The sequence below is a fragment of the Leptopilina boulardi genome, unplaced genomic scaffold (assembly GCF_019393585.1).
Source record: "Leptopilina boulardi isolate dan_hultmark-lab unplaced genomic scaffold, ZJU_Lbou_2.1 LbouV2_202, whole genome shotgun sequence".
Classification (NCBI taxonomy): domain Eukaryota; kingdom Metazoa; phylum Arthropoda; class Insecta; order Hymenoptera; family Figitidae; genus Leptopilina; species Leptopilina boulardi.
This window is the reverse complement of record NW_026137755.1, coordinates 594,322-666,410: the sequence shown is the minus strand read 5'-3', so window position 1 is coordinate 666,410 and position 72,089 is coordinate 594,322. Positions and strand designations below refer to the sequence as shown.

At 30.1% G+C, this 72,089-nt stretch overlaps 2 protein-coding genes across 7 annotated transcripts; both read left to right on the top strand.

The window, feature by feature from the left end:
• The first annotated feature begins 27,645 nt into the window (after window positions 1-27,645).
• Window positions 27,646-50,102, top strand: LOC127278245 (runt-related transcription factor 3-like). 6 transcript variants are annotated; one of them, XM_051299853.1, is made up of 7 exons: window positions 27,646-28,109; window positions 35,361-36,205; window positions 37,278-37,508; window positions 42,151-42,276; window positions 45,806-46,000; window positions 48,358-48,648; window positions 48,843-50,102. In XM_051299853.1, the coding sequence occupies exons 2-7, from the start codon at window positions 35,863-35,865 to the stop codon at window positions 49,184-49,186; spliced, it is 1,530 nt and encodes a 509-aa protein (XP_051155810.1). In that variant the 5' UTR covers window positions 27,646-28,109; window positions 35,361-35,862; the 3' UTR covers window positions 49,187-50,102. The 6 variants fall into 6 exon arrangements, with proteins under 6 accessions (XP_051155810.1, XP_051155814.1, XP_051155812.1 ...); XM_051299857.1 differs by lacking the exon at window positions 27,646-28,109 and adding an exon at window positions 31,715-32,148 and having other exon boundaries at window positions 42,151-42,264; window positions 45,821-46,000; XM_051299855.1 differs by lacking the exon at window positions 27,646-28,109 and adding an exon at window positions 31,715-32,148 and having other exon boundaries at window positions 42,151-42,264.
• Window positions 50,103-62,120: 12,018 nt separating this feature from the next.
• On the top strand, window positions 62,121-64,409 carry LOC127278246 (uncharacterized). Its single transcript, XM_051299858.1, has 2 exons — window positions 62,121-62,239; window positions 62,611-64,409. The coding sequence occupies exon 2, from the start codon at window positions 62,706-62,708 to the stop codon at window positions 64,209-64,211; it is 1,506 nt and encodes a 501-aa protein (XP_051155815.1). The 5' UTR covers window positions 62,121-62,239; window positions 62,611-62,705; the 3' UTR covers window positions 64,212-64,409.
• Window positions 64,410-72,089: the final 7,680 nt, after the last annotated feature.

Below are 72,089 nucleotides of genomic sequence, written 5' to 3'. Positions count from 1 at the left end.
TTTCAATAATTTTTTTTCGGGTTCTTAAATTTTTGGCGCCTGCCGAAATTTGATGCCTGTGGTGACTGTGCTCCGCCTCTTGATCTGGCGCTGAGAAGATAATTATGAGCAATAATATGCAACTGAATATATATATACGTAAAATTATATAATATTTCCTCTTCTGTAAAATTGAAAACAATGTACAGCTGAGTATTACAAAGTGTCATCCTAAGACAAAAGAGTTGTTTGGACGCCAAAACTATATATATAGAAATGCAGTAAATATTATATTGTTTATTTAACAAAATTTTTAATTTTCTGAGCTCCCAGTTTTTAGAGGAAACCTCGTAAATTACATTTTATCTCATAATTGCATATCTTTTGTCAATCTATATATATTAGACTATAAACTTTAATATACCTGTGCTTCATAACGGATGTCAAATACACAATACCAGACCATTTAGTAATGCATTATGAAAATTTAGGTTATATTTTTATGTTCACTGTGGCCTTCCCCATTTTTAATTGCGCGAAATTCCATCATTACCGTCGTCCTTTTTCCTCCCATAATTATTATTCTTTTGTTTAACTAATATAAATTATGTCTATATAGAGCGTATTGTAAAATTCAAAGGAAAACAAAAAAGTAGATTATTAATTTTTCTAAATGATAATAATTCTAGTAATAAGTAATTATTATTACGTAATTATAGGTCATGAATCAAAATTGTTATATTTGATACACATGAAATCTCTCATGTATACATATAGAAATAAAACTATTTAACTATATTTAAAAACAAAAAATAATAAAATTTAATATACATGTGATTGCATGCAAAAATTTACAAATTTTGCAATTCATGTCGCAACGAAATACCTCTTTGAAAATTTATATATATACAGTATTCATATATCTCTGTAAATAAGTTTTTATTTTCATGCATAACTTATATTTTCAGTACAACTTTTTTTTTTCGTTTTTTTTGTGTCAGTAATTTAAAATTGTAAGCGAGAAAAGAGGTACACTTTTTTTTTTGTTGTCAAATTAAAAAAAGAAATTTGTTTTTTAAAAAATTCATAGAAAAATTGTTAATAAACTAAATATTTATACATATATATTTTGCACAGAGATGAAATTGTATTTTCTTCTTTTTTTTGTTTCTTCATTTCTTCAATTTTGAGGAGGAAAAAAAATTTCCCGTTAATTTTTTTTGTTTCTTCAAATGGAATATTTAAAATATAATTTTATGCTAATAAATGACGTAATTTTTGTTCTTTCTTCAATTCTGAGGAATATGTATATATTTAAAGAAACGAAAATTTTATGTTAAATGGCAGAAATTTTAGAAAGAGGAAGAGATAAATCAGGTTGCTCTCGGCATAATGCGTCAAAAACCTGTAAAGGCGTAAAAGGGTTAACTGGTATATTTATAAATTGTATATAGCTCTATCTCATGCTGAGCCTTTTAAAATGTAAACCAACCCTTTCTCTGAATCATAATCTCTTTACAAGGTCGAATCTTTATACATAAACAGATTTCGTTTATTGGCAATTTTCACGACCTTGTACGTAAATAGGGAAATAATAAATGATGATTGACTTTCGAAACGGGAAGTTTTATATATATATATAAAGAAAAAATTATTTAATTTACAAAAATACCAAGTAATATTTATTAAAATTAATATTTTTCACCAATAAAATAAGTAAATATAATATATATGAGATGATATTTATGAAAACTTAATAGAGTTATTAAAATTGTTTTCTTAGGCGTTTGGTGTTTCATAATACAATAGATAATAGTCCATAAATACATTATACAACAAGAAGCAAGGGCTAAGAAAATTATTTTGTTTTTACTAGTCAAATTATATCATATATTGAATTTTACAAAAATCCCCCAGGAGAATATATACCCTAAAGAGATTATTGTAAATCTATCGTAAATTATTTATTGCTCCCATAAACGCTTTTTTTATATAATAAAATTTGCAATAAAATTGCGTCCTGACATATAATATATCCCTTTTCGGTATAACTATATAGTTTCAAGAGAAATATTAAGCCTAATTTATAATTAAAATGAGAATTTTTCAATAGAAGTGGGCGGAGAAATTTTGTTAACAGTGCGGCAATATTTGGACAGAATTCTTCAGAGGGGTTCATTGTTATGAGCATGAGAAGGAGATATTGTACAGGTATACATATTCCTTTTGGGTGAAGATTTTACACGAATTTTAACCAACTATTCTAATATAGAAAATTGAGAGAGAAAAATGAAAGATAGAGAGAGAGAGAGGGAAATTTCAATCAACTTTTCAAAAAGTTGATATATTCTCGAACCTTGTGCTCGCGAGAGGGTAAATTACAATCGATCTCTTTGCTAAATGGATCTTTATTGGATTACCCTTTACCTTCTTTCTGGGTCGAGTGATATAGAGAAAAGTGACTTACGAGAAATTTATTAAGCGACCCATCTATGACACTATGATGAAAAATGTCTCCCGATTTAAAATACCGATTAATTTTTTTATTATTGAATAATTAATAATTTAATTAATAAATTAGTTATGTAATCACTAAAATGCAATAAATTCTACAGAACCCGAAGCCGCTCAGAATAATATTAAAAATAATTAATAATAATAATAATTTAGTTATTATAATACATGAATTCAAAGTGCGAAAAGCCCCTCGGTGTAATATTTTATGTTTGTGGAATAGTTATTTTAACTATGGCGCTAGAAGTTACTGCGCATGTGTCAATTTTACATGAGAGTGACCGCGAGCAATATATCTTTTCGCCTTACTCCATTAAAGAAGCGCATGCGCAGTATAACCTGAAATCTAATTTTAATTGAAATAACATATGTAAAATATTATTGATTCCTTTTTTTTAAATGCTTCTAATAATAATAATTTAAAATTGTAAATTTTGATTTATATTATTGGAGAATAATTATCAAATCTGATTTATAGTTCACGGCATGATTTGTTTTTTCTGTAATATTCGGTAGCAAAATGGTCAGAATGCAATATATATATATATATTTATAAAAGGTATACGGATGGGAAAATTTTTATTACTATCCTCATTGACAGAAAACCAAGTGATGGAAAAAAAAGGGACTACAGGTAGACACAAGAGTGGACGCAACAAGAATAGTAGAATATATAACTAAAATTTTACTTTCACTCATTTTTCGAACTTGAAATACATTTTTAAATGGTTAACAAGAGGGAGTTTTGGAAAAGTCAGATTAACCCAATTTTTTTTTTGGTATAACTGTGAACCTGTGTATTTGCGCAATTTTTTTTGTTTTGTTTTTTTTTGCAGGGAACGCTTTGTGGTTAAGTACCGTTTTCTTGAAGATTTTCAGAAATATACGTAACGGTAATTTTTTTTTTCAAAGGGTAACCATTCTTAGTTTTGGGTATGCGCGCAACAATATACAAATCTGTTTGCACACGCAGGTGAAAGTGCTGGTTGTTACACAATTTGGAATATTCTTTTTTTTCACTTCTTTTTTCAAAAGGAAAATTTCAACAAAAAAAATTGGGTTAAACTTTTGGGTATTCAAACTTATTGAAAAAAAACGACGAAATAGGATTTGATTCGGAATATAATATTGAAAAAAAATCCAAATTTTGAAAAAGGATTTTTGATGTTTAAATTTTTATCTTAAAAAAAAAAAAAAAAATAGAAAAAGACATTGGGAGGTACACATGTACCCATATCGCATTCATTTGAATTTAATGTGAAATCGATTTTATAGCAGATAACGTAAAATTAATTGGCATTGGATACTGTAGGTAAAAACGTTCTTAATTAATGACGAATATAAATTAATAGCTTATTAAAAGTTTCATACCAATATATTGCTTTTAATTAATGTACATATATACTTTGTCCAAAAGTATTTTTTTTCGATTTTTTCGGTATTTTAAAAATATAATTATCATAATTCGGAAACTATTTTTTTTTAGAATTTGTTTTAAAATTAGATATACAAAAATAATCTAAAAATTAATTAACCATAAATATTTTTTATAAAAATATAAATATTTATATTTTAATTTAAGAATAATTATCAATTTTCAAAGTGAGAATTTTTCAACACAATTGAAAAGAGATCCAAAAAGTCAAAAGAAGAGAGTAGAGGACTAATTTCTTAAAACGTGTGTCTCTCATTTTCATTGTTAATGTTCATTTTCCTTTTCAGTGCTCAAGAAAAATAAACGTTTTTCTTCACTTCTCTCATCTTTTTTTTTTTTTTTTTTTAATATCGCCTAGTGCTTGAAGCTAAAACGACAAAGATAAAAGCTCACGCGGCTCCTGTGAACGATGCAGTAAAATCGTATAGTTGAAATGACAGATAAGGGGTTTGGGAGGGGGTAAAAGAGAGAGAGAGAGATAGAGAGGTGAAGAGAACTGGTGGAAGGTCATATATAGAAGAGATGCAAAGGAAGAGTGTAATATGCAAGCACCAAGTACAGAAGTTGACACGAGGAAAGTGCATTGTGTGCGGTGAGCGAGCCGGAAGCGTCGCCATACTGCGCATAGCCCCGCGTCACTTTTGTTTCCGTTCTCGTTGCCCTGATCATTTTCTCTCCACCCTTTTTACCCCATCCAATCCCCTTCCGCAAAAAAAAAGTCGACTCGATTCATCGTCTTTCTCTTATATTTTATATATATGTGCGTTTATACCAGGATATAAAGAAACACAAAAGTTCTTCTTTCAACGGATTCGTAAATTTTAAGAAAATTCTGTATACTGAATTTTTCAAGTTTACTGTAATTAATTAAAAAAAGAACGTTTTTTTTAAATTCAAAAAAATTTTTTTTTCAATATTCTTTGAGTAATAATTAGAAAAATAATATCGGCAATTGGAATAGAACCGCGGCGTTTGTCTGATGGTCAGTGACGTAGTGCGCAAGCGCAAAATCCATCTGCGCTTGCGCGTTACGTTACTAACCTCCAAATTTCTATTTCAAAATACAATTTTTTTTTGTTGCTTTATTCAATATTCACGTTTTAGTTTAAATATTAAAAAAATATTTTAGTACATACATATTTATGTGCGTTCAAATTATATATATAAGAACATCATCTGGTGGGGCGTTACGGTGCGAAAAGTGTTTAAAAGTATAATTTGAACATTCACATTCCTCAAATAACAAAAAAGGATCGAGATTGATTGTAATCAGAAATCTTCTGATCACCCCTCAAAATCAGAAAATTATACTTTAGAAATGTTCTCTGTCGTCGATGCCTCTCTTCTGTAACATAGGGTTCTTTTGTAAATTGATTCAATTAGGATTCGTCACGTCAACTCCATATGTTCTGCTTGCGTTTCCCTTCCTTGTTATTTGCAGGACGTGAGTTATATTGACAATATTGTGGAATTTTTCTATTAAAGAAATATTTATAAATATATATATATACATATATGAAAAACGAAATCAGTTTAATTAATTTTTAATATCTTCTTTACTTTTCTTGATTTATTAATTTTATTGAACCTAATTTTCAGTATCCTTTTTTTTTAAAATGTCAGATGTGAAATAAAATTCCAAATGTTTAATGAAAATTTTTAATTAAAATAATTTTTAAAGGGAAATTATATATAAAATTATTATTTTTGCTTTTAATTATTTACAATTAATTGTTTTTGATTTTATTATTTATAAATTTTGATTGTCAGATGAAAATCGGTACAATTAAGATCTGTCACGCAGGCTTTCCACATGTCATTGACGAGGAGTAGTGTATATTCTGCAACGACAACGACGACATAGGGTCCGCCAACAATACAACTAAGGGGCTTGAAAGTAATAATGGCCCAAGGCATCGATCACACAACGAATATACGTGTATATTCTACAACAATCTCCTCTTACACTCTCAGACATCAACCATTTGTTATTTCTATAAAATGTTCTTATTTTCTGACAAATCGTTTCTATATTTTTCGATTTAACACAATTTTTAATACATTATTTTTTTTCCCCCGACACAGAAAATTAAAAGGCATTAAAATAAACTGCAACGCTTATTTTAATGCCTTTTAATTTTCTGTGGAAGACTACGCGAAAAGAATACAATTTTTTTTTTAAATTGAACTTATTTTACTGATAAAAAATAAACCCAAATTTTTGTTTTAGTTTAAAATGAGCTAAATGACATAGAACGTGGCGCCATCTACGAGGCACATTTTTGATGCATTTCAAATTGAGTATACGCTACTCATTTTGAGCTCACAGGGTGTTTTTTCTGCGTGTTGTAAGTTCTGAAATTTGTCTCCAATCAATTTTTATCCGAATCTAAATTTTAATGCAATCGAACCAAAATATTCTTTTTGATTCATTATTATTAATTAATTCGTTTAATTTCAAAATTGTAAAAGAGTAAATATATATATAGAAAATGAGACAAAGCAATCTGATAATTGATCGAATCACACGATCCACAAGCTATCACAAAATAGGGATTGTTTGCGTTTATCAGGCGTGATGTACCACCCACTCATGGATCCAAGTTTAATAAGAGAATTTGGGGTTCCAGAATTCGATCGCTTCCGAGCCGAGTAACAAGCTAGGTTCCCAATAAACGCTCTTTCACTCCCCTCTCTCTTCTCCCCCCCCCCCTCTCTCTCTCTCTCTCTCTCTCTCTCTCTCTCTCTCTCTCTCTCTCTCTCTCTCTCTCTCCTTAATTCGAGTCAAGATTACAAATTGATTCCCGTAGCAGTCTGTGTATGAATCAGGCGTCACGTGTTTGGGACGCACCCCTGGAATACGTATTTACTACATGTATATGTAATCATTCGCATATACACGTATGTGTATTCTCTATATGTGTAAATTTGTGTCAGTAGGGATTTATCTGCGTAAACTTTTCATAAATGGAAAACTCATCTTTATATACCTTGCATGAAATTTGTTTTGTTATTATATTCAATTTCTCATAAAATAGAAATTTTTTTTATTAATAATAACCTTCAATTATTTTTCTGACAAAAAGGAATGTCTATATAACTCATGCAAAAAAAACCTTACTGATAAAATGAGTAGTGTACTTAATTTGAAACTCCTCGTGCCTCGTAGGTGGCGCCACGTTCTATGCCGTTTAGCTCATTTTGAACTACAACAAAAATGAGTTGAGGATTTTTTTGTGATATAATAATCGATAAAACCTTATTAAATCTAATTGAAACTGATGCAGTACAATTTCAGAAACATATAATTAAATCCAATTGAATGAATCCAACTTTGCTTTTAAACCGAGTTAATTGGTTTTACATACAGAAAAATCCTGGTCTCAAAATGAGCTGGGTTGGTGTTTCTATCGCTTTTTGTCCAGAAAGAAGTAGCTCGCAGAAAAATTTTATAAAACCGATAAAATCTTATTGAATCTAATATTCAACCCATTTTAGACTCTGAATTCGAGAATTAGATTTAAAGGGATCAGGAAAGACAATGTAATTTCGAATGGCTCATCGAGTCAGAATTAGTATAGGAGTTGAATTCCTTTGGTAGTATTACCTCATTAATGTTCCGCGCTGGTCCTTATAGGACATGCACGATATATGCTAAGACTAAAACCCTTATTCGAAAATCCAGATGGTGATCTAACCCTGCGTGTTAACTCTTAAGTAAGGTCACCCAGCAATTTCCGGTAGCCATCTTGGCTATCGGGGTGGTGAATGTATTTTCTCAAATTGAGAGAGAGAGAGCACACCAAAGGGACCAATTTCAAGGGTGAGGGCGAATTCATGTGTTTGAATTCAGTTTTTGATTAGGATAAATGGAAATGAAGCCTATGAAGTTATGTCATAACTTGGGAACAAAAAATTAAAAAACTGTTTTTGGTATACAGCGCAGTACCTGAATGTTTAATCTTATTTGTCTATTCCCAGCTTCTGTTATAAGAAAACTTTCGAAACATTCATTTCAAAAGCTCTTTTTTTCATATACTTTGTCGAGAAACTTATATCTACTAAAGGGTTTAAGGCTTATTGTGGCTTGAGGTATTCAACTTTTTTGTTTCCTTGGTTGAATCCTTTTTTTTTTTTTTGTTTGTCTACACGGAATATTTGTTTTTCCAAGAGGTAAATCGGATTTCAGAATAAGATTCTTGTTATGAGAAGATGGATCGCGAAATCCGTTCGGTACACAATTTTGGGACTTGTTACAAAACTAAAACCGTATATGTATTTAAGATGAAAAAGAAAACGAGAGGCTATATGAGAGAAAGTTTAAGGATCCTTGCGGATGGCACACGACCTCAGGCTATACATAGAATAAAATTTTAAATTAAGTTCACAAAAATTAATCCTAATTAATAAAATTTAATTCTAAAATTTTTGAACAAACTTCTTTTTTATAGGTTTGAGATCTTCTTTATAATGACAAAAGGAAAAGAAGATAAAAAGAAAATTTGTTACATGAGCCTCTTTCAAGCAATAAATCTCTTAAAGAAACTGACCAATCGCTACTGAAAAAAAAAATGCTGGTACAATTTACATGAAAAGTTTTATAAATACATATACACGGCTACTTCAAAGTTATAGGGTTCGGTGCGGTGTTGCGGAACCAAAAAATACTCGAAAATTTTGAAAAACATCTGTTCAGGTATCACTCCCCCTAGAGTTTCACTGTTTGCGTTAAATCAGGTGAACAACATATTTACAATGGTAGGTTCGCTCGATGATACTTATATGATGCAATCCTGCGTATATAAGGCCCCGCATTTTAAGTCCATTTTTTCTTGTCGATAATCGAACTTCTTCTTATTCATGTACAGTGATGCGCCCCGTTGACTATGATTGGTTCTCTCTTCATATTTTTTTTTCTTGCCCCTAGAGAGAAAAAAAAAATTCGAGCACGAGTGCATCGACGAGATCTACCGCTGCGCGAACCCTCTATACATATATGTTTGCGCGAGGCAAGAAGCAATCTTTCAAGAACGTCACTTTGTCCTATTTAATGTTCAAAGTGATAAATTTCTTGTCATCATTGAAAATTGTACATCTGTTGAGGACAACCATGCATTTATTGTGTATAATCTTCTTTATTACATTCAAAGAAGTGTCACAACATTGTTGAAAAAGAAAAATTTTCAATATTATAATACATATTATTGAAATCGAGATTTTGATCTAAATTTTTGAAAATTCAAAAGAAGACTTCAAATTTTGAAGAATACTAATTTTTATACGCTGAAGTTTTTAAATTCTAAGGCACTTAATTTTTAAGACTCTGTTCTAAATTCTAAAGGGAACGAAATTTCTTAGTTCTTAAGACAATAATTTTTACCACAGAAAAAACCTGGCCACTACTCTCTAAATCTGAATTAGTAAAAATGTTTACTAATTTGAATTAGTGACTTACTTTTTGCTTCTGAATTCGTTAAATTTTACTAATTATTAGTAACTTTTACTAACAATTAGTAAAATTTAACTAATTCAGAAGCAAAAAGTGAGTCACTAATTCAAATTAGTAAACATTTTTACTAATTCAGATTTAGAGAGTACTAAGGAAAAAAATCCTTAGCAATGGTTGCTAAGGAAAAAAACGATCATGGTAACTGTTACCATGGCCTAAAAAATACCTACCAAGGTGAAAGGGACCTTACGTTAAACAAAATTTTAGGTTATGTTTATAATTTTTGTAGTACACTAAACATAACCTAAAAATTAGTTTATCCTAAGGTACCTTTCACCGTTGCAGAACAAAAATGTAAATTTTACTAGACAAATTTTTCAATCAAATTAAAATCAGTTCCGTTTGCTTAAAAAGTATAGTATCATATTTGATTTATGCAAATGACACCTGTAAAATAGGAACAAACACTTATAATTTTATTGCGTCATGTTTGGTTACAAGTGTGTCCGCCTCGTTATACATGCGCAGGTATAAAAAGAGACACAGACAAGACAAACAGACAGACAGAGAGAGAAAAACATAGAGATCATCTAAACTGTAAGAAGCATCTGTCTGTTTTTTTTCTACTTACATTTTCAATTTGAAGAATTCATCCTCACGCGCGCGGAATCATCTCTCCCAGCACAGCCTATGCGATTAACACGTCAAAAGTACAAAGAATCCACCGAGGTATGTCATGGGAATGATTTTTTTGTTCCGTGGTCCTATATTGTATACGCGCACATATATATATAGTGGGACACCCCTCTGGTTATGTTTGCACACACAATCGTTTATCTATGGGGGCTACCATCTATATATGTATATTCATATATAGTAAAAAAAAAAGAAGGGGAGCAAAAAAGGGAACCAAATGTTATTCTCGTATGCTCACTCTTTTCTATATATATATATATAAGAGGAATCGTAATAAATACACCAGATCAAATTCCACAAATATTTACCTCTTTTTCTTTTGACAAGAGTCCATTTTCTTTTGTGATGATAGAAATTTCATTATGCGCCCTCTTGACATAAAACCCTTTCGATGATGATTTTATTTTTAATCGGTTTTCTTCTTCTTCTTTAGAATTTATATTAAGTTGTTGAGATTTAAAGAAACTTGTGATTTTCGAAAGGAATACAAAGAAAATGTTTTTTTTTATTTATTTATCATAAAAGAGGATTATCATTTCTATAGTGCGTGTGTCCTAATTCGTTAAAGCCATTGTGAATCGATATACATTTAGTAAGAGAGAAAGAGAGAGAGAGAGAGAGAGAGAGAGAGAAACATTGGTGTGAATTATAGAACAAGCAAGTCTGGAGACTTGGACCCAACATGGTTTCGAGGGACATGAAATATGCAGTGGTCTTAGAGGGTAGTTTCAAGCTGGGGTTAAAATGGAATTAACACTCCTTCTATACCCCCCCCCCCTTCCTTTCTAAATGTAACTAGCAACGATCATTCAAACGAATGTCTTCTAAATGTCGCTCTCTTTGAAATTCGTCGCCTCATTATTCGAATTCACTGGATGGAAAAATCAGCTAATATCAATTTTTCTCAACTGAATCAGTTTAGTAAAAATTCAGTGATATTTCACTGTATTGTTAATAGAATTCTATTGAAATATAGTCATTATCATTAGTTGATAAAACAGATTCAACTGTTTTAATCAGTAAGATTTCAACTAAAATTCAGTTATATTTTACTGTTTCTGAAAATCTGTTTTACCGACTAATGATAATGAAGATTTGTGTCTTTCAATCAGTAAAAAATTCCGCATTTAAATTTCCAGTGAAAATATTACAGAAGTGATATTCAATTGATCAATTCAGTTATTTCATCAGTGAATTCTCACTGATTTCAAATTTAGAGATTATATATGGCGATGATAGATACTTGCAGCGTTATTTTTTTAAAACTATGATATGAGAAATGATATAATTCAATATATATATATGGCAAAATAGATTTACAGGTATGAAATCAAAATTTACGCTTTGTATATATAATATACATATATGGTATTCGTACAATATCAGTGACGCGTAAACCCCAGTAATTCCGTTGCGTTTATATATATATGTATATATATGAATCCCAAAGCTTCATGGCGAGCACTCTCTCTCTCTCCCTCTCTCGTCCTAGGAAGTCATCGAGTAATCAGCCGAGTATTGTTTTACGAGTCGCTGAATCGGAATGACTATTGATGAGCAGAAACTCCTTGCATTCAGTATAACATTCATGGCCAATATATAGTATTATAAGGCTTTTGATTTAGTCAAAGGCTCTATCCATTATATTTGTAATTTCACATCATCCTTCTCTCTCTCACTCTCTCATCATCGCGAGCAAAACAATCACAATTCACGTGAAACAACATATTTTTCGAGTCACTTTACGATTAAATGTTATATTGTACCTCTCAAATTCATTAATATCATTCATACAAATGTATATGAAGGCGTCAATTTTAGAAGTAATAAATTTAAGAGTGTTAAATAAATAATTCTTTGATTTTTCTAAATAAATTATATTAATACTTAATATATATTAATATTTTTTTTTATTATATATTTTTTATTTATTATTATTTTATTATTTATATATTTCGCTATTATTTAATATTAGTTATATATTATATTATAATAATAATATAATAATAATAATATCAATGAAAAATCGAAAATTTTCGCAATATATAACAAGATGCTTGAAATGGACATGATTATATGCAATATTGTCTCGACAAAATTATGTACAATGAGTCTGGGACTTCCCCAAAAATACGCAATAAATGAATATAATAATTTTAAGTGTCTCTCGCTTCTATTGAAAATTTTCCATAACAATAGAAGGACATTATTATTTAACCTAAAGATATCCATTCATAAGAACAAGGTGAACTAATTTAAGGGTTTAGTAGATTATAGTTAAGTAGGGTTTATAAAGATTTACAATTCCTAGTCTCCTATTTGATGTAAAATAAACAAAACTCCGATAATTAAATTTTATTGATTCATATATACATCAAATGGAATTTACTTGCACAGTAGGCGAGCATAGTATAGGGTTTTATGGGCCCTCTAAGAAAGGGAAAAGAAATATTTCGAAAATGGTTTACATTTATCTAAAAGTGTTAATTCCTATATATGAATAGATTACAAATTACGAAACTATTCGTAATAATAAGATAAATATTCTTCAGGAGTTCCTGTATATTTATAAATAATTTTAAAAAAATATTTTTTTAAAAATAGTCAATTGGATTGAGATATAAAAAAAAAAATTTCGGACATATACAAGTTAGATTAGTCTTATTACATGTCTATATAGATGTATATATACACCCAGTAACAATGAGAACTGAATGCTTTCGTGTGTCGTTGATTAGCGGTCGAATCGAGCGTAATTGTTGCCGACCGAAACGAAATTATTATTGATCTATCTATCCCATTGATTCAAATTCTGTTCGAAACTTTGACAGAAAACACATATATACATATATGTCGCGCGAGTGTAACAATAAATTGTAAATTGAGCGCACCAAATGTGAATTTTCCTGAAAATATTTTACGCATATTAATAATTTTTATCCAATTTTTTTTTTGTACTTCAATTCCAAGTAGTGTATTTAAAAAATATATTTCAGAAAATATAATTATTAAATACTGCAAATAAGTACTCCAAATTTTTTAAACCGTTACTATGACCGTTTTTTTCTTTAGCCGCACCGTTGCTAAGGACTTTTTTTTCTATATTGAAAAATCTCAATCCTCTCCATTTATAGTTAAAAAGCCCATTTTCCGCCTGAGTACATTTGGCAAAGAAACCTCTTTTTCCCCATGTATACATTAGTTTGGAAAAAAATAAATAAATACTTCACTATGCCGGAACAATCGTTTGAAACAGAGGAGAAAAAAACGAAGTGGTAAAAAAAAAAAAAGTTTTGTGGTCCATGAGCAAGAAATGCTTACAATTAGTCGGGAGTTTATAATCACCCAGTAGGAAGCACTAGAGTGGTGTTGCGAAAAGAGAGAGAGAGCGAGAGAGAAGGTTGAGTGGTCAGAGTCATGTGATAGAACGAGGGAGTGTTTCTCCTCTCCCCCTCCTCGAAAAAGGAGAGAGAGAGAGAGAGTGGATGGACACATATACGTACTCGTGTTAGCAACCCCATTGATCTGGCGGTGGACGCAGCAAAAACGAGCTGGAATACGTGGGTTGAAAATTTGCGGAGTGCCGAGCTACTGCTGTAGCCGTTGTACCGCGACGAGGGCGCCGTTACGATGGGATGAGAAATTTCGGGAGTGATAGGGCTCTCACACGAAAAGAGTGTGTGAGAGAGAGAGAGAGAGAGAAAATTTGCTGGGGCTTCGTTTTTTGAGGTACACCTATATATATATATTGAATTCGTAGAGTGGCCAATGCAGAAAACGTGGCCTACCCATCCGTCCAGATTCACTCGGTTTGTTGGCTACACGATATATATACACGTACAACGAATGGATTTTGCGAGTTTTCCCCTTTAGCGAGATCCACTCGCAGCATCCCATATCGTGCTTCACCCTTCATTCAATCCATCTACTATATATCTATTTCACTGGGTTAACGTTACATTTTCTAGGGTCGCGTTCAGCTGACACCTATTCATATATATTTTTCTTCCAACAATATTGTTAAATCTAATTTTGAATTGTAAAAATGGCATAGAAAAAAAGGAGAATTTTTTTTTTTTCAAAAGAAACCTATTTCCATAATAGCAATCTGACTAATAGCAGTCTAATGAAAAATTTATATAAAAAAAAAATTTACAAAGACTGAGCAATTTATGAAAAGCTGATCCACGTAAATATAGTCACGAGAAATACAGCCGTACATTCTCGCGTGGACGCGAAAAATGTCCGCGTGAGAGAGAAAGAAAGGAGTATGAGAGTCGTATTATAAAAATCCACAAAATAACCGAGCAGGGCCATTAGCAATGCTCTTTTAACCCTTGCCATTCAACATAGCCCTCTCGTGATGCGTGTAAATTTTCCAGCGGCGGTCGTTCTCTGGCTACATTTTTCGTCGAGTGGCACTGTATGCCACTACCCTTTCTCTCTCTCTCTCTCTCTCTTTCCGGAAAGTTCACCCCATGAACGGGCTATCTCCCCACTCTTGATTTGCGCGGCTACCCATTCCTCCCCTTCTGGTGGTAATCCGACTGGCTAGCCACTCGCGCCAACAAATACCCTCACCAGCGGAACCACCACTGAGCACCCCTTTTCCTCCCACAATCCCACCATACTCACGCACACAAAGTGCCCAACCCCTTTACTATTGGCAACCCGCTTGACCCTCTCGACTTGCTCATCCCTCTCGCGGTACACTCTGGTGAACCACCCCCGACACCCCGAACACCGCGAAGTGCACTGCTATATACATATATATGTGTGTGTGTGAGCGGACCATATCGACGGTAAAATTTTTTTTCCACCAACTTCCGGTGCAGCCATCACAATTTACGATTCGTTATATCAAAGCGGAATGTCTAAAGATCGGCCGCTGATATACCAATGATGTACCCGTGATCAGAATAAAATGACAGAGTATGTAAAAAAAAATATAAGCCTCGTTTTGTATGTGTAAAAATATATGGATTAAACTCTAGTTTCAGTCCTACGTTGAAAACAGATTGAATTTTTTTTTTAAATCTAGATTAAAGTTAAAACCTTTTAATTTTTATATGGATTATAATTTGAACCTACTTTGTATCTACAATAAACCTATTTGAACCTACTTTGCACCTGCATTAATTCTACTTTGAACCTACCTTGCCTTTAAACCTATTTTAATCCTTAATTGACCAAACTTTAATCTTAAATTGCCACTACTTTAAACATTGTTTGCCTCTACATTAAACCTCCGAAGAACCTAATTTGACTCTACATAAAATCTTCTTGGAATCTACGTTGAACCCACTTTAAACCTCTATTAATCCATACTATATGCCTACTTTTATCTTATATTGTTTATACACTACACTTTCTTTAATTCACATTGATCCTACGTAGAACCTGCGTTGAACCTACATTGGTCCTATATTAACTCTAAATTACTTCTTAGCATTTAACCTTAACATTCAACGTTTACCCTCTTTGACACTATATTTTATATTATTCCACCTTTCATTAAACATACTCAGAACTCACTTTGACTCTACATCAAACCGTCTTTGACTTTATTTAAAACCTAAATTGATTCTTCATAAAATTTGCATAGAATCTACCTTGAACCAAATTAAAACCTATATTTCTATATTACGCCTACTTTTGCCTTATACTGTTTTTATATTGTACTTTCTTTGATCCACATTGATTCTACGTAGAACCTGCCTTGAACCTATTTTGGACCTATATTAATTCTACATTAATCCTTTTTTAACTCTACATTTAACCTACATTACACTTATTTTCTCCATCTGTAGATACTATTTTCTCTTTCTTTAACCTCGGATTCAACGTACTTAGAACCTATGTTAACTCTACTTAAAACTTACTTTAACTCTTCATAAAACTTACATTGATTCTACATAAAATCTACTTAGAATTTACCTTGAACCTACTTTAAACCTACATTAACCCTAATATTACGTTTACTTTTGCCTTATTCTGTTCTTACATTATACTTTCTTTGACTCACATTGGTTTTACGTAGACCCTACTTTGGCTCTATATTAATTCTACATTAATCCTTATTAAATTCTACATTAAACCTACATAAACCCTGTTTCTCCTTCTTTAGATCCTATTTTCACTTTCTTAACCTCGAATTAAACGTATTCAGAACCTACTTTAACTCTATGTAAAACCTACTTTAACTCTACATAAAACCTACATTGATTCTACATAAATACCTACTTAGAATCTACCTTGAACCAAATTGAAACCTATATGAACCCTATATTACGCCTAATTTTGCCTTATATTGTTCTTCCATTATTCTTCCTTTGACCCACATTGATCCTATGTAGAATCTGCCTTGAACCTACTTTGGCCCTATATTAATTCTACATTAATCCTTATTTAACTCTACATTCAACCTACATTAAATCCACTTTCTCCTTTTTCAGATCGTATATTTCACTTTCTTTAATCCTGTATTAAACCTACTCAAAACCTACTTTGATTCTACATAAAACCTATGAGAAACTGCCTTGAACCTGCTTTAATCCTACTTTAAATCTACATTACGCCTATTTTTAACTTGTATTGTTAAACTTCCTTCCTTCCACGTTGAACGTAGAACTTTCCTTGAACCTACTTCTGTAAAAACCCTTTTAAAATCTATACCTTGATCCAACTGCAACCCAAATATAATCTAAACCTTTTATGTCTTTAAAAAAAACAATCCTCACAATATCATGAAAGTAAAAAAAAGTCGAAAACACTATACTTTTTTTTGCAAAAAGAAAAAAAAATTGCACAAAAGTAATAGTTGAAATGAGCAATAATTTTTAGCCGGTGAACAAAAAAAAAAAAAAAAAAAGTGTGTCTCCTCTACTTTGACTATGGACATTTTGAATAGCAGTAAACGAGCTGACCGATTTTCCGTGATGAAAAAGCATTTCAAGAACGATCGTATGATGTTTCGCATGCATTCCGCAAAAGAGGTAAAAGAGAGAACGAGAAAGAGTCGAATGAACCGGACGCTCGGTTACCACCGACGCCGACGCTACGAGGGGGATGATGGACAGGATGGGCATTTTCCAGCAGCGTGTGTTCGGTCTCGTGTACAGAGCAACTCTCTCTCTCTCTCTCTCTCCCTCCCCCTTTTTCTCTCTCTATCGCGTTGCCTCCTATCGTCCGTATGTCGAAACGAGTTCCATGCAGGACCTGTCACGTCTCTCGACCTCTACCCCACCCCTCCCATTTTCACTAACACCCATATACCTTTTGCCCATATATATACATAGGTTGGCTTGACCGAGTGCATATATATATATATGTATACGTACCGAGTGGCTCGACGGCTTGGTTTTTAGTTAATACCCCCAACCCTTTACCCCAACGAACTGTGTACCTCATATGACCAACCACGTCGATCGACTTTCCCTCAGTGATCGTAATCGTTGTCGGCTGCTATTACCTACACGCTTCGATCTACAGGATTTCATTAATTTTCGAAACGACGTGCTTTATAAGAGGAACTCGAAATCCTCAGATGATATATAAAAAAAAAAGTTGATTAAGGACTAATCGACTACTCTTTGATTGAGCTTTTCAGTAATCAACTATTTATACTGAACAAAAGATATTGTATAAAAAAAAAAAGAAAAATTGCCTCTTTTGTTCATTGACAATGTATTTTTTTTACAATGAGAAATTGAAACTTAAAAAAAGAAGGGGAAAAAAATTATAAAATCTTAAACTCTCACTAATATTTTTAAATCAAAATACATTTTGAAACGAACTGAATCACTTTCATATTTGAAGATTTAATACTATATAATTTATGTAATTTTGAAAGTGATGCGAGAGGAATTTTGTTTGATGATTAAATATATATATATGGCATAAACGATGGTTTGTTAAGCTTTCCGGTCGTTTCCTGAGTGAAGGAATATCGCGCCGGAACGGAATAACCGCACCCGGTCAGCGTGTCGCTTGGTAAACGATGAGATCCTGCTTCCTATATATACCTATGTTTCACCCACGCGAGTTAAGTTACCGTCCCCCCCCCTTGTTATTTCTGACCAAGCATCCGCTCACCTGTCCCTTACATCGTGATAATTTACTCTTTTCGGTTTCCGGACGAATTGGAATCGGCTAATTTACATTTACGAGCCAGATCGGCTAATTGCCGGTTAACCGGTTCACCGATTTTGTGCGAGCATTTACGAGCATTTACGTTTGTCTCAATATATATATATATATACATACAGAAAAAACCTGATCTCATAATGAGTAACTACTAAATTTGAAGTGCCTCGTAGGTGGCGCCACGTTCTATGTCATTTTGAACTGCAAAATTTTTCTTATTTATAATTTAAAAAAATTGAAATTTTATTATTTTCATTAAGAGTTTTATGATATCGTAAAAGGTCCTTTGAAATAAACCGAGAGAAAGAGAGAGAGGATAAATGTTATAGAGATCGGAAATAGACTAACACAGACCTTTTCGAAGAAGGGTGTCTAGTAGTCTGATAGTCTCCGAATGGGTCAGCACCGGAAGCACAAAAGCTCCCTATCAGTAAGTCGGGATCTGTACTGTCAGCTCCAAATGCTTGTCTCATTGTAGTTTGCGGCTATAGAAGATGAAGAAAAAACAAATCTTCCAACAGTTCCGAAACTTTAGTATATAAATTACGTACTATATATGTATATACTACATAATACATAATATAATACTACAATATTATTCTATAAAATTAGTTTATTAATTAAAAAAATAAATATTCTAAAATTAATTACTTAAGAAATTTTTCATTTTAAAATTGTTATCTTAAAGGAAAAGTAATAAAAATTAAATTTGGTAATTTAAAAAAAAATAAATTTAATTTAATTGCTTATCGTTTAGAGTCTTTTTTTTTATTTTAAAACACTAATTTACAAAAACCAGTAAAGGAAAAAAAAAAGATATATATTTTTTAAGACACTTAACGAGGTTTTAAATTTTTGAATGATTTTTGAAACTCGTCACCTTTTTTTATGACATCATTTTGAAAAAGATAAGGCATCATTGTCATCATTGACAGGAAAATGATTTTAAGATAAAAAAATCAAAATCTTGAATTTTACTATGTGTCCCATTATTTTTCTTTAGAAAAATATCAGAGCGTGCGATCACTTGTCTTTCAGATTCTCTACTAATTATGGCGGGTGTCTATAGATATATATATATATATATATATATACATGAGAAAAGAGAATCTATCGTTTATGTTTTTTGTGCTCCTGAATAATTTAACATTATATTTTCAAAAGATAATGAGACATCTTCTGTCCGCAATTAAAAAAATTTTTCAAAACAAAATCTATTTAATTTTTATTATTTAACCTTCCAATATAAAATGAAGATAGAATTTTTGACAATGAAAAAGTGCAATGCCAACTATTTAATTAATAATCAAAATTGACGCTAAAATATGTTTTAAAAAGAAAAAAAAATGTTATTAAAAAAGAAATAAAAATTTAAAAAATAATTTATTTTTTAATAACATTTTTTTTCTTTTTTATACATTTGGGGCGATGCGTTTATCATCCACCTGTGCTTCATCGTCTCTCTTATCCGTCGACCTTATGTTGGTTCCTTGAATTAAAAGAAAAAAAATTCCAAGTAGTTCCAATAGCCAGCTGCGGTGCACGAATTGTTTCTTAATTAGCCACAACCGTAATCACTATACTATTGTTTTCGATTACAAATGAAAAAAAGAATAATATATATATATATATATATATATATATATATATGAAGCTTAGGAAGAAATTTTAAATAATTAATGTTTTTTTTGTAAACATTAGTAAAGTTTTGAAATAGTTTTTTTTCTACAATTTAATTAGATAATTTTTGGATTTTTATTAAGGGGGGAACACCAGTTGTAACTTTCGAAAAATCGATTTTTTTTTTGGTGCATTTTCTTAAAGTATACATATTTAGAAATGTGTCTGTAAATTTCAAAGTTGATCCGGTGAAAAATAAATGAGATATACAGAACACTGCAGCGGCGCGTCCCGTGGCTTCATACAAGGTGGCCAGCCATACCTGACCCTAACGACAGATGGCCTTTTCCTATGATTTAGAAACGGCAACCACTGCGGAAGAGTTATTATATGGTCCAGGAATCGATGACTCTTTGTAACTTAGAAACAAAATTTCTTCTGAACAAAAAAAAGTAAGTTGAAACTTTTAATGCGTTTTTCTCAAAATGACATTTTCCAAGTCGGTGACCACGATTACTCGAATACCATTAAACCGATTTATTTAAAATTTAGTGTGCTTCATTTACACATATAAGTCTAGTTCGTGATCGAAGGATTTTTTTTTTTAATCAAAACTTTTTTTTATATAGCTGAAAATCGACCGTATTTTTTTAACGAAAATCATACTTTTGACTTTGACAGGTCGCCATTTTGTCAAATTTTTTTTTTTTTTTAAATCCTTCGATCACGAACTAGATAATCTTATAATAAATGTAAATCAATTTCATTTTTGTATTTCAGACGAAGTATACTTGCAGAATGCTGGTCACCGCAATTCGCCTTTTTTCTTAAGACGCCACTTCAATGGCTCATATCTCCAAAAGTTTTTGTTAAAAAAATTTTTTTTTTCTTTTAAATTACAGCTTTTTACATGTACTTTTAACTAATAAATAGTATTCTTTAAAAAGATTCATTGTTCTTTTGGAAAATATTCTTGAAAAAAGCATTATTTTTTGAGTTACAACTGGTGTTCCCCCCTTAAGAATAATTTTTGGAAATAAACAATTTTGTTTATTTTTGAAGAACAGTTACATAAATTTTTAGTCATCATTTCACTTTGACTTTCACTATTCCACTTCCGTTTTCGTAATTCCACTTCCATTTTCACTTTTTTCCTTCTACATCCATTTTTATCATTCCTCTTTCACTTTCACTCTTTTATCTTCACGATTCCACTTTCACCAATAATTCCTTTCCAGTTTTAGTGGAATTCCTCTTCCTAAACCGGTGGAAGTTAACCGATTCGACTTTTACGAAAGTGGAAATGGACTGATGAAAATGAAAGTGAAATTGGTATTGGAAGGGTGAAAGCGGAAATGAAATGACATAATCAAACCTTTGGATCAAAATTAACCTAAAAATCATCAAAGAAAAATTGAAGTGAACAATTTTTTTTTATTAATAAGACCTCTGTAATTAGTGAAAAGTGACGAAAGTGGCATAAAACCACTCTGCAAATCATGTTCCGGCCACAGGGATTCGACTCGGTTTTTAAAACTGTGATCTCTCTTTCTCTTCTATTCCCTGATACAAATACAAGCATACAAAAAAAAAAAAAAAAAATACATATATGTGTTTTGCAGAGTCGAAGCTGTACGCCAATCGTGTACCTACTCGTGAAAAATCGCCTGACGTCAAACTGGTAACGGCGCTTTATCGAACTCTCATTACCACGCGGGGGTTTGAGGGCGAATGTGTTTTTCGGCCTCGTGTGGTCGGCCGCCACTCCCTCGTTGCACACGGAGCTTTGCCCTCTCACCTCTTTCCTCCTCCACCTCTTTCACCCATTTCTACCCTGTTTTACCCCTTTCTCTCTCTCTCTCTCTCTCTCCTTCTCGCTCTCGCTATCAAACTCTCTTTCCCTCTCTTTCACACGATGTCGACCATCCTTCTGCCCTTTTGGTCCCCTCCATTGTACTAACCCTTTCACCCTACCCACCCACTGCGGACTTTAAGTGGGAGGATGAGGGCAAAAGGGAATGAGAGGGGGGGGCATTGCAGGACGCAATAATAAACAAGCGCCGGTCGCTATGGCGACGCGTCCATCGCGCGCGAACAAAACACTGACTCTCGTACTCGGTAGTCACCGAGCTTGTAGTTCTCAATACCAATATATATTTACACATCATGTATGTATAAAGAGAGATAAATATATACATATACTACTAGTATACATATACATATAGTATTTAGTACGTGTGAGTATATATATATATATAGTCATACAGAGAGGCGATTGGACAATGCTGACAAACTGGTTCAGAATCGAATTAAAACGAACCGGTGCGCGAGAGAGTGAGAGAGAGAGAGAGTCGATCGGATCCACTGAGCGACCACAAAAAACTTTTTCTCTCACTTTTTTAATTCGCAACATTGACGACAAGATGGCGAAACATGTTGGCTTTTCTTTGATATGATAGTGTTTTTTTTTATTTTTTGAAAAAAACATTTTTTTTTGGTTTTTGTAAATAAATTCTTATTTTTAAAATTTTTTGTATTTTTTTTTAGTATAAGGGATTTTTTTCTTTGAATCCAAGTCAGGCAATTCAAATAAATTGGGAAATCCAAATCTTCAAATTTTCTAGTAAAAATTTTCAATAATTTTTTGCTAAATATATAAGTAACTTAAAATCATTCTTTACTCTCTAAAGAAATTAATGGCAAAAGTAGGTAATTTAATGGTAAAAATTTAGTTGCTGATTCAAAAAGTAAAAATTTGTACTACAACTTTAGTTAAAAATGGCTTATTATTAGTTAAATTCACTATTAGGTATATGGGCAAAATAAATAAAATTTTTGGTAACTTATTAAATTGATCTTTTAACTATATTTTCAGTTTTTTTAAATTAAAAATTAGTTGCTTTTTACTAATAATTAGTTATTTTTTTCAAATAAATAGTTTATTTTGCTAATAATTAGACTTTTAATTAATTATTAGATATTTTTTTATAATAATTAGTTTTTTGTCCTAATAATTTGTTATTTTTGTTAATAATTAGTTTTTTGCTAATAATTAGTTATTTTTTACTAATAATTAGTTATTCTTTTACTAATAAATATTTTTTTTGCTAATAATTAGATTTTTAACTAATAATTAGTTATGTTTTTATAATAATTAGTTTTTTGTCCTAATAATTAGTTAATATTTACAAATAATTGATTTGTTTGCTGAAAAATAGTTATTTTTTTGCCAATAATTAGTTTATTGTCCTAATAATTTGTTATTTTTGTTAATAATTAGTTTTTTGCTAATATTTAGTTATTTTTGACTAATAATTAGTTATTTGTTCTAATAATTAGTTAATATTTACAAATAATTGATTTGTTTGCTGAAAAATAGTTACTTTTTTGCCAATAATTAGTTTATTGTCCTAATAATTTGTTATTTTTGTTAATAATTAGTTTTTTGCTAATAATTAGTTATTTTTTACTAATAATTAGTTATTTTTTTACTAATAAATATTTTTTTTCTAATAATTAGATTTTTAACTAATAATTAGTTATGTTTTTATAATAATTAGTTTTTGGTCCCAATAATTAGTTAGTTTTTACTAATAATTGGTTTTTTTGCTGAAAATTAGTTATTTTTTGTTAATAGTTAGTTTTTTGTCCTAATAATTAGTTAGTCAAAAATCACTCATTCTATTATTATTATTACTATTATTCTTATTATTATTATTATTATTATTATTTATTAAGTACAATGAAAAATATTTTCCATTCTAATTATATTCTCCTTTAATTTCAAAAACTATTTAACCATATAAAAAGTGATATTGTGTGTTAGTTTGAAAATTCCTTACTGCTTTACATTTGATTGGAATTTAATTAAAAGTGAAAGCAGAGAAGAAAATTGGAATTTCAGAAAGAAAGAATATTTGAAAAAGCTTGTAGTGCCGCCATCTCTGAGTTTATCCTTGAACGTGGATGGTTAACTTTGTTCACTTCACCATTCGAGAGCGCGCTATATGTACTTGAAAAAACATGTATCTCACTATTTTTAAATATATTTTTGAAAAATATTTAATTTAATTAGTAAAAAAAAAATTTCTCTTTTATCTAAATATAACAATATTATAATTAATAATATAAAATTTCTCCTTTCTTTTTTTTTTTTATATTTTCGAATTACTTAAATTGCGCCTAATACTTAGGCAACCTTAGAACTTTACTGAAAATATGTATGCATTGGAAAATTAAAAAATATTTGAATTTAAAAAAAATATTTTTGAATTAATCAAAATTTTTTTTTTTTTATAATTTAGTGGATTATAATTATTTAGTTTATTATTTATTTCTATTTGTAATTAATTAATTAATTAAATGTTTTTTCGTTTATTTATATTAATTAATTGTTTATTGTTATAAAAAATTAATATAAAACAAAAAAAGGGACAGAAACTATTATTCTTAAATTACAATTATTATCATTATATGAGAAAAAGAAATTAACTTTCATTTTCATTTTGACTGTTGTCTATATACTTCGTTTACACTCATTTTCTATATATATATATATGTAGCTTTCGACGTCTACTTTTAGCCATTCGAACGTCTGGCTTCGTTGCACTGGGCGCCAAGCAATAGTTTTATTTCTCTCACACACTCCAGAGTCTGGAACCAACCCCCAAACCGCAAGCTCCCTTCATCCACCCTTCTCCCCACTTTACTGAAACTTTCTCTATCTCTGTCGCTCTTCTACGTTCCAACAACTATACTATCCGTTCAGGAAATGTTTATTCTAGTCTTTTATGCTGTGTATTCCAAAAGGATTTTTTTGATTTTCGTAAACTTCAACTTCAAAATTGCCAAAGGCTCTTTCGTGGCAGGAATTTGTTTATAATAAACTGTTGCTTGCATGCTTTGAAATCTGAGCTTTTAATAACTTTTCCAAAAAGTATATAAAAATATAATTTCTGTCAAAAAAATTGTCTGACTGAAATGAATTTTTTCCTGCAATAATAATAAATTTTATAATAATTTTAAGGGTCTGACTTTAACTGTCTTTCACTACTGAAACTTTAAAATACACAAATTTTTTTGGTCTGACTTTAACTGACTTTTACTACTATATAGTTATAAGTACAAAGAATTTTTTAATTACTTTAACAATGTCAAAAAAAGAAAATTTATTAAAATACTGTCTGACTTTAACGGTCTCTTACTACTGATACTTTAAATTATAAAAACCTGTTTCGTCTGACTAAAATTGACTTTACCTACTAATAAATAAATTACACAAATTTGACATTCACCACTGACTGTACAAATAAAATTTAGTAAAATTTTGTCTAACCTTAACTGTCTTTTACTACTGAAACTTTAAAATTCAAAAATTCTATTCTGTCTGACTCTAACTGTCTTTTACTACTGAAAATTAAAATTACAAAAATTCTGTTCCGCCTGATTAAAATCTACTTTTACCACTAATAAACAATTACTGTAAATGTCTTTAGTTACTAATACTAAAATTATATAAATTTTTGAAAGCGAACTAAATTAATTTTTGGTTTAGAAGAAAGAAGGTAGACAAATTTTTTTAAAATTAAATTTAAAATTGAGATTATGAAAAATAAATTATAAAAAAAGTAGTAGGTAAAAACAAATTTTTAGTTTAGAAAATGAAATAATTAAAATCTAACCTTATGTTTTCATGATCGTCAAAATCTTACACAGCTGCTCTCATGGCATAGAGAAGGATGCACCAAAGTCACTGGAGGGGCCGACCGTACCGCAGCACCGCCTTTCGTCTTACTTTTGCCGTCTTACCATCGATTCTGCGGTTTTCTCTCTATATGTATACGATCAACAACCGTCTATATCAATAAATCATATTTTAATGTTATTATGTAATTGTACCAAAAATTATTAATTTTTTTATTATTATTATTATTATTATTCTTATTATTAATTATGTAATAAATGTTTGCTACTGATGACAAACATTTTAAAATGTTTCTTCCTAAAATGAAGAGAATAAGAAAATTTAAGGAAAACAATTCTTGTCTGACTATAACTGTATTATTCTACTTATAATTAATATTTTAGAAATTTACACATTTCGTCTGTGCAAAACTGCCTTTCCCTACTGACAAAATAGTAAGATTTTTGTAAATTTTTAAGCAAAACGTTTTTTTATTGTTGGTAAAATGAGATTCTTTTGGTCTGACTAAAGAACGACTCTTACTACTGATATGAAAGTTCAAAACAATTTTGTCTGACTAAAAGTGACTTTTACTACTTGTAAACAAAACAAAAGTGGTTTTGTCTGACTAAAATTGACTAGTACTACTTACAATAAAATTAGAAAAATTTTTAAAGTCTAAATTTTACAACTAACAGTAAAAATAATAGTTAGTAAAATTTTGTCTGACTTTAAGTGTCCGTTACTACTAAAACTTTAAATTATAAAAAGTCCATTTGGTCTGACTAAAATTGACATTAGCTACTAAATTACACCAATTTGAAAACTTTGACTTTCGCACCATTGACAGTAAAAAAAGAATTCAGTAAAATTCTGTCTGACTATAACTGTTCCCTTCTACTGTAAATTCAGAGAAAAAAAATTCTTTCTGTCTGTCTAAAATTGACATTACCTACTTATAAACAATTACAAAAATTTAGAAAGTCTAAATTTTTCCACTCAGAGTAAAAATAAAAGTTAGTAAAATTTTGTCTGATTTTAATTGTCCGTTACTACTGAAACTTTAAATTATAAAAAGTCCATTTGGTCTGACTAAAATTGACATTAGCTACTAAATTACAAAAATTTGGAAAGTTTTTCTTTCGCACCACTGACAGTAAAAATAGAATTTAGTAAAATTCTGTCTGACTTTAACCGACCTTTTCTACTGTAAAGTTAAATTTTAGAAATTCTTTTTTGTCAGACTAAAATTGAGTTTACTACTAGTAAAGAATTACCAAATTTGAAAACTCGTACTGTCACTGCTAACAGTAAAAATAAATACGTCAGTAAAATTTCGTCTGACTTAAATGTCTTTTACTACTGAAACATTAAAATACAAAAATTCCACTTGGTCTGACAAAAATTGACTTTTACTACTAAACAAATACAATCAATAAAAAAAACAAGAAAACAACAACAATAAAAACAATAAAATAATAATAAAGTGCAATAAAATTATAATTATCTTCATTGTGAAAATAGCATATATATATATAAATAAAGTTTCACAAAGCATTATTATATACAGCCGTCACGTTTGTTTGATTCAAGTGTTTCTTTTCATTCTTTTTATTTTTTTTTTTCGTTTGCCGCCGGTTCATATACAAGCTGGCCCTTTAACAAATTAACGTAAAAATTTCGTTGCGGAAAATGAGAGTACATATGGAAAGAGTGAACGTTTCCCCGTTTGGTATATATATATATATGTGTGTATGGTCGTAATAATAATTTTTACAAGCCCGCGAGTAATCAAGGCTGCATGTTACACATGTTCGTGCTGCCCCCCACCCCTTTTATGTCGGGAGGGACGTCCGCCGTTTTGGAGGGGGTGGTTTTTGAGCGGGAGGGGCGAATCAGGGAGGGAGTGAGTGAGAGAGAGAGAGTTGCAATTTTAGGGGGTAGTGGTTGGCGTGCGCGAGTAAGACAGCAATTGTGTGAAAGAGTAAACGAGAGAGAGAGAGAGAGAGAGAGAGAGAGAGAGAGAGAGAGAGAGAGAGAGCAACGATAAAGAAGAGGAGGAAGAGGTGTATAGTATTCCTATATATATGCTTTTGCTGCTACTGTTGTTGCCTGCTGCTTCGACTGCCAGTCCCGCTGTTGGTTCTCCCGTATTGTTGTTCAATCGAGCGTGTCCACAACCAAACGAATCTTTTTTTATTTTGCTTTATTTTCGTTTATCATCATCTCTCTTTCTCTCTTTCTCTCCTCTGCAGAGCCGAATTCGTAAACAAAATCCGCCCCCTCCCCCTCATCCCCTTTTTTTTCTCCAATGTCACTATCAATTATATATTCTCATGAGAGTTTTAACGAAGGTCATCATTTGTTGCATTCTTTTCAAGGACAATTTTGTGAATAGCATTTTGTTCATCTTTTCTTTTTTTTTTCATCAATAACAAAAAAAGAAAGTTTCAATTTTATCAAAAGAAAAAACAGTGCTTGGATATTAAGATTTAGAAATTATTTTTGACAAAAATTGTTTTTTGTGAGATTAGTTTTAGAGTGGAAAAAAAAGTGATTAGTGGAATTTATTGATTTTTTGATAAAAGGTGAGTTTATAATTATTTCGATAGACGATACAGTTTAATTATTAAGTTTTAAAAATTATTTAGTTTAACTAAATATATTTATTTGTAGTCAAGTAACCAATTAATTGAATAAAATAATTTTTTTTCCCCGTTTATGGATTAAGAAAATCAAATATTAAGAATGAAAGAAAAAATCGTTTTTTGCGGTTGTGCTTTAATGTGAGGGATAGATTACAATTGAGTATTTTTTTTTTGGATATAAGAAAGTGATACTTAATTGATATTAGGACAAGTAGTTGGGCTTGAGCGTTAATCGGAGCGTGACGAGTGGTAATTGAATGAAGGTACGGCATTTGCATTGACAAGCTCCAGTAGAGATAATTCGAATCTCGTCGAATGCAACCGTGCACACGAGCTTTAGGTCGTTTGTCAATACGACGATGGCCGTCCAAACGCGAGAGAATTCACATAGTATATATATATATATATATAGAAATGCTGTTTGTCACAGTAGATCTCTACTCGTTCAAATCGGCCGTTACCAAGTATCGAACACTCGTTTTAGATGTGTCCCAGAGTTGTTACTACTTGTCGCCAAAATTGGCTAACTTTGCTCTCTGTGTAAAATTGAGTTAAACTTTACCAAAAAAAAAACCAATACAATCTTTTTATGATTTTTTTATGATTCTTCAGAATTTAGTCATTTTTAAGGAAGAAAATATTTTTATTCTGTTCATAAAATTTATGAGTTTTATGAGTTATACAAAAACGATGAGTTTTTATGATTTATGAAATAAATTTTTGTATTATGAGTAATGATCAGAACTAATTTGTTCCTAATAAATTAATGAGTTTTTTTTGTTTCGATTTTATGAGTTTATGAGTTATCAGAGAAATGATAGAAAAAAATTCCAAAAGAAGTTGTTACTAAGTAAAATTGTGATTTTTTTTTATTTATAGATGTATTTTTATTTATTTATTTATACTGGATGTAAAAATAATGAGTTAGAGGTCAAGTAGTCATAAAATGAGAGTGATTTTTTTTTATTACTCAGGATTATTTGATGAAATTGAACTTGAATATAACGGGCTTTAGTTTCTGGGAAAATTTATATATATATATATGTTCGAGGCATCGATGGCAGAAGCATCAGCTTCACTTTTGAAAATCAAACACAGTAGCGTATTCTCTCGCACAGCAGACATTGTTTGTACGGATGTGCAAACATCAGAATCAACCTCCATCTGGCTGCGAATCTATAACCTATAGCGATATCCGACCGGATGTAGATTTGCCGATAGGCAAACGCTTCGAGGATCATTCAGAATACTGGAAAATCAATTTATCGCACTCTACAAAGAATCAAAGAGATTATAACGATTTATACAGTCATATATGATATATATAATGAACTTTTTTTTTACTGACTTTTCCTTAAAGGAACAATTTTTACTATTTTCTTTGAGTAAAAAATATAATTAAACGTTTTTTTTTACACTACTGATGCTAAAATTTACATAAAAATTACAAGAATTTAAATAGTCTGACAATAAATGTTTGCTACTACTGATGATAAAATAAGAAGATTTTCAAATGGTTCTGCCTAAAAAGAAGAATAAGAATATTTTTGGAAAAAATTTTGTCTGACTATAATTTTATTTTTCTACTTATACTTTAAAATCTAGAAATTTAATCATTTCGTCTGTGCAAAACTGCCTTTCCCTACTGACAAAATAGTAAGATTTTTGTAAATTTTTAAGCCAAACGTTTTTTTTATTGTTGATAAAATGAGATTCTATTGGTCTGACTAAAGAACGACTTTTACTACTGATATGAAAGCTCAAAACAATTTTGTCTGACTAAAACTGTCCTTTACTACTTGTAAAAAAATTGAAAATTATGAAAAGTTTTTTCTCACTAAAACTGTTTTCTAAATACTGATATCATTTACAATTAGACTGTCTGACCAAAACTTGCACTAACTACTGAAACGAAATTTATACCAGAATTTCAGTAAGTTTCACTTTTTACTATCACTATTTCTTAATTTTTTTTTAATATTTGGGACTACGTACTAAAAACTTAAATTTAACAGTGTTGATAAAATAAAAATAATTCAGTCTGACTACAACTGAGTTTCACTACTGGTATCAATAAACAGAAAATTCTTGTCTGAGTAAAATTTCAAATTTAAAATCAAATTGAGGACTATTACTAGTTTAGTTCTTTCATTGTTGCTAAACCTAATAAGTATGTCTGACTGTTACCTACTTTCTCTACTTGTAAACAAAACATAAGTGTCTTTGTCTGACTAAAACTGACTTTACCTACTTAAAAACAAATACAAAAATTTGGAAAATCTAAATTTTACCACTGACAGTAAAAATAAAAGTTAGTAAATTTTTGTCTGACTTTAAGTGTCCGTTACTACTGAAACATTAAATTATAAAAATTCCATTTGGTCTGACTAAAATTGACTTTAGCTACTAAATTACAAAAATTAAGAAAGTTGAATTTCCTACCAGTGACAGTAAAAATAAAATTTAATAAAATTCTGTCTGACTTTAAGTGTCCTTTTCTACTGTAAAATTAAACTTCAGGAATTATTTCTCGTCTGACTAAAATTGAGTTTTACTACTAATTTTTACTAAAAAAAATTTACTTTACTACAAAAATTTCGAAACTCGTATTTTTACAACTAACAGTAAACATAAAAGTTAGTGTAAAATTTTGTCTGACTTAAACTGTCTTTTACTACTGGAATTTTAAAATACAAAAATTCCCTTTTGTCTGACTTTAACCGACTTTTACTACTATCGTAATAACTGCAACGAATTTGTTATAAAGTTAAAATATAAAAATTCTTTTTGGTCTGACTAAAATTGAGTTTTACTACTAATAAACATTTTTAACTATAAGGCATTCGGGCCTGAGTCACGAAACCCTAAAAAGTGTGCCTCGCAGGTGGCGCCACTTTTTATATTGTTTAGCATTGACTCATTTTGAACCGTGACAAAAATGATTTTAGATTTTTTCACACAAATTTCGATAAAATTTAAAGAATAGTAGAATAAAAATTATTGAATTCAAAAAATTGTTAATAAATCAAATTCATTATAAAAATCGAATTATTAGACTAAAATCAAATTGAACCACAGTGGAATTGGAAAAAGAGGGAGATGGATGCAAAATATAAGAAGAACGTTAAAACAAGAATAAAACAGGAATTAGAATGAGAAAGATAGGAGAATACAGAAGTGAATGAGTGTGTGTGTGAGAGAGAGAGAGGGTGGGAAAAAAAGACAGAGAGGAAAAATCTGACACGATATAAAGCGATAAAGAGGCGAGAGAGTGCGGCAAGTTGAGAGAGAAGATCCTATCAGAGAGTGAAGAGAATTTCCCCCTGAAAGAGAGAGGAACGAAAAGCGGTGAGGGAGAGAGGGAGGTTTGGTTGGGTGTGACGGAGAGGGAAATAGAGCAAAGAGGTAGTAGAGAGATGTGAAGAGAGAGAGGGGCTTTTTGCGGTGGAGGGGTGTGAGAGGGGGGCGGGAGGGAGGTAGGTTGGAATAGCGGGAAGTAAAGGGGGAAAGGGATGCTGCGTGTGTAGACATGGACCAGTGCGTCAACGGCTGTTGCCTCACACGTACCGTCCAAATTATAGTTAGTGGCCCATCTTGTGCTTCGATAACATATTATATCATTCTTCAGTATTCAAAATTTTTCCTTTATTTTTCCAAAAAAAAAAATTTTTCTCCAAATTATAAAAAAAATCTACTTCTCGAAGAAAAGGCATTTTTTTTTTTTTTTTTTGCTAAAGACGCTAATTTATATTACAATTTAATTGTGTTTCATTTTTCTTGAGAAATAAAAAAGTAGTGTTTTATGTGGTGTTTGAAATTTTTTTGTGATATCTTCGAGAATATTTTTAGAGTAATTTTGAAAGGTGAAAGTGAAGTTAGACTCATGAAAAGAGGGGGAAAAAATGTTTGCAAATAATTGAAATAGTATTGAAAATTTAAAGGATTTTTCGACAAAAAGATGATCTACTGGAGTGATTAGGTGACAAAATTATTAGTTAATTTAGTAGTTTATTTATCAGTTAGTAATTAATAGAAATTTATTAGTATTTGCTAACTTTTTTTTGCAATTCGTATATGAAAATCCAAATTGTTTTAAATTTAAATTTTTCGATTATTTGAAAAGAATAATTCTTTTTTTAAGATCTGAAATAAGAAAGAAGAACGAAAGAGATTTGAATGCGAAGTTAAGCGCGAACTTAGTCACTATATACAAAATTTCCTCAGAAGAAAATATCTTTTTCAAGATATTTTTTTTGTTTCATATAAAAAAACTATTTAATATAATTTATACTTTTTTTTTGTCAAATTTTGTATAATTTTGCCTTGTTATTTTTTTCCACATACTTTCTTATTTTTGTAGAAAAAAAATTTGTCGTAAACAAAAATTAAAAATTGTCTCTCGATTCTATTTTTACAACATCAGTTTTACATTCCAAAATAAAATTTTTTAAATTCAAAATAAAAATAATATTGCAAATTCCAGAATTTTTTTTCTCAAAATGTTTTAATTTTATATTTCTATATCGATTAATAAACTCAAAAATGAATATTCAATATTTAGTTTCTTCTCCGCAGAGTAGGGAAAAATTTCAATAATTTTTTTTATTAAAAATAATATTGCAAATAGCATTTAATATTTAGTTAATAATTTTTATTTTCAATATAGGAAATAAAAAAAAGGAAATTTTTTTTCACCTGTAAAAACAATTGGAATGCAAATTTAAAAATTTTGTGAATGAAAATCGTTGTCGGGATGAAAAAAGAAGAAAAAAAACAAAAAAAAAAGAGAACTGTTTAATAGGGACAACGTGTACGCGAGATTCAAAAACCACGTGCAAGTTTGACACACGGACGTGCGTATAGAGGAGTTAAAGTGTTCCGGGGGTTGCGTTTTCAACCCCTGTGATCTTTTTTCCCCTGTTTTTCCCCTATTTTTTCCTCCCACCTAAAACGAGCTTGATTCTTTCACTCTCTGTCTCTCTTTCTCTCTCATATACTCTTTCTCTGTTTGGGATCCGACGTGTCACGCCGTGTGACGTGCGCAAAAGATTACTGAATGAACGGTGACGTCACCGAAACCAAAAGAGAGGGAATGAGAATGAAAGGGGGGTTTGGTGGAAAAAAAAAGAACAGGAGAAAGAGCACAAAATTGTCGAGTAAAAAGTGTGCTATATACATGTATATATAATGGAGAATCAACCATTGGAAAACGCGAGACTTGAAATTTACCGCAAGCGTCGGCAACGTATATTTATAGGAAGCGCAAGGTTTTTGTTAAAAACGGGGGGGTGGTTTTTGGCAATCGTGAGATAAAGGCGCATTTACAAAAGCCTTCGTTAAATGAATTATAAAGATGAAAAAGGTCGTCGAAAATAAAGGGTGACATTAAGGGCGTGCACTATGAAAAATGTTTTTAAGATGTCTAAAATTATGTACATTATATAATTGACACATTGTATTTTATTTAAAAATTTTTTTTAGATTTTTCTTTTAAATTTTCAGTTATTTGTTATTATTTCCGAAAAAATAGAAAATCGGAAAATTTATTTCTGTATATAATAATAATAATATAAAAATAATTATTATTTAAAAAATAAATAATTTCTTTTTATTTAGTTTTACATTCTAAAATAGCTTCTTTGTAAATTCTCCAAAAAAAATGGGGAAATAAAATTCGGCATTATATTATAATTTCTTTGTTCTTTTTATGCTGTTTAAAAGAATATTTTATTACCATGATGGTTTGTAAAAAAAGCAATTCAATTTTTTTTTTTTTGGAAATAAAACAGACAAAGTTTATTTAGAATATAATAAAATAAATTGCAATAGCATATGGTCAATTTTATTGCCACGATATTTTCGTATTTCATAGTTATGAATTTTACTTTATAATAGATGTGAAAAATTTTCTAAAATTAGCAAATTCTATTTTATTTTAAAAATATTATACAATTTAAATTTCTCATAATTGAAAAAGATATTTTTGCTCTATTTCAAATTTTGTATATTCATGTTTCCAATTGATTTAGCCAATTTTGTTAGTGTGTGTATGATTTGAAGCAGAAAGTAAATTTCAGACAAAGTAAATTTCATAATTAGTTAACATTCATTTTGAATAGCGATTGTTCGTTACAATCAAATAGACGCTATTCAATTAATTATAATTATTTAGTAAATATATATATATATTATTTGGTTTTTGCGTATAAGAACAATTTATTCATATTTTCACATTGACCAATAATTATTACTCAATTAAGCTATTCTATGACATTATATTGATTTTCAAACCTTTGGAATTCAATGAATAACACATTGAATTTTTCACCAACTTCCGAAACAATTTATCGAAAATTGTTGGCATTTCAAAATTTTGAGAATTTTAAGAATTCTAGACGAAAATTAATTTTTGCAAATAAAAAGCAACAACTTTGCAAAAAAAAAAAAAAAAGAAAGAAAAATTGAAACAATTTGGTTTTGAAAAGTTTTTATATAAATAAAAGGATATTCATTTTCTGTAGACTAATTATGATCAAATAATATTTTTGAGAGTTTTTGAACTAATATTAAAATTACAAAAATTCTAATACACAATCTGACTTTTACTAAAGATTTACAAAAAAATTGTCATGTCTAACTAAATCTAATTTTAACTACTGAAACTTTAATTCTACGAAAGCGTTTTGTAAAAAAAATTGCGTCTGACTAAAATTAACAGTTACTACTTAGAAGAAAAATATCAAGAATTTTTAAAGTATTGTCTGATCAAAAATGACTCTATCTACTGAAACTGAATTTATACCAGAATTTCAGAAATTTTTATATTTTACTGTTACTATTGTTAAGGTTACTTTTTTATATTTGGAGCTTCTTAATTGAAAAAAACATAATTTTAACATTGTTGATAAAATAACAAGCATTCGGTCTGATTACATTCGATTTTTACTACTGGTACCAAAACAAAGAGGAATTTTGACTGACTAAAACTGTCTTTTACTACTTATAAAAAATTTTTGCAAAGATCTGTAAAAATTTCTACTAATTTTTAATTATTTTTCACTCAAATTTTAGTGAAAAAATTAATATTACTAAATTACTAATATTCAATCATACAAATACTATATATATACGATCCTACAAATTATATATAAAAAAAGAAAAATAAAGAAAAAATTTTCATTTTGTTTACAGTTTAAAAACGCCCGTGATTCAATGTACCCTATCGTAAGAATAATGATTGCATTCATCAACAAGGAATCATCAAATTATTATTCATTACGACGATAATTGCTTGCAAAGAGTAATGTATCTGTCAAAGTTGTCCGCATATCAGAGAGCTCCAAGAGGCATTGGCTCCGATCGGGACAATCGTCACGTTACCTCTCGAGAATCCTGAGAGAGAGATTTTAAATATTTATAGTGAATACAAAAAAAAAAATATGCCTTCCACCAATAAGAAACGACGAGACGATTTTTTCGAAGAACAAAAAAGACTTCTTTAAAGCGAAAAAATATTTGACTTTTCAGAGACTGAGAAAAAAAAAACAAAATAGAAAATAAAAATGTTAGGCCCCGAGGTTTGACTGAAGGGGGTCTCCTTGCTCCTGAAGGGTGAAGAGTCCCCCTTGGAAGAAATAGAAGAAGAATAAGAAGAAGAAGAAGAAGAATGTTTCACCCGGTGTTCTGACTGCCTATGGATATATTCGGCCGTTGTAACGGCGTTGGTGGTAGCAGTACAATAACCGGAAGTGGCGTTAGTACAGCCAGAGTGACAAATTCAGAATCGGGAAGTGGTGTTACTGGTGTCGCGAGTGGAACTTCAAGTGGAACTGTGGATAGCAGTGGAACAGGAACAGGAAGCAGAATGCAGTTAACTGGAGCATCGGCACCTGGTGCAGCAGCTTCACCAGAATCAGGAGTTTCTCCACTTGCCGATGCCTATACAAAAATGACAAGTGATATTTTGGCTGAAAGAACATTAGGCGATTCGACTGGACTTTGGGGTGGTGAACATTCTGGTGAACTCGTCAGAACGGGTGAGCATTTTTTCAAAAAAATAAATAAACAAAAAACCTCACCTAAGTAGCATAAAAAAAAACCTAATAAATTATATTCTTTACTATTTTTTTTATTATTTTTATATTCTTTATTATTTATTCTTTTGTTTCAAAAAGTCAACAAAATTGATTTCCCTTTCTTTATATTTGAAAATTTTGACAAAGCAATTTTTACTTACACTGATTTTAATTGTAATTTTCACTTTTTCTTCCACTGATTAGAAAATAGTGAAAGTGAAAATTAGAAATGCAAGGAAAAAATTAGAATCAGTGGAAGTGAAAGTGTAAATGATCATGAAAAGTATAATTAGTGGAAGTGAAATTGTAAATGAAAATTATAGTGAAAAGAATAATTAGTGGAAAAGGAAGTCAAAGTAAAGATTAAATACAGTGGAAGTGAAAGTGAAAATGATAGTAAAAAGTAGAATTAGTCGAAGAGAAAGTGAAAGTAAAAAAAATTAGTAAAAAGTAGCATTAGTAGAACCGGAAGTAAAAATCGTATCAGTAAAAGTGAAAGTCAGAGTGAACTCAGTGAAAGTGAAAGTGAAATTAGTAAAAGAAGAATAGGAAGTGAAAATACGAATGAAAATTAGAATTAGAGAAAATGTGAGTGAAAATGAAAATGATAGTGAAAAGTAGAATTAGTCGAAGAGAAAGTGAAAGTAAAAAAAATTAGTAAAAAGTAGTATTAGTAGAACCGGAAGTAAAAATCGTATCAGTAAAAGTGAAAGTCAAAGTGAACTCAGTGAAAGTGAAAATGTAAGTGAAAATGATAGTGAAATTAGTAAAAGAGGAATAGGAAGTGAAAATACGAATGAAAATTAGAATTAGAGAAAGTGTGAGTGAAAATGAAAATGAAAGTGAAAAGTAGAATATAAATTGGGAAATCAAAATATTTTTTTTGGAAAACAAAATAGCAATAGTAAATTTTCAAAAACAGTTGTTTTTTGTTTAATTAATATCTCTGAGAATAATTTGATTGTTTCTTTTTTATAATTTCTTGTATACGTTTAAAAATTATTATTTAGGATTATTTTTATTATTATTTTAGGATCACCGCATTTGGTGTGCACGGTTTTACCGGTTCATTGGAGGTCGAACAAAACACTTCCGCAGGCATTTAAGGTCGTAGCCCTTGGCGAAGTTGGGGATGGAACCTTGGTAACAGTTAGGGCTGGAAATGACGAGAATTGTTGTGCTGAACTTCGTAACTCTACCGCCTTGATGAAAAATCAAGTAGCTAAATTCAACGATCTTAGGTTCGTCGGTAGAAGTGGACGAGGTGAGTTATTTTGAAAATTTACAAACTATTATAAATATTATAATTAATAATGAATGGTGAAGGAAAAAGAATTAAATTCCTAATAGAATAAAAATTTATTTTTTTGTTAAACAAAAAGAAAAGTTACTCTCTATAATCTGAATTAGTAAAAATGTTTACTAATTTGAATTAGTGACTCACTTTTTGCTTCTGAATTAGTAAAATTTTACTAATTCAGAAGCAAAAAGTGAGTCACTAATTTAAATTAGTAAACATTTTTACTAATTCAAATTTAGAGAGTTAGTAGTTCAAATTTAGACATTACAAAGCAATATTCTGATTGAACGAAGTAGAAATAAAAAAAAGGATTTTTAATTTAAAAATCAAAAACAAATTACATAACTTTTGTCGATTATGTTGCGGGGTTTCGGTGAAATAAGAGGGAAATCCCCGAGTATCAAAGCGAGAAGATTTCACAGAATCACGATCCAGGGTGTTTTGTGGTTTAATAGAAAGGTAGAGAAAGAGAGAGAGGGGTTTCATTCATAAAACTTGAAAGTCGACCCCTCTGTTGACAGAACTACAACAGAGGGGATGAAATTGGGGATAAGGATGATAAGAGTGGTAAGAGGTGAGTGAAAAGGCTGCGAAGGTTAAGACGTAAGGAAAGACGTTCAAAGAATGTTTTCTTCGCATTAGGGTAGGTCATGATATCCCTCTCTCTCTCTCTCTTTCTCTTTCGAGTCACCCTTATTTTTCCTCACCCTCAAAGGAGAAAAGTCGTCTTCTCTCTTAAATACAAGATTTGAAGAAAGAGGGAAAGAGAAAGAGAGTTTGAGGCTAAAATTGCGACGTCTTCAAGAATTAGGAGTGGGTAATGGGTTTTATTTGTCCGCACTACTACCAACATCACTATATACTGATGGTTTTCACTTTAGCTCTTCCTCTCTACTTTAGTTTCAACGAAGAAAGGGGTTGGAAGAAGCGGTACCGGAACGATGATATTAATTGAGGTTTCAGGCGCTGGTTTTAATTAACGTTATTAGCACCGGAATTTCAACGTCGCTGCGAGTTTGACTTCCAACAGAGGATAAATTATTTCACTTTGTTAGTCTGATTATTGCCGTACATCCTAAATATACCCTTCAACTTTACTTAAATTTACCTCTGAATATTCGTTATAAAAAATGATTTTTTTTTTTCAATTATACATTTTTCCAGACACTACAGAAATTTTTTTTTTTTCGAAACTAACTGTAAAGATTTTATTTATCAATTTCTATTTCACAAAAAAAAAACTCATTTTTGTTGCAGTTCAAAATGAGCCACATAGAACGTGGCGCCATCACATTTTTGTTGCACTTGAAAATTTTTTAAATTAAAAAATGTAAATCATTAAATTTATTTTGGAATTGATTATAATATTGGAAGAGAGAATGTTTCTTAAGCTCTCTCTCTCTCTCGGAAAATGCATCGCGTGTCGGGTTAAGAGAATAGTTACGCATTCACGATAGTACCGTAGAATAATCAAGCAGCAGCTAAGGAACCGTAGGATCTGTCAGGAGAGACTTCTCTTACATCCTTCATCCTAGCTTATGTTAATTCCCCTATACCCAGTGAAAACAATTGAGAGCTAATCCCAGACAAATGACTGACGGGCTTCCTTGAAATTCGAGGGGAAAAGGGATCATCAAAAAAAATTTTTTTTCAAACTTTAAAAAAACAATCAAATAACTGAAAAAAAAAATTATAACTTTTTTTAATAATTAAATTAAAATTTTATAATCATTCAAATTTCATTGTTTATTTATTATAAGTTTTAATCCAATTACAATACACGCACTAATAGTGAAAATTCATTATGCCTATCACAAGGGGTTAGGATTAATTCCACCCTAGACAGTTCTAAGCTCTTTAACGAGATGGATCATTTGGACTATAAACATATATTAGTTTATAATTCAATTTAAAATTTAAAAAAATTTTAAAAAACATTTTCTTTTTGAAATAAATATTTTCTATAAATGTTGAAGAAAAAAATGTTTAATTTTAAGAATTAATAATTTCATATATATATATATAAATTCAGTCCCTAGGGCTCTTTAAATACAATTTCGAGTTTTCCTGAAAGAAAAAAATGTGACGTACTCTTGTATACACGACAGAGCCATTCGGACAATAATTAATTTGACATCAAACTATAATCGAGCAGTTGCTGCTTGTTCGAGGGAAAATTGAAATTAATTAATTGTCCCTGCAGCGCGCTCTTCTCTAAAGAGATATATGGAGAGACGGACGATAATGGTTATAATTTTCAAAATGTTGACAATTACTTTTTTTAAGTTTCACAAAAAAAAGAGAATCAATTTTTTCCAAAAAGTTTGATGAGATGAAAATTATTTTTACATCATTATTAATGATAATTAAATGACAAAAGTGAGTTATCACTTGTCTTTATATGTAACATGAAAATATATCCAAAAGCAAGAGTTATCACTTGTCCTTACTGAAATCTCGCTAGCAGTTCTTTTTTTTTTGCCAAATTTCTATAAAACAACAGGTGTATCATCCTCTGATTTATTGTATTCGTCACAGTTGAAAAGCGGAACTACACCTTGTTTCAAAAGCCAGGAAAACGTCAGGAGAATGAAAAAGTGTGAAACAAAGAGGGAAATGGAGGGTTCGATCACTACAATGGGGGTAAAACATTTAAAAATCTACATACAACCCCCTTGGTTAGAGAAAGGGGGGTTTTTTTTTTTTTTTTGAAGCAGAGAGAAAGAGAGGGGACACGAAGCAGTGAAAAGAGGAAAGCTAGACTTTTAATGGTTCCTCAGCGGCTGGCACCGAGGGTGATACTCATGTACCTACACGTACTAGCTACCACCCAACCTTATCCGCAATCGTGTACCTACCGAGTATATATATATATATACACACAGTACAGTAGGTGAAAAAGCAGACAGGCTGGTTGGACTTCGAGGGTGGCGTGACTCGGTTCGTAAACGAGGGGAAACCCCGGGGAATGAGAATCTCGCGTGGCGAACCACGGTGTGGCCACGCTCGACACTCGCCGTTATTATTCCCGGGTACTTCTGAACCTTGATGTTGATACCTCTTGAGCGTTATTGAGATTTAAAATAAAAAAAAAAAGAACACATTTTCCCTTTTTTGTGTCAGTTGCTACAAAAACGTTTACACGAATCGTATATAATTTTCATACGCAGTAGGTTACAAAATAAAACTGTTATATTCAATTTTAAAAATGATAATTAAAAAAAAATTATAATTTCAAAGAGAAACATTAAAAGTGTAACAAATTTGTGCTTGGTCAAAATGGGTAAACTACACGTAAAGTATAAAACTGTACCAAATTTCAGCTCTCTAGGTAAAAATGGCAAAAAGAGAGCAACGCAGTTCTTTTTATTTTATGATTTTTGAGTAATTTAAAATCACTTTTATTCTAAGACATTTTTTAGCAGATAAATTCCAAAAATGTACCAAAATCCAGCAATCTAGGTCAAAATGGCTAAAATAGAAAGAGGGCGCCACTGTCTATGTGATAGTTAAAATAACACGCAACAGAAATAACACTTCTTTTTTTCTTATAGAAATTGCCCTACCAGGGCCCTAGTAGGGAATGAAACGCCAAATCGGGGCGACCAGAAAATGTGGATTTCCTCATCAGGGCCACATCAAGCGCGGCGTTTCATTCCCTAATAGGGCAGCCTGATCCAGTCTCAATCTGGGCACAAAATGTATTTTTGGCAAAAAAATCATTTTTTTTTAAAAACAAAATTATACACATCTCGGTAATATAATTTTCTATGCGAAAATCAACATATAACAGTAATTTTTCCAAACAACATAGAGTTATACATAACACAGATTATTTGCATGTTGGTTTGTGTTTTGTCCGGTGTTTCGTTTTCACGCTCGTTGACTGCAGTGAAAAGAGTGAGAGAGAAAGAGAGAGAAAGAGAGAGATGAACGAGCTTGTGAAAGAAAGAGGTATAAACGAGGAAATGAGAGAGTAACTGTAGGTTCGAGGGATATGTATGTGTATGTAAGCGAATGTGGATGCAGCACATGAGGAGAGAGGAGCCTAGGTGGAATTGCGGTGAACCTTTGCGTGTACCCCCCGGTTTTTGCCCACCTGCATTTTCCGTGGCAACGCCAGTTTTTCCACAAACTGTATATATTATTTTTGTTAATAAGTTATTTAAATGAACATTTATTGAATGATTACCGAAAAGTAAATCAGTCTTTTATTCTCCCGTCGATACATTACCGACAGATAATTTGGTTAACAGAGTTTCAGTATATAACCACATTAACGAACTTTTGGCACGTCGCATACAACTTGGGTAATATGGAACTTTAAACTACTATAGCGGTCTTTCAGACCAAGTTTATTACTTTTTTTTTTTAAGGTACAATAGAAACTTTTTGTGTAAAACTGTTTCAAAATTTTATATCAATAAAATAATGTTTATCTAGCGATCTGTAATACCGGCATAGTAACTTCTGCGCATCTTCCTACGCAACTGGTTTTGTCTATCGTCATAACCTGCAATGAGCGTAATTTTTTAATTTAAACTGTTTTTGAAAAAATTATTTAGTTGAAAATTAATTGAAGAAATTATTTTTTTTTTTGTTATAGGTAAAAGTTTCACATTGACGATAACGGTATCAACAACACCTCCTCAAGTGGCAACTTACAGTAAGGCAATAAAGGTGACTGTCGATGGGCCACGTGAGCCCCGTTCCAAGACCAGTGAGTATCACTGTAAGCATTATACAATTTCCTTATTAATTTTTATATATCTAAATATAATTATAAAATTTTTGTTTACATTTTTTTTTACATATTTTTAGATTTACAATCGAATCCTAAATATATTTCTTTTTGTAATTAATTTTTGCGGGGGAAAAAAAAATTTCGAATTGGAAGGAATCGAACACAAACTCTCTGATTAAACGGCAGAGCATTCTAACCACTGAGCTACTTTTATATTCTAAATTTTTAATTCTGCTAAAAGCGAAATTATGCATCAAGATATATTTCTAAGAACTTGTAGAGATTTTCGTGGACATTTGTATATATATATGTGGCCCTATGAACAATATTCTCATACCTATTTTCAAGTTGAGAATAGGTCGTGTGCGGTTCCCCTTAGGTCGACTATACCTAAGTTCTCGCAATTGCCATTATTTATAACAGTGGTGAGAGTACAGCATTGATAAAGGGATGTGGCGGTGGCTACGGAGATATTGTTGTAGGCTACCGCCTACAAACTTTACACCATTTCAGAGGGACTCCTTACCTACGACTTGTGCCAAGACATACAATTACCGTTACTCTGTTATTCCCCCCCCCCTCGAGAATCGCGAATTAGAGAGTGAGACTAACTCAAAAGTTACATATGACTAAAATATATCTTCATTCAAAATATGTTACACACTCTGAAGAGTGGGGAAGCAAAAAATATTTTTCTAATAAGGATCCTTAGAAACGGTTACTATGGTAACGGAAATCGAAAAAAATATAAATTTTTTACTTTAAACAAATGTGAAAGCTAAAAAAAAATTGTTTCCATTTTCTATACAGAACTCTAAGAGAATGTTTAAAAATAAAACTTGATTTTTTTGTTGTTGCAAAAATTAAAAAGATTGTTGATTCGGTGGTGCAAGCTCTTATAATTTAAAACGACTTAAGTGCCAAAAATAACTGGCTTTTACTATAACACTGAGTTTTGCTTCCCTCTGACGTTTAACCACATCCGTTTTCGCATCTGCGGACCACCCGCTAACGATTTTTACCGCATAAATTTATATACTTAAATATATATATATTTATATTTCCATCTTTAGATAAATTATTCCGACCAAATATAATATTAATAAAAATTTATTTTTCAAATTATAAATATTTTTTGGAAATGTTTATTTTTTTTCGAAGTTTAGTTATAACAGTAAAAAAAATTATATTACTTTTTTTTTTAGTAATTATTGTTTCAAGTAATGTTTAATGTAAAAAGAACCGTTTAGCAAAAAAAAAAAAAAAAAAAATGTGTTTTATACACTTCCCTGTTGGAGGAGTGTTAAAAATAGACCACGACAAGCGGTGCTTTGGATCTTTTAGTTAAAATAAACCATTGGCCGAAAATGATGTAACGTTTGCTTGATATTAAAATTAAAGGGAAATGAGATGAAAGGATAGAGATAGAAAGAGAGGCTTTTGGGTGGGCCAAAAGTACTTCTTTGATATTGATACCTAGAGACAGTAAATGGGCACCTTTGCTTCTCTCGTTTCCTCCTCATTCTCCGCACAAGTTTTCGTTTCCACTCACTAATTTTCAAATAATTTCTTAATAAACATTAAAATTTGAAGAAAATAAATATATAAAAAAAGAATTTTGTAAACATTTTTCTTTTCTTTTAAAAAAGGGGTATTTCATTACTTAAAAAAAAAAATTTCAATAAACGAGGAAATAAAATAGAATATTTTAAAACGGGTCCATGACGCGAAGATGGATGCGTCTTGGACTTGGCTCGCATTCAGTTTGACCTAGGAAGGGTTGTAATTAATTAAACAAGCAATTCATTACACATTCAACCCTCACAACTTGACTCCAAAGGCACCGCACAGAAGAACCAACCCCCTGCAAGAAAATTGATTGAGAAGGGTTTTCGAAGCCTTTTTAGCTTTTAAAAAGGTCTATTTACTTTTTGAATACGATTGTTGTATAATTTTTGCAATAACCAAGAAATGTTAAAAGTTTGATAAAAACTTATGTCAAAACTTATCTCTCAGGGAAAAAAAAACGTTAGCAAAATAGTTGCGGGACATGAGGTTTTATAGTGTCTCGAGACAGTTTATATATATATATATATAGTAGCAAATGAGAAACTGTCGTTGCCAGCTGTTTTAGTCGCGAGAAATTCCCTGACAATAAGAAAAAGGGCCAACGACCATTGAAATCAATAAAAAAAAAAACGAATTCCTATTTTTACAGAATAAAAGAATTTTTTGTTATTAACGCCACATCTCAAATTTTTATTTGAAAAAAAAAATTGCTAATTAATTAGAGCCTTGTCGGGCTATATTTTCGAGGGGCAAATAGGGAAAACTAGACACTACCCCATCAGTCCCAAATTTCAATTTCTATATACCTCTAGGTGAAAAAGTTCAAAATTTATAAACTTTAAAAGTTTATTAGTTCAATAAAATCGAATTTAGAAAATAATCTTAATTAACTTTAATTTTTCTCTAATTAGACTTTTTCACAGAAATATAAACGAAGTTTTTTTTTTTCTTTCAGTTTTTTTTTTTGGAGAAACCTTCCTATCGACTCTGTCTCTCGAGAGACAAAGGAGTCAGTTTTATTTCCCGGTTTTACCACTGTCACCAACCCAATTAAAGGCGTCCCAATAGAGACACGACGGATTGGAACAAGCGTTTCTCTTCCAGTAACGCCAGAACCAGATCGAGTCACACAACCCTTGTATCGGCAATATATATATATATATATATATATATATAGAGAAAGAGAGAGGTTAGGTGATTCGTTTCGTATATAGGGATTCCCAGAACGAATTAATACTGTCGCCGTAGAAAGACACAAGAGACCCAAGCTGTGAGGCTGAAGCAGAGTTCTGATAATCCAATCGAAGCCCCCAATTCTAATTCGGCAACCCGAAATTCTCGCTCGCTCAGTTTAGCTGCTGAATAGGGAAAGCGGGTTCGATTCCAAAAAGGACATACAATTGGTTTCGAAAAGTGGGTGGGTATGCGGGTATAAAATAGGAAAATTTCCTTAAAAATTATTATTTTATTTTTAGATCGTGAATTTATGTTATCATATAAAGTACATGCTTGCAAAATTGGCTAATAGAAATGTGTTTACCATTCTCTTGATAAATTTAATAAATTATAGCTTTCAAGCATCGAATTTATCACGCCACCCTTTTGCGTGTAGATGGAAAGGGGGTGATTTTCTTGACTGTATTTCATTAGGTTTCACTATATGCTCTATTACGTCTATATATAATTATATATTTATATCCCTTTCCAAATTTATTGTCCAAGAATTGTGATGTGGAAAAATTTATTTATTTCACAAATACTGTATTTACTAATTATTAAATTAAAAAATTGTTAATCGAGAAAAATAAATTTTTTTGATTTTTTATATAGTTCTAAGTGCAATTTTATTATTATAATAAAAAATTATGTTTATTAAATTATATAGGTAAGTTTTAGTGAAATAGTTGTGAATCTTAAATCCAATGGACAGGCGCACGGTTGATCGCAGTGTTATCTCTTTTAGGGAACCAGCATCAGTACGCTCATGCTTTCGCCTTTGCTTCACAGCGAGGTCCTTTTTTTACTGGTCCTCTGGTGGATCCACTTCAGCCTCTATCGAATCCCCTTCAACCATTATCAAATCCATTACAACCACGAGATCCACTTTCATCATTTAGACACGCAATGCCTGGCAACTGTCAAAGTAAGTGAATTTACAAAAAAATATATATTTAAATAAAAAAATATTTTTTTCAGGAAATTTTTTGTGAAAATTTTCTTTAGATGCTTTACAATTTTTTCGATATATTTTTTTAAGTATTTGGTATTTTTTATTTTAGATATTTTTAGGTGACAGCGGTGGGAATTTTCTAAAAAAAAATTCTATTTTCTGTTAGATGCTGAAATATTTTGAACTATATCTTTTTATTTTTTTGGTAAAAATTAATTCGTATTTTTGAAAAATTGAGCGTTAATTGATAGTCACTTAACTATCAGTTCACTTTTCTTCACTTCGAAAGTGAACTGAAGTGAAGAAAGGTGAACTGAAAGTAAATTGAAATGAAATTGAAGTGAAACTTAAGTGAAAAAAAAGGTGAAAGTGAAGTAAAATTATAGAATTGCTCCCCTAGGTGACAGCGGTGGGATTGTTAAAATTTTAACGTATCTTTAAATATCTATAAACTATTTTTATTTTAGAAATTTGGCATGTTTGAACAAAAAGCAAGAGAGCTTTATATTAGAGAATCCAATGGTTTCCCTCATCAAACATATTGGCAATATTTGTACATTAAATATATATATGTGTGTACAATAATCCTTCTCAAACCCATTTCTGATCTTGTATGTACACAAGATCAAAAATGAGTAGACTCACTTTTCTCTCTCTCACTCTCTCTCTATGTATATATTCATATAACATTTTGAATCCTGTCCTGGTTGTTAGCGAGACAACTAAAGCTGCTTTTCGTCGAACCAAGGTATCCGAGAATGCTTCCGATGTTTCCCGCTTTTAGTAGTAGCAGCTAAAGGGGGTATATAGTGCAGAGGAGATAGGCCTCAGAGAGCTAGCATCGCCGTTCCAGAGGCAGAAACCGCAAGCCTGTTCAAAGCTAGATTAAATATTATATTAAAGGGGTTGCCGCGAACTCCGACGGGGCTTCGGCGAGCTTCCTCTCACTCGTTCCCGCACACCCAACATATATTATTACTCCTAGATATGAATTTCTACACTGCATCTCCAGATTAGAGGAATATATACTTTCCATCCTTCATCCCACCAGTATAACGTGTAATTAAACCTCTCTCAAGCTAAAAGCACTAGATAATAATGATACATATATATTTATTATTTTACGAATAATAAATGTTTTTTTTATAACTACTGTAAATATAAAGTTGAGGGGGGTGTCGGTTGCAACAAACATTACAAATTATATTTAATATTAAAATTAATTTTTTTTAAATCGAAAATTAAAATTCATATTTTTTATAACTAACTGATAATTAATTAATTTGAAAATATTATTTTTAGATGCAAATAAATTTAATGAAATTTCTCAGATGCATTTATAAAATTTTAATAGCTTCACCAAAACCTCCAGTTATTTTCCAATATATAAACGAAATTAAGCTCTTCAAATATTTTCTTTATCATGTATTAATTCTATATACCGTTGAGGAAAAATTTCACCAATATTTTCGTGTGTATTTCCAATAAATTCAGAAAAGCCAATCACTTATTTGATGATATAAAAAGATATATTATGGAAAGAAGATTTGTTTCTTTTTTTTGAAATTATTATCAAAACATCATTAATAATGGAATTTAAATATTTTATAATTCTAAGTAGAAAGAGGAAAAAAAAAAAGGAACAATTTTTAGATCGCGGTGAAAATATGTTGATGTTGGATATTTAGGGTTAGCCATGGTCCACGATGGGTCAGTGGCGTTCGTTCGAGGCAAGCCTCGCAGTTATTTGAGTTGGCTGTAGCCACTGAGGGATGACCGATCCTTTGATCTCGTGGAACCCTCTCGGCTCTGTCTAGCTCAAACCCCTACCAATTCCCCTTCCTTTTTACCCCTTTCTACACACACTGGAAAATCCTATCACAGACTATGTTTTTTTGTAAATTATAACAAAATTGCCAAACCTGTCGATAAAAATTCACTAGTTTTATTTTTTTTTATTTTTATAAAAACTCAAAAATAATAATAATAAAAAAAAAATAAAAACCGCGGTCTCTTTTGTCTCTCTCGGTCAATTGTCATTTTCTCCACTTGACAGTCAATTGATGGCTCATCACTTTCTGTCAGTGACAATGAAGGAAAAAAATAGAAACGTTATTCAGTTTGAAATTAAAATGTAGATTTTTTTTTATAAATAAAATACACTTGTTTTTTTTGCCAATTTTTATAAATATAATTTTATGATTATAATTTTACAAACTTAATTTTATAAATATTTATATATTATATTTATATATTTACAGAATATTTTTAAATTAGTTCGATTTTTGGTTATTAAAAAAAAAGGGGGGGTTGTTTTTTTTTTCTCGCAGACATGTCGCAATTTGGATTGACGGCAGGTAATTCATGGGGTTATGGTAGCACTGCAGGTTATGCGGGATATCTTCCAGGACCATTATCGTCGTGTGCGGCGCAAGCACCGTTTCCACCGCCCCCGCCTCCACCACCGCCACCTCCGCCTCCAACGTCGTCACTTGCATCTTTTGCAGGTACTGCATCAATGAATACACCAACGGCACCCGATTCAACAGCAGGTTCCACTGTAACTTCCGGTACAACTGGTACCACACCTCAACAAGATGCATTCTCCTCCGTCTCTTCACGTGAGTCGTCTTTTTTTTTTGTCTTGTCATTCCAAAATCCACTGGAAAATCTGAACTGTTTTTTTGGTTTAAATTTTTTTTCTCAAAAAATTTGATTCTCTTCAGGACAATTTTTTATTTTTCTAATTTTGGATTAATTTTCATCAAAGATTTTGATTTTTCCCCGAGATAGATTTTTTTTTTTATGTCTTCAGTAGTACCAGACACAACAACACCGGGTCAGGCCGATCCATTGGATCCATTGAGTACATTAATGGGCAGCGCAGCCTCACAAAGGTATCAAGAATATGTCTCACCACGTTCATTATCAACTGATTCAAGTACAACTGAGAGTCCAGTTCATGAGGAGCAAAATTTTGGACAAAATTATGGAAATTATTTTCCAACACCAAGCGTTTTACCAAGTATTCTCTATTCACAACTTTATGGAAATCAATTTCCAAATTCCGAAAGTTCTGAACAAAGATCAGTTGGCGACAGTTGTAATGTACGACAAGAGGAAGTTAGGCCCGACAATAATGTTTGGCGGCCATACTGAAAACGAACTAACAGAAGTCACTATTTTGTGCTTCAACATTTTTATCCAATGCCTTGAGCCCTAAAAAAAAAATAATAATAATAATTAAACCCTCTCTAATAAAGACTGTGACAAAATGACTTAAAAAAAAAAAAAAAAAAAAAAAAAATTGATTCATTCGAACTGTGGGCATTACCCGGATTCGACATCTAAAAATAAATTTTTTTGTTCTTATTTTGGATATATTAGTAATTTAAAAAAAATAATTCTGGTTGTGTATCGTCGTCAACGAATCTTAGAGAGAGAGCGAGAGAAAAGAATGTGCCGTAAAATCTTTTTTTTTTTTTTGAGTTCAAGTATTTACGGTAATAGTATGGATGCGTGAGAATGAGAAAAAAAAATGGCACAATAATTGAAAATTGTATATATTTGTAAATAGTTGATAGAATATTGTCGTCCCATCGAACTGTAATCGCAATTTTAAAAGAAAAAGACCGAGAGATTAACTATTTCTTTAATTATGTTTCATAGTATATTTACAATATTATAGTTATTGTACGTTGGTATTTGAAGGGTTTGTGCAATAATTTATTGAGTTTCCCAATGGTAAAAATGCAAAAAAAAAAAAGAAGTGTTCATCTCGTTCTGCCTTGAGTGAAAGCGAAACATCGACATCAAGTATGTGATTATTGAAAATTTAAAAAAAAATGTACTTTCGAATTTCATTTTAAATATGCATCCCCGTAAATTATTTTTTTTTAGGGGATTTTACATCGAAATTTAAAAAAAAATCAATTTCTTTTCTTATAAATAATTTACAAAATTTTGTTTACAATTTGAAATTTGTTCATCTTGACTAATTATTTACGATACACATATCTACCGACTATTGTTACAGTAGTTTTTGACTGAGTCGAATAAAGTGTATTTCAAAATATCACGATTGTTATTTCTCTAACCTGAATTTCTTTTCATTTCAATAATAAATTTTGTTCAAAAAAATAAAAAAGAAAATTATGTTTTATATATGAAAAATGATAGTTTCAAGATTGTCTTTTTATTTTTGTTATTAAAAATTCAAAACCCACCTCTAGAAGCAGTTCATCCCTAATTGCCTTTCCATTTTCACCCTCGTTTTCAGAAGCATATGTTCGCACTACCAAGTTACACGACTAACAGGACGAATCTCTACAAAGGATTCTCCGACGTGAGAGCGAGAGAGAGAGATCCTAAAGGATTTCTACTGACGAAACTGCATGCAAATTCGTGAAAGATTTAATTAAACCTACTGGATGAACTTTCTGCTTCATGTTATCTCACACCAAAAAGTTATATGTTAAAGGAAAAGGTTATAAGGGGGGAAAATTTTTTTTTTTTTTTTTAAATATCCAAGAGCAGAAAATTCATTTTAAAATTTCTTTGATATTAATTTTTAAATATTTGATGTAAAAAAAATTTTTTCAAAATTAAAAAACGCGAAAGAAGGAGCAAAAAAAAGTATTATAGGTTATGTTCATGATTTAGTAAACGTTGCTAAGGAAAACAAATCCTTAGGAAAAAAAAATTCTTAGCAACCGTTCCCGTGTAGAAATTGCCCTATCAGGGCCACATCAGGCGCGGCGTTTCATTCCCTAATAGGGCAGCCTGATCCGGCCCCGACCTGGACCCTGGTAAAATTTCTACACAGGCAATGCTAAGGAAAAAAAAAACTTTAGCAACCGTTGCTAAAGAAAAAAATCCTTAACTGTACGATGGACCGACGGACAGACTCACGCCAAAGCAAAACTATAATAATTTCGGGCCCATGGAAAAAAATTTCTTTTTTAAAATTATGAAATATTTAAAAATTAACATCTATATTATAAAATAAATAAATTGTAATACTAAAATTGTTTTTTTTTAAATGTGGCTAGTAAAATTAAAATGAAAATCATATTTCTTTTTTGTGGGGTAAAACATAAAATGATGGACATTATCTGGTATATACTGTTTTGAGAGAAAGTGACGTGCATTCTGATGGACGTAGAGTGATCATCAGTGGGTGGAGTTAGGTTTATACGCGGTGCTGGCATAATGGAGTAGAGTGGAGCAGAGTATGGATAATGGAGTATGGAGAATAGTACATATATATATATATAGAGAGAGAGTGAATATAGCATGGTCCCGCGATGCAGTGTGCGAGAGAGAACACAATCTGGGTATGGCTCGTTGGTTCGTGCAGTTGGCCATACCGATTTATCGTTCTGCCATCTGCACTACCGATTCACGGTAAATTCCCGGGTCGCCCTACACTCGGTCGCGATTTTTCAACCCACCAAAATACCAGCCGCTTCCTAATGATAATTACATGACAGTACCGAATGACCGCGTCGAATCATTAAACTCCTAATGAGAGAGAGAGAGAGAAAGAGAGTGAGAGAGTTGCCATATCACGCAAAAATCGACATGTTAAACCACTGAACCTTTAAAAGCCACAATTGACAAAAATATACTAATCAATGATATTTCCATCGAAAATCATTAGAAAAAAATTATTATTCATTTAAAATATAATAATAAAATTGCGATCTTAAAATGGACCTAAAATACAAAACATTATAGGTTATGTTTGTGATTGATTCTCAAACAATCATAAACATAACCTACATTTTTTTTACATCCTTCTTTCTTCAGTGCGCATAACAAATACAAAAAACTTTTCTTTCTTTCTTCTTCTTACCAAAAGAATATTTTTTTTCAAAAGTATAAATTTTCTTGCCCCAAAAAAAGGAAAAACATTTATTCTATATAAAAAAAAAAATTTTCTTGTAATTAGAAATATTTTTGAAACGTCAATAAAAAGTTAAAAATAACCGCTAAACTGTGAAAAGCGCAAGCAAAGTGTCGTGTCGTTTGGAAAAGGGTTAATAAAATTTATCGGTCAAGTCGTTAAATTTAAAAGAAAAAAAAGTAAAAATAAAAAAACAAAATTCAATAAACAGAGTATACACAACAGATGGGCACAAAAAGCCATAACGTGTTAACGAGCAAAATTTTCGAGAAAATCGTGAAATAATGAATGCATAACCCCACACCCTCAGCGCGACTAAATCGATGAGTTTCGCATTACGGCAATATGTGTATGTGTGGCATTAGTTTTGGGTAATGTGATCAGCACCAATAAAAGAGGACAAGAGGAGGCAAAAAAAAGAATGTTGAATGAAGAAAAAAATAAAATAAAAAATCGAAAAATGTCCCAGAGCCCTACATATTGGGTTTCAGTATATATATATACACACACACCATTATATATGTAGTTTTATGCATAGAACGCACACGTGGCTTTCTCGTTAAGGGAGAAAAGCCAGCCTATATAAAGAGAGAGATAGAATATATATATAGAAGGATACTCTGGTCGTTATGTGCACCGGTCACTATATACATATATACTTAGTGACTACCGCTGCCCCGTGGCTATCGACAACGACCCCATGCAAAATCACCCTTTGTCGTACAACTCGATGGGAAATTACTTTTTGTCCGTCGATTACGGGGTGAATTTTCGAGAGCGACGGGACCCGATCATTTCCACGGTAGCCGGAAAGGACGAGAAATTATCGAAAGAGTTAATCCTCAGTTTCACTATCTATATATCAATTCTGTTCACTTTAATAAAAAACTTAATTATATCGCCTTATTCCTTTTTATATTTGAAATAAATAAGTATTTGACATAACTATTGTATTTGAAACAAATACAACATTTTTTGACATAAAAAAAATCTCTCGTTCTCATTTTAATTCTATTTCTAAAAAAATGATTGTTTATAATACATATTTTATCATAGAATAAAATTAAAGTTGTTTATATGAATTTTAGATCCGTATATATATATAGAGAGAGTGGATGTGTTGAATTTCTGAGAGATCGTGCGAGACATGACTGGAAACAGAAATAAGTGAGACTTGAGGAAGTGCGCCCAAGGGGCCTCCAGCCCTTGATTACCAAGATCTTCATCTACATGCTAAACATTGCTCCTCCGTTTCTGTCTTGAATACTCTTGTACTTATGTATGTATCTAGATCTGTTGAGCCTAGCTTCTCCAAACCTTCCTTCTTAGTAGACTCTCCCACGGAATTTAACGAACCCCACTCCTATGCATTTCAACTCTCTCTCACCCCCTCCTCCCACTCTCAGTGTGTACCTCATACTCCACTCAGTTTTCGCGAAAATACATTCTCATTCCATCTATGTGATGTTTGCTTAGATTAAATTAACCGACCGGGTGCCTCCCTTTGTTTCTCATTCACTGTATATAGAGTGGGATAAACTGAAAAAGGGTCCAAAAAAAGTATACGCAAAACAATATTTCATTTGATTAACATATATTATTCAATATATATAAATTCCATTTTCCTTAAACAGACAACTTCGTTGCAATTTCTTGCACAAAATACACCTAAAAGTGTAGAAAAAAATTGACAGCCCGATCCGAGTAGAGGAACACTAATTTTATGACCATTAAAGCGATTTTCGTCAAAAAAAATTTTCAAAAAAATTCAATTTTTCTTAGGCACACTATTTTATTGCAATTTCTTGCACAAAATACACCTACAAGTGTAGAAAAAAATTGACAGCCCGATCCGAGTAGAGGAACACTAATTTTATGACCATTAAAGCGATTTTCGTCAAAAAAAAATTTTCAAAAAAATTCAATTTTTCTTAGGCACAGTATTTTATTGCAATTTCTTGCACAAAATACACCTAAAAGTGTAGATAAAAATTGACAGCCCGATCCGAGTAGAGGAACACCAATTTAATGACCATTAAAGCGATTTTCGTCAAAAAAAAATTTTCAAAAAAATTCAATTTTTCTTAGGCACACTATTTTATTGCAATTTCTTGCTCAAAATACACCTAAAAGTGTAGAAAAAATTTGACAGCCCGATCCGAGTAGAGGAACACCAATTTTTTGACCATTAAAATGATTTTTGTAAAAAAAAAATTTTCAAAAAAATTCAATTTTTCTTAGGCACACTATTTTATTGCAATTTCTTGCACAAAATACACCCAAAAGTGTAGAAAAAAATTGACAGCCCGATCCGAGTAGAGGAACACCAATTTTATGACCATTAAAGCGATTTTCGTCAAAAAAAAATTTTCAAAAAAATTCAATTTTTCTTAGGCACACTATTTTATTGCAATTTCTTGCACAAAATACACCTAAAAGTGTAGAAGAAAATTGACAGCCCGATCCGAGTAGAGGAACACTAATTTTATGACCATTAAAGCGATTTTCGTCAAAAAAAATTTTCAAAAAAATTCAATTTTTCTTAGGCACACTATTTTATTGCAATTTCTTGCACAAAATACACCTACAAGTGTAGAAAAAAATTGACAGCCCGATCCGAGTAGAGGAACACTAATTTTATGACCATTAAAGCGATTTTCGTCAAAAAAAAATTTTCAAAAAAATTCAATTTTTCTTAGGCACAGTATTTTATTGCAATTTCTTGCACAAAATACACCTAAAAGTGTAGATAAAAATTGACAGCCCGATCCGAGTAGAGGAACACCAATTTTATGACCATTAAAGCGATTTTCGTCAAAAAAAAATTTTCAAAAAAATTCAATTTTTCTTAGGCACACTATTTTATTGCAATTTCTTGCTCAAAATACACCTAAAAGTGTAGAAAAAATTTGACAGCCCGATCCGAGTAGAGGAACACCAATTTTTTGACCATTAAAATGATTTTTGTAAAAAAAAAATTTTCAAAAAAATTCAATTTTTCTTAGGCACACTATTTTATTGCAATTTCTTGCACAAAATACACCTAAAAGTGTAGAAAAAAATTGACAGCCCGATCCGAGTAGAGGAACACCAATTTTATGACCATTAAAGCGATTTTCGTCAAAAAAAAATTTTCAAAAAAATTCAATTTTTCTTAGGCACACTATTTTATTGCAATTTCTTGCACAAAATACACCTAAAAGTGTAGAAGAAAATTGACAGCCCGATCCGAGTAGAGGAACACTAATTTTATGACCATTAAAGCGATTTTCGTCAAAAAAAATTTTCAAAAAAATTCAATTTTTCTTAGGCACACTATTTTATTGCAATTTCTTGCACAAAATACACCTACAAGTGTAGAAAAAAATTGACAGCCCGATCCGAGTAGAGGAACACTAATTTTATGACCATTAAAGCGATTTTCGTCAAAAAAAAATTTTCAAAAAAATTCAATTTTTCTTAGGCACAGTATTTTATTGCAATTTCTTGCACAAAATACACCTAAAAGTGTAGATAAAAATTGACAGCCCGATCCGAGTAGAGGAACACCAATTTTATGACCATTAAAGCGATTTTCGTCAAAAAAAAATTTTCAAAAAAATTCAATTTTTCTTAGGCACACTATTTTATTGCAATTTCTTGCTCAAAATACACCTAAAAGTGTAGAAAAAATTTGACAGCCCGATCCGAGTAGAGGAACACCAATTTTTTGACCAGTAAAATGATTTTTGTAAAAAAAAAATTTTCAAAAAAATTCAATTTTTCTTAGGCACACTATTTTATTGCAATTTCTTGCACAAAATACACCTAAAAGTGTAGAAAAAAATTGACAGCCCGATCCGAGTAGAGGAACACCAATTTTATGACCATTAAAGCGATTTTCGTCAAAAAAAAATTTTCAAAAAAATTCAATTTTTCTTAGGCACACTATTTTATTGCAATTTCTTGCACAAAATACACCTAAAAGTGTAGAAAAAAATTGACAGCCCGATCCGAGTAGAGGAACACTAATTTTATGACCATTAAAGCGATTTTCGTCAAAAAAAAATTTTCAAAAAAATTCAATTTTTCTTAGGCACAGTATTTTATTGCAATTTCTTGCACAAAATACACCTAAAAGTGTAGATAAAAATTGACAGCCCGATCCGAGTAGAGGAACACCAATTTTATGACCATTAAAGCGATTTTCGTCAAAAAAAAATTTTCAAAAAAATTCAATTTTTCTTAGGCACACTATTTTATTGCAATTTCTTGCTCAAAATACACCTAAAAGTGTAGAAAAAATTTGACAGCCCGATCCGAGTAGAGGAACACCAATTTTTTGACCATTAAAATGATTTTTGTAAAAAAAAAATTTTCAAAAAAATTCAATTTTTCTTAGGCACACTATTTTATTGCAATTTCTTGCACAAAATACACCTAAAAGTGTAGAAAAAAATTGACAGCCCGATCCGAGTAGAGGAACACCAATTTTATGACCATTAAAGCGATTTTCGTCAAAAAAAAATTTTCAAAAAAATTCAATTTTTCTTAGGCACACTATTTTATTGCAATTTCTTGCACAAAATACACCTAAAAGTGTAGAAGAAAATTGACAGCCCGATCCGAGTAGAGGAACACTAATTTTATGACCATTAAAGCGATTTTCGTCAAAAAAAATTTTCAAAAAAATTCAATTTTTCTTAGGCACACTATTTTATTGCAATTTCTTGCACAAAATACACCTACAAGTGTAGAAAAAAATTGACAGCCCGATCCGAGTAGAGGAACACTAATTTTATGACCATTAAAGCGATTTTCGTCAAAAAAAATTTTTCAAAAAAATTCAATTTTTCTTAGGCACAGTATTTTATTGCAATTTCTTGCACAAAATACACCTAAAAGTGTAGATAAAAATTGACAGCCCGATCCGAGTAGAGGAACACCAATTTTATGACCATTAAAGCGATTTTCGTCAAAAAAAAATTTTCAAAAAAATTCAATTTTTCTTAGGCACACTATTTTATTGCAATTTCTTGCTCAAAATACACCTAAAAGTGTAGAAAAAATTTGACAGCCCGATCCGAGTAGAGGAACACCAATTTTTTGACCAGTAAAATGATTTTTGTAAAAAAAAAATTTTCAAAAAAATTCAATTTTTCTTAGGCACACTATTTTATTGCAATTTCTTGCACAAAATACACCTAAAAGTGTAGAAAAAAATTGACAGCCCGATCCGAGTAGAGGAACACCAATTTTATGACCATTAAAGCGATTTTCGTCAAAAAAAATTTTCAAAAAAATTCAATTTTTCTTAGGCACACTATTTTATTGCAATTTCTTGCACAAAATACACCTACAAGTGTAGAAAAAAATTGACAGCCCGATCCGAGTAGAGGAACACTAATTTTATGACCATTAAAGCGATTTTCGTCAAAAAAAAATTTTCAAAAAAATTCAATTTTTCTTAGGCACAGTATTTTATTGCAATTTCTTGCACAAAATACACCTAAAAGTGTAGAAAAAAATTGACAGCCCGATCCGAGTAGAGGAACACCAATTTTATGACCATTAAAGCGATTTTCGTCAAAAAAAAATTTTCAAAAAAATTCAATTTTTCTTAGGCACACTATTTTATTGCAATTTCTTGCTCAAAATACACCTAAAAGTGTAGAAAAAATTTGACAGCCCGATCCGAGTAGAGGAACACCAATTTTTTGACCATTAAAATGATTTTTGTAAAAAAAAAATTTTCAAAAAAATTCAATTTTTCTTAGGCACACTATTTTATTGCAATTTCTTGCACAAAATACACCTAAAAGTGTAGAAAAAAATTGACAGCCCGATCCGAGTAGAGGAACACCAATTTTATGACCATTAAAGCGATTTTCGTCAAAAAAAAATTTTCAAAAAAATTCAATTTTTCTTAGGCACACTATTTTATTGCAATTTCTTGCACAAAATACACCTAAAAGTGTAGAAGAAAATTGACAGCCCGATCCGAGTAGAGGAACACTAATTTTATGACCATTAAAGCGATTTTCGTCAAAAAAAATTTTCAAAAAAATTCAATTTTTCTTAGGCACACTATTTTATTGCAATTTCTTGCACAAAATACACCTACAAGTGTAGAAAAAAATTGACAGCCCGATCCGAGTAGAGGAACACTAATTTTATGACCATTAAAGCGATTTTCGTCAAAAAAAAATTTTCAAAAAAATTCAATTTTTCTTAGGCACAGTATTTTATTGCAATTTCTTGCACAAAATACACCTAAAAGTGTAGATAAAAATTGACAGCCCGATCCGAGTAGAGGAACACCAATTTTATGACCATTAAAGCGATTTTCGTCAAAAAAAAATTTTCAAAAAAATTCAATTTTTCTTAGGCACACTATTTTATTGCAATTTCTTGCTCAAAATACACCTAAAAGTGTAGAAAAAATTTGACAGTTCGATCCGAGTAGAGGAACACCAATTTTTTGACCATTAAAATGATTTTTGTAAAAAAAAAATTTTCAAAAAAATTCAATTTTTCTTAGGCACACTATTTTATTGCAATTTCTTGCACAAAATACACCTAAAAGTGTAGAAGAAAATTGACAGCCCGATCCGAGTAGAGGAACACTAATTTTATGACCATTAAAGCGATTTTCGTCAAAAAAAATTTTCAAAAAAATTCAATTTTTCTTAGGCACACTATTTTATTGCAATTTCTTGCTCAAAATATACCTAAAAGTGTAGAAAAAATTTGACAGCCCGATCCGAGTAGAGGAACACCAATTTTTTGACCATTAAAATGATTTTTGTAAAAAAAAAATTTTCAAAAAAATTCAATTTTTCTTAGGCACACTATTTTATTGCAATTTCTTGCACAAAATACACCTAAAAGTGTAGAAAAAAATTGACAGCCCGATCCGAGTAGAGGAACACCAATTTTATGACCATTAAAGCGATTTTTGTAAAAAAAAAATTTTCAAAAAAATTCAATTTTTCTTAGGCACACTATTTTATTGCAATTTCTTGCACAAAATACACCTAAAAGTGTAGAAAAAAATTGACAGCCCGATCCGAGTAGAGGAACACCAATTTTATGACCATTAAAGCGAATTTCGTCAAAAAAAAATTTTCAAAAAAATTCAATTTTTCTTAGGCACACTATTTTATTGCAATTTCTTGCACAAAATACACCTACAAGTGTAGAAAAAAATTGACAGCCCGATCCGAGTAGAGGAACACCAATTTTATGACCATTAAAGCGATTATCGTCAAAAAAAATTTTCAAAAAAATTCAATTTTTCTTAGGCACACTATTTTATTGCAATTTCTTGCACAAAATACACCTACAAGTGTAGAAAAAAATTGACAGCCCGATCCGAGTAGAGGAACACCAATTTTATGACCATTAAAGCGATTTTCGTCAAAAAAAAATTTTCAAAAAAATTCAATTTTTCTTAGGCACACTATTTTATTGCAATTTCTTGCTCAAAATACACCTAAAAGTCTAGATAAAAATTGACAGCCCGATCCGAGTAGAGGAACACCAATTTTATGACCATTAAAGCGATTTTCGTCAAAAAAAAATTTTCAAAAAAATTCAATTTTTCTTAGGCACACTATTTTATTGCAATTTCTTGCTCAAAATATACCTAAAAGTGTAGAAAAAATTTGACAGCCCGATCCGAGTAGAGGAACACCAATTTTTTGACCATTAAAATGATTTTTGTAAAAAAAAAATTTTCAAAAAAATTCAATTTTTCTTAGGCACACTATTTTATTGCAATTTCTTGCACAAAATACACCTAAAAGTGTAGAAAAAAATTGACAGCCCGATCCGAGTAGAGGAACACCAATTTTATGACCATTAAAGCGATTTTCGTCAAAAAAAAATTTTCAAAAAAATTCAATTTTTCTTAGGCACACTATTTTATTGCAATTTCTTGCACAAAATACACCTAAAAGTGTAGAAAAAAATTGACAGCCCGATCCGAGTAGAGGAACACCAATTTTATGACCATTAAAGCGATTTTCGTCAAAAAAAAATTTTCAAAAAAATTCAATTTTTCTTAGGCACACTATTTTATTGCAATTTCTTGCTCAAAATACACCTAAAAGTGTAGATAAAAATTGACAGCCCGATCCGAGTAGAGGAACACCAATTTTATGACCATTAAAGCGATTTTCGTCAAAAAAAAATTTTCAAAAAAATTCAATTTTTCTTAGGCACACTATTTTATTGCAATTTCTTGCACAAAATACACCTACAAGTGTAGAAAAAAATTGACAGCCCGATCCGAGTAGAGGAACACCAATTTTATGACCATTAAAGCGATTTTCGTCAAAAAAAAATTTTCAAAAAAATTCAATTTTTCTTAGGCACACTATTTTATTGCAATTTCTTGCTCAAAATACACCTAAAAGTGTAGAAAAAATTTGACAGCCCGATCCGAGTAGAGGAACACCAATTTTTTGACCATTAAAATGATTTTTGTAAAAAAAAAATTTTCAAAAAAATTCAATTTTTCTTAGGCACACTATTTTATTGCAATTTCTTGCACAAAATACACCTAAAAGTGTAGAAAAAAATTGACAGCCCGATCCGAGTAGAGGAACACCAATTTTATGACCATTAAAGCGATTTTCGTCAAAAAAAAATTTTCAAAAAAATTCAATTTTTCTTAGGCACACTATTTTATTGCAATTTCTTGCACAAAATACACCTAAAAGTGTAGAAGAAAATTGACAGCCCGATCCGAGTAGAGGAACACTAATTTTATGACCATTAAAGCGATTTTCGTCAAAAAAAATTTTCAAAAAAATTCAATTTTTCTTAGGCACACTATTTTATTGCAATTTCTTGCACAAAATACACCTACAAGTGTAGAAAAAAATTGACAGCCCGATCCGAGTAGAGGAACACCAATTTTATGACCATTAAAGCGATTTTCGTCAAAAAAATTCAATTTTTCTTAGGCACACTATTTTATTGCAATTTCTTGCTCAAAATACACCTAAAAGTGTAGAAAAAATTTGACAGCCCGATCCGAGTAGAGGAACACCAATTTTTTGACCATTAAAATGATTTTTGTAAAAAAAAATTTTCAAAAAAATTCAATTTTTCTTAGGCACACTATTTTATTGCAATTTCTTGCACAAAATACACCTAAAAGTGTAGAAAAAAATTGACAGCCCGATCCGAGTAGAGGAACACCAATTTTATGACCTTTAAAGCGATTTTCGTCAAAAAAAAATTTTCAAAAAAATTCAATTTTTCTTAGGCACACTATTTTATTGCAATTTCTTGCACAAAATACACCTAAAAGTGTAGAAAAAAATTGACAGCCCGATCCGAGTAGAGGAACACTAATTTTATGACCATTAAATCGATTTTCGTCAAAAAAAAATTTTCAAAAAAATTCAATTTTTCTTAGGCACAGTATTTTATTGCAATTTCTTGCACAAAATACACCTAAAAGTGTAGATAAAAATTGACAGCCCGATCCGAGTAGAGGAACACCAATTTTATGACCATTAAAGCGATTTTCGTCAAAAAAAAATTTTCAAAAAAATTCAATTTTTCTTAGGCACACTATTTTATTGCAATTTCTTGCTCAAAATACACCTAAAAGTGTAGAAAAAATTTGACAGCCCGATCCGAGTAGAGGAACACCAATTTTATGACCATTAAAGCGATTTTCGTCAAAAAAAAATTTTCAAAAAAATTCAATTTTTCTTAGGCACACTATTTTATTGCAATTTCTTGCACAAAATACACCTAAAAGTGTAGAAAAAAATTGACAGCCCGATCCGAGTAGAGGAACACTAATTTTATGACCATTAAAGCGATTTTCGTCAAAAAAAAATTTTCAAAAAAATTCAATTTTTCTTAGGCACACTATTTTATTGCAATTTCTTGCACAAAATACACCTAAAAGTGTAGAAAAAAATTGACAGCCCTATTCGAATAGAGGAAGACAAATATAATTTTTTTTAATGTTTTGTCGAAATAATTAAATATGAAGGAATATTTTTTTTGTAAACATATTTAAAAATTCCATTCTAGTACAATAATTTTTTTTCGTGCAACACAGTTCCTAATTTAATGAAAATAATATTGCCGCACTCTTAAGAGATTATAGATAAGAAGATAAATATGTTGATCTTAAATGATTGCGTAGGAATGCTTCAGTCTACAATGTGCTTCTGAATAGTCGAAATCATACTGATAAATAATTATATACATAGAAACAAAATTATGTGAATATTTTTAAATAATTATCAAAAAATAATTTTAAAAAATTTCTAATAAAAAAATATTTGTTAAAGGTATGTCAATTTTTTTATTTCTTTCTTAATATTAGAAATAAATATTTAATTAAAAAAATGTTATTGTATAGTTATACAAATACATAATTTTCAAAACGAAAAATAATTTTTCTCTTACTAGAAATATATTCAAATTGTATTGATAAATTGATTAAAATTTCTCTCTCTGCAGAAAAGTTGGTTTTTGTTCTTATACTTTCTTATCAGAATAACGTCTGCATTGTTTACAATCTATTGGCTACCATTATCAGTGTTGATAAATAAAATACAAAATGTTGTCTCTTATCGCTTTCTTCAGAAAGCAGGAAAATTACTAATTAATTTGAAAAATATCGAAATAATTATTTTATAACTGTTTTCTTTTTTTCCAGAGAAAAAATAAAAAAAAAACTCAAAAGAATTGTATTTTATTTGTCTCAATTGTCATATGAGAAAACTATTTTTAAAAAAATTTCACTGAATAAAAATGCATTCATGCAAAATAAATTCGAGAAATAATTATAGACTTGAAGATTTAAGACGTTTAGAGCAAGCATTACGTACAGCGTCAGCATATATGACAAATTATGCAAGACATGAGGATACGGCAATTTTTATTGGTAGTACAAGATCTGGTAAAAGTTCATTAATTAATTATCTCATAGGCAATAAATTAATTGGTAAAAAAGTTGCAATTTGTAAGCCAGTTGCATTAATAAAAGCCGATACATCGCCTGGACCACAAATTGGAATTGGATCAACTTCAGAGACTGCAATTCCAAGTAGATGGGATTCACAATGTTTATCGGGATTAGGAATATGGGATGCGCCTGGATTTGATGATAATCGTGGTGTTGTACAAGATATTACAAATGCATTTTATATTAATGAATTATTTAAAAATATTAATTCGGCAAGAATTGTATTGGTTACTGATATTAATGATATTGCAAACGATAGTATTAGACCATTTTTATCATTATTAAATTCAGTTGAACGTATATTGAAAGAAAAAATGCGCGATTGTTTTTCAAGTGTTGCTGTGATATTTACAAAAGTACCCGATTCATTGCACGATAATCGTGTTGATAAGAAATTTATTAATGAACTTCTTAAGGAACAATTTCTCTCTAGTAGTGCAATTGATATTTCAGAGGCTGCAAAAGAATTTATAAGACATTTAATAAAAAATAATCAAAATATTGGTTTTTTTAAAAAGGCAGCCGCTGGTAATGTCACTGAACATGCAATTGATGTTTGTATAACGGATGCAATAAAAAGTACAAGCGGTGTTGATGAAGGAATATTAAAACAAGTCTCACCAAGTATTTCCGAAGGTTCAAAAGTATTTTTATTTGAAGTACGCGAACAATTATCATCAATGAAAGAATTTAATCAATTGCAAAAATTAGTTGGCAGTATATTTGGTAATAAATTAAACGATTTTGAAATAATGAAACAAGATGGTGTTTCGTGTGATCGTCTTATTGAAATAAATCAAGAATTATTTATTATTAATGATCAATTTAAACGTGTATTAAATTCAACGACAAATCTTCATAGTAAAATATTGACAATACAAAAAATTGATTCGTCAATTGAAAAATTTATTGACGATAGAAATTTATTGCAAAAGGCAAAATTTATGGAATTTGTCGATCAATTGTTAGATTTAAAGGAGAGTCGTCATTTTGATTTTAATTTACATGGTATTATATTGACGGCAATGACAAAAGTTGAGGAATTAATTATTTGGGTGAAATTACAATTAGGTGAAATAACGAGAAAAGAAGCTGAAGATGAATTATATAGATCGAAGAAAAATTATGAAGTTGAAATAAATAAATTGAAAATTGAAGTTAAATGTGCAAAGGCACATAATAATAAAGTTAGAATTGAATTAGGTCCATTGGCACGTGCAGGAGCAACTGTTGATGATTTGATAAAAGTAATTGGACTTTTCTTTTCGAAATTTAAAATTAAATTTCGGTAATTTACAATCTGTAAATTATAAAATATTCGTCAGTGTAAAAAAAAAAATAAATTACGAAATCCCACCGCTGTCACCATTGCTTTTTTCTTTTTAATTAAGATTCGTTTTTATTTATAAAAATACTCATCCAAGAAATTTCATAATGTTGATATAAATTTTCTTGGAGAATGTAAAAACCTGATTCATCGTGTTACATTCTTATTGTTTGAAAATCTTTTATTAAACAGTAAATTGTGAAAACAAATTAATTTTCTTTATTTCTCTTTTCCTGTCATAATATGAAATTTTTGTCAATAAAAATAGTTCGTTTATTTGAATTTATTTCCTTAATAAAGTAGAAATTTAATCCCTATTCAATGCATTGCTCAATTTCAGATGATTCAAGGAAATCATCATCATTAACTGATAAGAGCTGTATTATAAATTACTGAATAAAAGAAAAAAATTGATTCACTAGCAAGTAGTTGAATTCTAATAAATCCAAAGACATTTTTTCTCAATAATAATTAAAATATTAAAATGTGAGTACTTTAAAATAAATTTTACATTTATCTATTTTTTTGTGTAACTTTTATTATAAATTCTAGAAAAAAAGAAACTCACAAAAATGATTTTAAAATGGATATTATTCTTTGCATCAATAACAATTGTCATTGGTTCAACTGAAGATGATTCATCAATGATTGATGATATAAAACATTTAGAGAAAGCTCTTCATATTGCATTAAAACATATGAAAAAAGAGGCAAAATATGAAGACGTGGCAATTTGCATTGGATTAACAAGATCGGGAAAAAGTACATTAATTAATTATTTAATTGGAACAAAATTAATTGGCGAAAAAGTATCACTATTCAAACCAGTGGCATTGAAAAAAGAAGATAATAATTCTCCGGGACCGGAAATTGGAATTGGATCAACATCCGAGACAATGATACCAACAAGATGGATATCTAAAAATTTTTCCAATTTAACAATTTGGGATGCGCCTGGATTTGACGATAATCGAGGACCAGTACAAGATATTACAAATGCCTTTTATATCTATCAATTACTTCAAAATGTTAAATCATTGAAAATTATTTTAGTCGTTGATTTTAATGATATATTAAACGACAATATTCGACCATTTTTAACATTATTAATGTCAGTGGAAAATTTATTGAAAAACAATATAAATAATTGTTTCTCAAGTATGGCACTTATTTTTACTAAAGTACCCGATTTTTTAAACACAAATCCCATCGATTTTCATTTTATAAATGATTTATTGAGAGAACAAATTTTATTAACAACCGCAATTCATATGTCTGAATCATCAAAAAAATTTGTTCAATTTCTCATTGAGAATAATCAAAATATTGGTCTTTTTAAGAGAGCAAAAATTGGTCCAGTCACAATTGATAATATTGAAAATGGTATTACTCAAGCAATAAAAAATACAACTCAAATTAATCAACATTTATTGAGACAAGTTTATCCAAGTATTTCTCAGGCGTCAATTATTTTTCTATTTAAAATACGTGAGAAATTATCATCAATGGATGTATTTGTTAATTTACAAAATATTTTACGTATTGTTCTTGATGAAAAATTAGAAAATTTTGCAAATATCAATAAAATTGAATTATTAAAAAATAAATTAAATTCAATATCAAAAGAATTATTAAAAATACGTGATCAAATTAATAAAGCTCTTGTTAAAACATTGACATTTTCTGGTAAAATTGAAATTCTTCAACAAATTGATCCGACAATTAAAAAATTAATCAATGACAATAATTTAATGGAAAAATCAAATTTAATGGAATTTGTCGATAAATTATTGGATTTAAAAGAAAGTAATCAATTTTCAATTGGTATTGAAGGTGTATTATTAACGGTGAATACAAAATTGGGTGAATTAATAACTGCTGTACAATTGAAATTAGGTGAAATAACACAACAAGAATATCGTGAAAAAATGGAAAGTGAAAGAAAAAAATTTGAAGAAGAACGACGTAAATTAAATGAACAAATGAAAAAGGTGAGTGAACATAATAAAGAAAGAACAAATATATTTGGTGAATTGTTCAAAGCTATTGGTATGGGTCTTGGAATGGTACTTTCCAAATTATTCGGTTGATTTTTCAAAAACAAAACATTTCAATATTTTTTTAATATATTAACCAATAAAAAAATTATATAATTAAATATTATTTCTACTGTTAATATATCATATTTTTTTGTATAAAAATTATAGAATTTATTTCATTGTATATAAAAATTAAATTAGGGATGTGATTGTGTAATTTCATATTCACTTCCACTTTCACTTCTATTTTGACTTTTATTTTCACATTCACTTTTACTTTGTTTTTTTATTTCAACTGAAATTATTCACTGGAGAGTAAAAAGTGATAGGGAAAAAGAAAGTCAACGTGAAAATGAATGTGAAAGTGAAAGTGTAAATGAAATTATGCTGTTATAATAATTATATCGCAACGATAAAAAATGATTTAAATTGTATCATTCTCTTTACAAAATGTTAAAATAAAATAATGCAAAATTGTAATTTTTCTTCACAAGTTAGTACAATAAAAAAATAACTATAGCAATTTTTATTGATATTTATAGAAGCGACTGGATCAATTTCGACATCGAGGCAATTTTATTCGTTTTTTCTTTTAGAGAAAAAAGTGAATTTAAGAATTGTTTGAAAATAATTTATAAAATAAGCACTATTTGTAAAGTTTAATTTAATATAAATTGAAAAAAAAAATAATAAATAAATTTAGAAAAAATAATAATATTATCAGTTTAAAAAAAAAAATTTGTAAAAGAAACAAAAAAAAAATTTTATTTTTTCAAAAAGTAAAAAAATATGAAGGTTTTTTGCTTCCGGCGCCACCTTTCTTAGTGGCTGTATTTTGTACTGAGAGCTTTTCTTAAATCGTTTCTAAGATTTCAACATCAGCGGCGCCACTTCTTTAAGAAAGTTTACTTCTTTTCCTGTCTTACCGACGTTTCTTTTCTTCTTTCGTTACGTGATAAATCAAAAAATTCAAAAAAAAAAATTTTTTTTCTATTTTTTTAATCTTTTCTATTTTTTTTTCAAAATCAGACAAATGAAGAATTTATTTCATCAATTATGAAAAAAATTTTTGTTCAAATCACTTAAATTTTAATTGAAAAAATTTATTTTGAAATATTTTCAATATAAATTAAAAATAATTTACACATCTATTAATTGAATTTTATTTTACATTTAGAATGTAAAAATTAAGAATTTGTATCTAAAATTTTTTTTTACCTTTATTCAAAAGTATAAAATTGAAAGTGAGAGATACTTTACTGTATGTTTTGTAAATAAAAAATAAATATTTTATTACAAATATAATTGCAATATTTGTTTATTTTTTTTTGCAGAAAATTAAAAAAAAAAAAAAATGTTTTAAGTTTGAAAAATATTCATTACCGACTATGAATTCTTGAAAGCTGCGTTACCAGGGGGTGAATTTCTTAGAGTTAGAAGAGGGTGCGAGAAAGAGAGTTCGGAACTTTCTTAAAGACCTTTACAAACTTAAACGTCCGAGGGCAGCACTTGTATACTTATAAAAGAAAAAAAATTCAAATTAAAAAAAATTAGTAAGTTTAATTTTAAAAAAAAAATTTCCTTTTTTCTAAAATTACTTAATTTTTTAGAAAATCAAAAATTTTAATTGATCTTAAAACTATAGAATTACGTTGAAAATTTATTAAATAGGTGATACAATTTCTGCATATGTTTATGTGAGTTTCTATAAAAGTAAATTTTTTGTTTTAATAAATTCAAAAATAATCAAATGTTTCGGTTTAATTTGCTATTATTCCATTCCTTTGTTTCCAAATCAGTTTTTATCCAAATTTAAAATTGTTATCCAACTCAACAAAAAATTCTTTCTGTATCATTCCAAATCCAATTTTATTTCAATACCTACTACTCATAGGAATTATTATTATACAATTTTTTGATAAAAAAAAAATCATTAGTACTTTTTTAAAAATTAATAAAAAAAATTATTCTCATTTAATATATATATATATATGTGATTGGCAAACATTTGATTGTGGAAAATTTTGCGGGATTAATAATAGTAATGATAATAATAATAGGGGGTATTTAAACGAAAGTAGAAAGTTGGGGGCTAGTATGGGGACAAACCAAAGCAAGAGAGATCTCGGATAGTATCTTGGCCGGGTCTCGCCCGTAGCTAGGCAACCCCCACCCTCTTAAACCCACCCACCCACCCCCTAGAGTCAACCTGCTGCTACCTTTTCCGCCTCACCTCCAACTGCCGTTCCTCTTTCAAAACCCACCCTCTCCTCTTTCCCTCAAACTTACCGCGGGAGAGCGGGTTCCCAGTCGTCCCGCAGAGGTCACGCTGGGGTACCTCAAACCCCGGGGTTGTACCTTCTTTTACACACCTTCCCCAAACCCCTTATAACTCTCTCTCTCTCTTTCTCTCTCTCTCTGTTCTCTTTTTCTTTCTCTCTTTCTCTTTTTCTCTTTTTTATTGTAGATTCTTTCTAATTATTATTATTATTCTCATCTTCGAGAATTTTTATATATTAGAAAAGGGGGGGAGCAATTAATTAAGGATTTTTGTATCTGTAAATAATATTGAAGAAATATTTAAAAAAAAAACCGTTAGTATCCTATCAAAAAAATTAACATTGGCGCGGTACTGGTACCAATACTGCGAAAGTAGTCAATTTTTTCGATAGGGTACTGTTTGTAAACATGAATTTTTATTATCAATTTTGGTATAGGTTGAATTTCTGTTTTTTAACAAAGAGGAAATTTAAAAAAAGAAGATTAAATTGCAGAGTTGTCAGTTGTTTTTTATTTTTTGGAAGTTTTTTGAGTATTTTTAATTCAAAATTCGATTATATTTTGATGTTTGCTAGTTTTTAAGGCCCCTTGGACTCGAATAAAATAATTACAAGTAAAAATTTCAAAAAAAAAAGTATATTTTACAGAGTTGTCAGTTGTTTTTTCATTTTTGGCAGCTATCCGAGTATTTTTATTTTAAAATTCAATTATATTTTGATATTTACCAGTTATTAGAGCTCCGTAGACAAGAGTAAAAGAATTACAAGTAAAAATTTCAAAAAAAAGAAGTATATTTTACAGAGTTGTCAGTTGTTTTTTCATTTTTAGCAGCTATCCGAGTATTTTTATTTTAAAATTCAATTATATTTTGATATTTACCAGTTATTAGAGCTCCGTAGACAAGAGTAAAAGAATTACAAGTAAAAATTTCAAAAAAAAGAAGTATATTTTACAGAGTTGTCAGTTGTTTTTTATTTTTTGGAAGTTTTTTGAGTATTTTTAATTCAAAATTCGATTATATTTTGATGTTTGCTAGTTTTTAAGGCCCCTTGGACTCGAATAAAATAATTACAAGTAAAAATTTCAAAAAAAAAAGTATATTTTACAGAGTTGTCAGTTGTTTTTTCATTTTTAGCAGCTATCCGAGTATTTTTATTTTAAAATTCAATTATATTTTGATATTAACAAGTTATTAGAGCTTCGTAGACAAGAATAAAAGAATTACAAGTAAAAATTTCAAAAAAAAGAAGATTATTTTACAGAGTTGTCAGTTGTTTTTTTTCATTTTTGTCAGTTTTTCAGGTATTTTTATTTTAAAATTCGATCATATTTTGATATTTGCCAGTTTTTTGAGCCCCTTGGACTCAAATGGAATAGTTAAAGCTAACAAAATTCCTAAAGAAGTAGATTATTTTTCAAAGTTATCAGTTATTTTTCATTTTTGTCAGTTTATAGTGAATAAGTCCATTAATCGCGATACACTTTTTTTTTATGATTCAGATCCTTACTGGTGCATTGCATTGAATAAAATTGTATTTATACTCTCGCACAATAATAATTATAGAATATACTAATCTGTATATAAATTCGTGAATTATAAAATAAATATATATACAAAAAATAAGGGCGCATCTGATAAAGCTAAGGGATGATGATAGACACCATTTTGTTTTGCGGTTGGAATGCGCTGTATGTAGGGGTTGATACTCGTTCTGCGCATCGTCTTGCGGTTGGTTTGCGGTCTAGGGGGTGGCTAGGACCGATCATTGGCCGTGGGGGTGTTGGGGGTGGTTTTTGGGGTGTGGTGGCACCTTGCGGTTTGCGGGTTGATCTGTTACCAGGAGACAAGGGAGGGTGAATTTCTCTTATCGACCTTTTCATTGGCTGTCGGACAATCTCAAGACTATATTGACAAGAAGTCAACTTTTCATACCTTATTTTACAAAATTTTTTACTATAAAATAGGTTTCATATACAATGAAAATTTTATTAAATTGTTTCTTTTGTGTTACAAAACACTTTTGGGATTTTTTTTTAATAATTTATGTGGAATTTTTTCTGAAATATTAAATAATTTTCTTTTTGCAACAGGAGGAATTTTTTTTAAATATAAAGAGAAGAAAGTTTTATATATATATATATATAAGGCTTTCTCTGGTTGAGGTATCTGGTGTTACTACACCCCTCTAGAAAGCTACCTCTGGCGTTTAATTACGCGATCCCCTCCCCTCAGCGAAAGCTCCCTTTCATTAAAGCAATAATTTTAATAATTTTTATCTTTTCGTATAATCTGTCTAATTAAAATTACGCTTTGATCGTGAAGCGTCTCTCAAGCTTTCCCCACCGTTTCTATATTTTATTTATTTAAAAAAGAAATTCTCAATAATTATTTTGTCTACACAAAAATGAAGTCCCCAATGACTTCATTGAAAAAAAGTAGTTAATAATTAATAATTTACTTTTTCAAAAATCAATTTTTGAGAGATGACATTTTTTTACTCTTTTTTTTCTTTTGCTCAATCCTTGATGGAAATGTTGAAAAGAAGAAATGTCTTTGGAATCGTTATTGGCATTCGACTAACGTTACCCATTCCAACGTTACTTTTCAAAAGTTTTCAGCATTTCTCTCTCTCATTCTCTGTTTGTGTGTATATTTTTTCTCTGTCTTTCTTTCGTGTTCTTTTTGCAGCCTGCGCAAAGAGATATCCTTCAGAGAGAGAGAGAGAGAGAGAGTGGAGAAGGATGAAAAAATAGGGGGATGAGTTTTGGCTGAGTTAGGGAAAAGCTCGTATTCAAATGTTGATGAAATTGACCAGACGAGCTTTGATCTGGCCTCTTCAAATATTCGCCAAGAGATTGAAGTGAACATCTGAGAAGAGAGCGAGAATTATCTCTTTCTCTCGCTTTTCCTAGGAATGGAAACACATACATACATACATACATACATATACTCAAAGGTCGAAATGTTGCTTTTCCTGTACCTTACCTGTAAGACCTCAAAGATCAATTAGGAATCTCTCGTTGCTTTTATGTTAAAATCTCAAATAGGCTCCAAAAAGCTTTCACTTCCTTTTTACAAGTCCTCAAAGAGTCTTGAGTAATCCTTTTTCAAGAAAATTATATATGCACTACTTCTATTTATGAACTACATTTGAGAAAAAAAAATTTCTTTTTTATTCCTTAAGGGGTAAATAAAAAATAATTTTTTTGATCATGTAGAAATAAAAAGAAAACAATCCTTTTTATTGTCATTTATAATTAAATAACAATTTTTTTTTATGGTGTATATGTAATTTTGTCTTCACACTTAAAGATGTATATTTTTAATCACAGCTTTTGCAATTCAGAGGGAAAAACCGTGAGGGTATACAGCCCCTTCCATTTAGAGTTTTAATATTTAAAAAGCGCATCTGAAATATGTCGATTCTAAAACATAAATAGCATAGAATATATATATATAGTGCTCTCTTTTCTCCAGGAAAAGTTTCTTTCTCTATCCTCTTATAGAAACTCTCACTCAAGTC

Excerpts from the sequence above, each read along its gene's own strand:
- LOC127278245 (XM_051299853.1), top strand. The coding sequence starts at position 35,863 with ATGGATATATTCGGCCGTTGTAACGGCGTTGGTGGTAGCAGTACAATA. Across the intron at positions 42,277-45,805 it reads CAAGACCAGTGAGTATCACT|TGTTATCTCTTTTAGGGAAC; the intron begins GTAAGCATTATA and ends GGTTGATCGCAG. Across the intron at positions 48,649-48,842 it reads ATTCTCCTCCGTCTCTTCAC|TAGTACCAGACACAACAACA; the intron begins GTGAGTCGTCTT and ends TTATGTCTTCAG.
- LOC127278246 (XM_051299858.1), top strand. The coding sequence starts at position 62,706 with ATGCATTCATGCAAAATAAATTCGAGAAATAATTATAGACTTGAAGAT.